This window comes from Ctenopharyngodon idella, chromosome 3 (genome assembly GCF_019924925.1).
Source record: "Ctenopharyngodon idella isolate HZGC_01 chromosome 3, HZGC01, whole genome shotgun sequence".
Classification (NCBI taxonomy): Eukaryota; Metazoa; Chordata; class Actinopteri; order Cypriniformes; family Xenocyprididae; genus Ctenopharyngodon; species Ctenopharyngodon idella.
This window is the reverse complement of record NC_067222.1, coordinates 43660205-43732293: the sequence shown is the minus strand read 5'-3', so window position 1 is coordinate 43732293 and position 72089 is coordinate 43660205. Positions and strand designations below refer to the sequence as shown.

General features: G+C 37.7%; 2 protein-coding genes across 7 annotated transcripts in view; both read left to right on the top strand.

Moving 5' to 3' along the window:
* The first annotated feature begins 32849 nt into the window (after positions 1-32849).
* pecam1a (platelet and endothelial cell adhesion molecule 1a) lies at positions 32850-54052 on the top strand. Of its 6 annotated transcripts, none has more exons than XM_051887861.1 (15): positions 32850-33086; positions 33175-33198; positions 37665-37958; positions 38386-38667; positions 39017-39277; positions 41447-41716; positions 42169-42450; positions 43709-43984; positions 47198-47336; positions 47431-47510; positions 48509-48562; positions 48638-48703; positions 49872-49943; positions 53236-53258; positions 53800-54052. In XM_051887861.1, the coding sequence occupies exons 1-15, from the start codon at positions 33032-33034 to the stop codon at positions 53848-53850; spliced, it is 2229 nt and encodes a 742-aa protein (XP_051743821.1). In that variant the 5' UTR covers positions 32850-33031; the 3' UTR covers positions 53851-54052. The 6 variants fall into 6 exon arrangements, with proteins under 6 accessions (XP_051743821.1, XP_051743820.1, XP_051743824.1 ...); XM_051887860.1 differs by having other exon boundaries at positions 53797-54052; XM_051887864.1 differs by having other exon boundaries at positions 53236-53316.
* Positions 54053-71233: 17181 nt separating this feature from the next.
* The window catches only part of ppp1r27a (protein phosphatase 1, regulatory subunit 27a), a 7220-nt gene continuing 6364 nt past the window's right edge, over positions 71234-72089 (top strand). The window contains exon 1 of the mRNA XM_051886198.1: positions 71234-72089. This exon is cut by the window's right edge and continues 1691 nt beyond it. The gene's annotated coding sequence lies outside the window, so the exon portion shown is untranslated.

Sequence of the window (72089 nt, the reverse complement as noted above, 5' to 3'; positions counted from 1 at the left end):
TAGCTTCTCTCCAGCTTTTCTTTACACATCTCATGCATGTGAACCCCTCCTTACCTGTTCCCTACAGGCAGTTATTCACAGTTCCTGCCAATTGAGTCTTTTCCAATTAATAGTTTTACCGTCACCAGTGCAGTGACTGGGATGAGGCTGTCCCTGATCGGAAAGGTTGCCATGACAACATACCTTGTTATCTTCTGATTAAATTTCCGTAATATGTAATAAATTCAGCAGAGTGGCAGGCGTTACGAGCACAACGGCAGGCATTTTCTGAGGTTTTATTGTAGAGCAGCTATCCAAGGCTACTCTTCTATTCTGATCAGACGGGAGAATGAATGGATGGTGTTCAGACAGCTCTGAGACTGTCTGCAAACTCTCACAATGGGAATTTCATTTAAAGTTTCAGGATTATGCAACATTCACCAAAAATTTCACAGTTAGTGCCATTTTATCTTTGTTCAGTCTCTAGTGTGAATGCAAACAAGACTGACGACCCGGGCACAGTGCAAAAATATATATAAGATGTACGAATATGGACAGCTAGAGAAGAAATATTTCTGGCTGATGAAATGAACCTTTCATTCACTGATCTGATATCATAGATTATCAAGGTTTATTAAATTCTGAACTCCAAGAACATATTTAAATATTTTTTGTAATTACACATTTATAATGATGAAGTTGCAAATTAGTACATTTAAAATATATAAACTTTAAACATATTATAAATTAACACACTACACTTAAAATTGTAATGAAGTACTTTATATGTGCTTTAGTATGTTAGACAACACATCAAAATAAGTGCACTTCATAAGTGCATGACAAAAAAGTAAAAGAAATATATATATATATATGTGTGTGTGTGTGTGTGTGTGTGTGTGTAATTGATGTAATTGCAGCCAGCAACTTACTGCTTATGCTCGCACTCGTTTGGAGACTGAACGTGATTCAAGGCCCTGATTTACTCATGGTGAAGTCCATTTTCGTTGTTTGCTTAGAAGTAAAAATGAGTTGGAAATGAGACGGTTAGTATGAAGTCAAAATCATGCCACATAGTTTCAGTATAAAACAGTATCATCAACAGTATAAATGTGTGAACAATGAGAGAAATAAACAGCAGATGCTGGCTATTTCACGAGTAGCCTCAAAAACTTTAACCGATCTCTAACTTCTTTAACTTAAGCAAACGCTGGTATTACACATTTAGTTAACAAAACAAACCATAAACATTTTAATGCTATAAAATGTGCACACTGAGAAATAAACAGCAGGTGCAGGCTATTTCCATGTTAGCGAGTAGTCTATGGCTAATAATAAACACCACTTTAACATGATCTCTAACTTAAGCAAATGTTTTTAATACACATTTAGTTAACAAAATGAAACCATAAACATAATGTTAGTAAAAGTGTGAGTACAAGGAAATGATGCATGCCTTGATCAGTTGTGATCTCAAACAGATGACGTCACTTGGAGGGAGGCATGACCAGGCCCACTGAACACGCCCTAGTTTCTTGATTCAACTCCCACGTCAAAACAGAGCCATGAAGTGAAACGCACAGAAAAGTGCAGCACAAAGGGAAAACGGTATCGCAAGCTCACAGTTGACTGAAACACAGTATAAAAGGAGCATTGCAAATGAATTACTAGGTGTGACCATGGAAAATATCTGTTGCAGAGTTAAATAGGATCAAAGTTCATATAGGGGTGTCGCGATGTACCGATATTGATGATAACCATGATATTCAAAATGTGAAAATCGATATCATGTTAATTAAGGGTGTGACAATATATCGTGATAACCATAATATTTAAAATGAATAATACACATGATAATAAGATGACACGTAAATAATCCAGCGCCAGTACCTGGTTGACATCCCAAAGTACAATAGGTGGCGGTATTGCACCTTAACGCTGCCATCTGACATAAAACAGAAGAAGATGCAGCGTGCGCAGCTGCTACTGCCGTGCAAAATCATGTCGTCTGATAAGACAGAGGAGATTCTCTACACAGCAGAGCATGTGAGCGAAAACGTTTTTAGTTTCATATTTATCTTTAAATATTATGTTATTTTTTAATTTAATCTATGTTGATTATGAAAAGTGAACACGAGTAAGATAGGATAGCTACATCATAATCGGGAGACATGGAGTGGGTCCCGCAACTCTATCTCTCCACTCCACTGCACGTCCAGAGAGGAGGAGCTGGCCATCATAGACTCTGCAGCGAGTACCACTTGTGATTTTGACCACTTCATTAAATTTTGTTTTGTAGAAAGGCCTTTCATTAAAGTCGTTTTCATTTTGTAAAAATGATATCTTAATTTTAATCAATGTTTCATCAACCAATTGCCTGGATTTAATAAATAAGAAGCAAATATAGCAGACAATATAATGGAGGCGCCGGCGCGATCATTTGCATTGCATGTGAACTGGAGCACGTCTTGTCTCATAAATGAACTGAAACTCAGCATATAGGCTGCTTGTTTCACAAACATGAGAAATATATCTATAGAAAGCTTGAAATGTCTACTTTTAAACAAAACGTTTAAAAGAAGTTTTACACATGGAGAATTAACACACCATTTTGACAGTATGTTATGTTTTGTCTATGTTTAAGCCATCTTGGTTATTTTCGTAAGGATAATGTATATTTATAATGCTATGCTAATCTACATAGCCTTTATCACTTTATAGAATACTATAAAATAATATAATTTCTGCCTCTAAATAAAATCACATAGCATGGCCTTTAAAATGTGCATCAGAAAGTCTTTTCAGTTTTCAGTTCTTCGGGATACATTCAGGCAGTGTTTTTACTCCAGCTTGAAATCAGATAAACTAATTTGCTAAAGAATGCAAAAAGTAAAAAAATAATTGTGCCTTGTGTTTATCAGTTGTTTGTTTATCAGTATATGATTACCCTTAAGTGTAGTTGTATGAAATGGTGTGATTCATTGGATTAAAAAAAAAATGAAAAAGACAAAATAAAGTAGAGATGAGTTTGACTGATAACATTAGTTTTTTTTTTTTTTTTTTAAGGTTTCTTTTACAGTTGTCATTGATTTTTGCAATTATTATTATTTCTTTATTTTTGCAATTCTTTATTTTTGTTTGCAAAACTTTTTTTTTTTTTTGCTCAATACTTTATTTTCTTTTTGGAATACTTTATTTTTCTTTGGCAAAACTATGTGGCATGGGTTTTACTCCATAGGTTAGATGAATATGTAAATATGCTGAGTGCTTTCCTCTCAATAAACACACAACAAAAATGACAGCGGTGAAAAAGCAGCGGTAAAGAAAGCATCTGATCATAGCAATGTGGATATGTTTACACCAGCTCTGTAATTCACTGGTATCATGTCGACAGATGAGGTAATTAAAATTACACAGTTATTATAGTTTGAAGTATATTTGAGACTATAGACTATAGATCAGACTATGTGAGACTATAGTCTTATCTCTTTTCTTTGCCTGGCACATTGACATTAATAGCTCTTTCGGCATTATTCTGAATATTGTGTAATCATTCACTGAATGTGTCATTGAATGGAAGAGAGAGGTTTTTGGGAGTGCATAACCTTTAGATCTTTTGGATTTTCCTGGTGAAACCGCCCCGAGTCCTTCACATAAAAATCAGTCTACAGCTTTCATAGACAACCTAAGAAGTCGGGGAAGTACAAACTGTTCACACATTGGCAATACAAAACAGTGATTAATACATAAAAATTCTTACATAAAGCCCCTTATGTTTCTTATGGTTCATTCCTGAACCATTTTTGCTTTGTGGCAGGGCGCATTATCCTGCTGAAAGAGGCCACAGCCACCAGGGAATACCGTTTCCATGAAAGGGTGTACATGGTCTGCAACAATGCTTAGGTAGGTGGTACGTGTCAAAGTAACATCCACATGGATAGCAGGACCCAAGGTTGCCCAGCAGAACATTGCCCAAAGCATCACACTGTCTCTGCCGGCTTGCCTTCTTCCCATAGTGCATCCTGGTGCCATGTGTTCCCCAGGTAAGCGACGCACACACACCCGGCCATCCACGTGATGTAAAAGAAAACGTGATTCATCAGACCAGGCCACCTTCTTCCATTGCTCTATGATCCAGTTCTGATGCTCACGTGCCCATTGTTGGCTCTTTCGGCGGTGGACGGGGTCAGCATGGGCACCCTGACTGGTCTGCGGCTATGCAGCCCCATACGCAACAAACTGTGATGCACTGTGTATTCTGACACCTTTCTATCAGAACCAGCATTAACTTCTTGAGCAATCTGAGCTACAGTAGCTCGTCTGTTGGATCGGACCACATGGGCCAGCCTTCGCTCCCCACGTGCATCAATGAGCCTTGGCCACCCATGACCCTGTCGCCGGTTCACCACTGCCATCACAAATCCTTACTCTTGCCCATTTTTCCTGTGTCTAACACATCAACTTTGAGGACAAAATGTAGACTTGCTGCTTAATATATCCCACCCACTAACAGGTAGAGATATTCTGTGTTATTCACTTCACCTGCCAGTGGTCATAATGTTACGCCTGATCGGTGTAAGTCTGTTAGACTAATTTCACAAAAACTGGACTGGTATGATCTGAGTCTGACTAAAGTGTTCATATCACATTTAAAAAAAAAATAAAAACAAATTATTACTTTTTCCGACTGAAATCAATCTTTTAAAGTGCATGTAAACATACTTAATGAAACTGACCACACAAAGAGAAGATCTGATGATTAAAGGCAAACATAAGATTATATGAGGGACACAAAGCAATTAACACAAGAAAGAAAAGGCGTAGGTTAGGTTTGAAAGTTGTTAAGGACATATTGCGAGGAGGCAGGAGACAACCTTGACATTATCATTTTTTAAAAACAAATCAGCGATTAAAGCAATGAGTCACAAGACCTTGATCCTATTCAGAATGCTAGAGAAAATGCCATTGCGTGGATGTGAGCCACACTTCTATCACAGACTCTCTCTCATCTGAAAACGTTCTGCTCCAGTGAAATCACAATATAAAGTGAAACCAAATCTGTCAATGCTATTGATTTTTTTAAAGCAGATGCCATTTTTGTTTGTTTAAAAAAAATGCTCAGTCAAGCAAGATGAAATATGTAAGATTTTTTTTTTTTTTTTTTTTTAATGTTAAAATACATTCTCTTAACCCAGTTTAATGCTCATTGACTTCTATTAGTAAGCCATTCATAGGTTTATCTCCCCCAAAAGTGTAAAAATTGAGCCTCCCAGGCACCATCTAAACATTGAGATCTATCAATCACTTTCCAGCTCAACCAATAGCGAGAGTTCGGGGAGTGGCTACTGTAGCAGGCGGAGCCAGAGGGTATTTAGCAGGTTTGGGGCTATGGCTGAGGTGTTACATGGGAAAAGACATTTAGCTTTGTTCACAGAAGTGAGAGCCAAAATATGCTAAACACAATATATTGAACACATCAAAGCGAATAGGTCATTGCAATGCTACAGTATGTGCTACAATACACACACATTAAGAAAGACATTTGTAGCAGTTTATAAAGTTTACTTTTGATGTGTAAAGTGTAAACACCCTCAAACATAAGCGATAACTTAAATGCGAGATGCTCATGTTTGCTCTAAACAGAGTATTTGGCTACTTAGTTACTTACTCATGACACATAGCAACACAGCTAAAAGTATTCCTAATATGTTGGACCTTTTATAAAAAGTAGCTACTTTTACCTGTAGAAACATCCGTAAGAGCTGTTTGTGATGTTTGAGTTGGGGGAGGTGTGAAACACAAAAGGGGCATTTGCAAGGTTCTTTGAAAATATGCTCTTTTTTTTTTTTTTTTTTTTGTAATTCCGCTAATTGTCTAGAAGAAACTAGTATTGCAGAAACTACATACTTCACCTTTAAAGGGGTTGTATAATGCCATTTTTACCAGATGTAAAATAAGTCTCTGATGTCCCCAGAGTGTATATGTAAAGTTTTAGCTCAAAATACCCCACTGATACTTTTTTATAGCATGTTAAATTTGTCACTTTTTAAGGGTGAGCGAAAACGCTCCGTTTTTTGTGTGTGTCCCTTTAAATGCAAATGAGCTGCTGCTCCTAAGCAGAAAGTGGGGTTTCAAGAGCTCGTGTTAGCACATAGTGTTAGCAGCGCCGATTACCTTACGAAGACTCACTGAAAATGTCAGAAACTGTTCAGCCTTTTATGTTCAAACCGAAGTCGGACAATGATGGAGAGACTCAGGAAGAAGTGACAACATATAGAATGCAACAGGACGTTTCTGAACGGTTAGTTGCTTAATTTATGTAGCTGATGTGGAGTTAACTATCTTAAAATCATTGATGAACATATTCTGTCATGATAATCTATAAATCGCTTGTGTGGGAACTGTTGTAAGATGCTTACAGAGCCAGAGGATACATGCTGCATGAAGATAGAACAGGTGTAGTTTAGTTTAATTACGGTTATAACTTATGTTGGCATCTTGCTTTTATGACATGCTATTGCATTTGTGTTACCTACTGTATTGCAATAACATGGCCGCACCCCTTTGTTGCGTGTTCTCGAGGGCAGGGTTTGTGTAAATTTTAGGGTTAGTGATGTCACCAACCCAGGAAGAAGCTTGTTGTAGTCCCTACCAGCTGTTTGTTGTAGTCCTTAAATAGAGAATTCTTTAAAAGAAAACATCTCGCTTTGCTTTGAACTTTGAGCGTCGTAACTTTGCAGATGTTGTTTGTGCTCTAACAGCAACATTACACACTAACTAAAGTTAAAAAAGTGAAATCATAGTGAACCACCCCTTTAAGGCAAGACATGCTCCAATGAGCCACCAATGTTTATTAATGAGAATTTCCAAGAGGTGACGTCACAATACACATATACTTATCCTAAGCCCTAAAATAAGTCTTTATGAAGAAAAAGTAGGTCAAGGTTAGGGATCAAGAAACAGAGAAGAACTTGGAAAACAGAATCACAAAACACAAAAGTCAAAGGGTTAGTTCACCCAAAAATGATGCCATTTATTACTCACCCTCATGCCGTTCCACACCTGTAAGACCTTCGTTAATCTTCGGAACACAAATTAAGATATTTTTGTTGAAATCTGATGGGTCAGTGAGGCCTCCATAGCCAGCAATGCCATTTCCTCTCTCAAGATCCATTAATGTACTAAAAACATATTTAAATCAGTTCATGTGAATATTATTCAATATTAATATTATAAAGTGACGAGAAAAAAAAAACAAAATAACGACTTATATAGTGATGGCCGATTTTAAAACACTGCGTCAGGAAGCTTCGGAGCATTATGAATCAGCGTGTCGAATCAGTGGTTCGAATCAGCAGTTCGGAGCGCCAGAGTCACGTGATTTCAGCAGTTTGGCGGTTTGACACGCGATCCGAATCATGATTAGATACGCTGATTCATAACGCTCTGAAGCTTCCTGAAGCCAGAGGCCAGATTTACAAAACAGGGCAAATTAGCGCAAGAGCGTGGAAAGTTCCATGGATGATCTACTGACAGTGTGCAAATTAAAGAAAAACTCTGTTCTCTGCGGCTCCTCCTCCTACAGCAACTATCACAGCATGTCAAGTGCAAAATGGTTTAAGACAAGTTTTTTGGGCATTAAATAATGGCCCAAATACCAATAAACTAACAAAAACCTTAGTAAATCATGTTGCAAGATTTATTTAAATACTCTCCTCTCAAATAAATTTGCTTTTGAAATGGAAACTCCTACAAATGCTAATGCAATAAAGTCAGCTGCAATAATAATTGACCCTTCTCAGGGAGTTTGATTGACAGGCGATCTAACCAATCATAATGCTGAATCCGCCATTTTGTCCGACAAAGCAGTCAGGGGAGTCAGTAGATTAATGTTGGTGAATTTGAACTTCAAAAATGGTGTGTACTGATGTCTTCCTGCGGTTGAAACAATATTCCTTCTGATGTTCATTCATGTTTATTTGATGTTATAAATTAACTATTAGGAAGAGATGATCGGTTCACGAGCTGCTTGAACTGAGGCGCTACAGCGATCTGTCATGACACATTAAAGATCCACAAAATGGGCGAGACTTTAACAGTTTCATACACGCTTCGAAACAAAAGATTTGTAAAGCTTCGAAGCTTCATGAAGCTGTGTTTTGAAATCGCCCATCACTAGATATTGTTGAATAAAGTAATTATTTTGTTTTTGTTTTTTGGCGCACAAAAAGTATTCTCGTCGCTTCATAACATTAAGGTGTAGTCACATGAACTGTTTTAAATATGTCTTTAGTACCTTTCTGGGCATTTGAAAGTGTTAATTATTTTGCTGGCAATGCAGACTTCACTGAGCCATCGGATTTTATCAAAAATATCTTAATTTGTGTTCTGAAGATGAACGGTCTTAGGGGTGTGGAATGGCATGAGGCTGAGTAATAAATGACAGAAATTTCATTTTTGGGTGAACTAACCCTTTAAGTTCATGTTCCAAGTCAAGGCTAGTCATGCTCTGTTAAGTCTTTGTTTATTTTTTACATTTTGAATAAAACTTCACATGGGTTTGTCAAACTTGCCATCAGTGGACTGTTTGTTACATTATAGAATATAATTAAATATATAAATAAAAATTTCTGTAGGTGAACAATAATTATTTATATCATCACATGTTTCTGAAACTACTCCATATTGTGCATATAACATGTTTATATATAATTCACAACATGTTCTCCAACCAATACGCCTATATAGGTCATTTGTCACTTCCCTGAAATACGACCCATAGGAGCATTTACTAAAGTGGCGCCCCTATGGACAACAGGACAGGTGGGGTAGGGTAGGGTAGGTGTAGTCGTTAAAAAAAAAAAAAAAAAGAGTTTTGCTAAATGTAAATACGACAAATGGTGTAAAAAGTCCACACATTGCATTTAAATGAACACGCATTTTGATTGGTAACGACAGTCATACGTCATTTCATGACAACAGCCGTACACGACACTGTCATTATTTTTACACCAGCTAGAGGGCGCATGACTTTAAAACGTAAATATAGGTCGTAATAAGGTGCTTGAAAAACGACCTATAGGGTCTTTTTTTTTTTTTTTTTTTGGAGGACAGTCTCATAATTCATATTGTTCACAGCATTTATATGATTTTTATTCCATTTTATTTTTTTTTTTCCATTTACCACCACTCCATCTCTCTCTCAGCCCATCAGATAATGCCATTCACAAGCACTTGACACTCAAACATGTCCGCAATTGAACAGATCTAACAAAGGCATGCATGAAAGAAGAGAGGCTCTTCTCTTCCCCCTCACGTCCTTCACCCACACTCCTCTCAGAGGCCTGATATTTGTTAACACAAGCCTCAAATGACATGCTTTTTCCATTGCATGCACAGCATTAGTGTTTGACTGACAGGCCGGTAAATGTTTTTTGTTTTTTTTCTGTCCAATGTTAAACAATTTTTTTTAAGCTCATTTGTTTTTTTGCAGTTTAATTTATAGAGCCCCCCAAAAATGACATCACACATGCACAAAAAAATTCGGTAACACTTTATTTTAGGGTCTTTTAACTAGTTGCTTATTAGCATACGTTTACTAGAATATTGGCTATTTATTAGTACTTATTAAGTACATATTAATGCCTTATTCTGCATGACCTTATTCTACATTCTTAATCCTACCCAATACCTAAACTTTACAATTACCTTACTGACTATTGATAAGCAGTAAATTAGAAGTTTATTGAGAGAAAAGTCATAGTTAGTAGTTTACTGTATATGTGTTCCCTATACTAAAGTGTTACTTAAAATTCTATGTAAGGATGAAACACTTTTGCAGGATTTAAATAAACCCGAAATGGGTACTGTGTAAACTTGAACATTTTCGCATGCACAAGTTGTTTGAGTGCACATAGATGTTTCTGTCAGGGTTATGTTTGGTTTGTCTGTGTTTTAGATAATGTTTACACCTCTGTCATAATCGAGGGAGCGAGGATCTGTCCATATAAACTTCCCTCGTCCAATTCACGAACTGGAACGCACTTCAAAATAGCGGCAGGGATTCCCCCGAGGGAAAGTGCTTAGGGAAGCTCACGAGTGTGTGTCTAAAAGTGGAGTGGAACGCAGAGTTGTCCTCTGTTTGTAGCCTTGGTTGTCCATTGTTGTCATTATAAAGAGGCTGTTCCGTTTTTTTTTTTTTTTTTTTTTTTTTTTTTTCTGCAAATGGCATTTTAGAGGTTGTGGTGGCATGTATCAAATGAAGAAATGGTAATATGACTGGTTGATAAGTTTTGCTCTCTTTAGAAGCCCTTTGGAGTTTGAGTATCTAAAGGGTTTAGACAAAAATGAGAGGGATTGTTTTTCAAACTTGAACTCCCTAAGACCCTAAAAGTATTAGTCTAGGTTTTAGGAGAATTTGAATTAATTTTGAATGAACACTAATTTATGAATGTTGAATATTTAGCAGGAGGATTGTGTAAGCCAGCTTTATGAGGAGGTTTGTCTTGTGCAGTCAGACTTATTGGCAATAAAGTCTGCTCCACATTGCAGTTTAGGGTGCTTGCAGACTGTTGCAAGTTTTCAGTGCAGATGTTTGATGTTAGAGTTTGATATTTGGACATTGTAAAAGCAACAATTCTGACATTAAAACCTGTCCATCTTGGTCAGGATGTAAGCTTTCTACAAACTGTTGTGCAGGGCATCAAAAAAGCAGCATCTCAGTTGCGCAAATAAAATAATAATATTTCATTTCATGTAAATACATTTGTATATTAATAAATAATAATGTTTTATATAAAAAAATACAGTAACACTTTACAATAAGGTTCATCAGTTAAACATTAGTTAATGCATTACCTAACATGAATTAACCATGAGCAATACATTTGTTACTGTATTTATTAATCTTTGTTAACGTTAGTTAATGAAAATACAGTTGTTCATTGTTTGCTCATGTTACTTCACAGTGCATTAACTAATGTTAACAACATTTTAATAATGTATTAGTAAATGTTGAAATTAACATTAACAAGGATTATTAAATACTGTTTAAGTGCAGTTCATTATTAGTTCATGTTAACTAATGTAGTTAACTAATGTTAACTAATGAACCTTATTGTAAAGTGTTACCAACAATATTTTAGCCTAAATATTATGGTGCCTGAGGCCTCCCCTATCTCATTTATAGTCTCTACTGGACTGTAATAGTGACGGCCCTGCTCCAATGAAACTGTTAACCCTTAAACGCATACCTTGGGTCTTTATTGAACTGGGACATCATTCACTACCCTCTCCCTCGTTCATTTTTTAACATTAGAGATCAACCTTCTTAGTATTCCTCAATCTATTCATTATAAACAACATAACAAAAATAATAATAAAATAAAATAATGAAAAGAATGTCTGTTTTCTAATTATTTTTTGTAAAAATATGTAATGTGTAAGTATTTTTTTTTTTTTTCTGTACAATAATTATATTTCTGATGTACAATAATTATATCTCTGTTGGTTCAATAAGTGCAATTCACCTTTATTCCTAAAGGTGGCAATGTCTGATACACAATGATGATGTTTCACTCATAGTTACCGCAGGCAGAAAACAAAAGAAAAGGAAGTATCATCAGCAAAACTTGAAATGGCTCAGCGATTTACTGAACCCAATCAAACATTAGTGTCACTGTCACTTGATGGTGGATCTGGTGAAGAAGCTATCAGTGTCCAAAATATTGATTTTGAAGACATTGAAAATGATGGTTTTGAGGATATGTTTGAGATGGCGAATATGAGGCAAACGCTGAATGTACTGGGAAATGAGCTCTGACGAGGACAGTGATGATAGTATAAAACATCTGCTCAAACTGAAGCCTTCCAAGCTCCAAAAGGTAACAAAATATGCTTTATTTTATTCTTTTGTAATTGTTATTAATATATCAGGAGCATTTAGTACTATTGCGGCAGCTAGAGAACCATCTGTGTTAGATAAAGATCCGGGTTGCTTAAGACCCGAATATGTAATAATAACTGCAAAACATTCATGCATTTAATGGTTAATTTTGCAATTTCACTCTGAATTGCATTGTTCTGCTTCCTGTCTCTGCTGAGTAGGGCTGCACAATATTGGAAAAAACTGACATTGCAATATTTTGTTTTTCTGTGATGTATTGCGATATGAAAAATATTTGATTTTGTAAGGGAGTGAATCTGCATAGAAAATAATAAACAAATTACAAGCATAGATTAATGCAATAGGACAAAGATACAAATGAAATAAACAGTGCATTATGTTTTTCAGACAAGTCTAACAGTATTCAGGTACAGAAATTGAATAATCAAATAAATATAAAATATATAATAAATAACACTGGATAATCTTCACTGTATAAATTAAATATAATTTATCTTTGTTAAAACTAGAAAAGTGATTTTCTCTTTGTATGTTTGTTTGATTAACATTAATGACACAGACAGCAGCAGGTTTATTAGGCTATTGTCACTTTAAGACCGAATACACGAATCTATAATGATACGCAATAATGATCTGTTTTCTTTCTCAATTGTTTACATTCACTTAAGCCATAAGTGACTGTGTTTATGAGGATTCTCACCAAGATGGGCATTTTGACATAATATTTGCATGTATGTGTCTGTTCAAGCACAAATAGATGCGGAAGAGAACGGAATTTGGTGTTCGCATTTTGTCTGTGTGCACAGAAAACAGAGAACGAGGTCCAAATTGCTTGAATGTTTAAACTGACAGGACCTAAAACACGTGCAAATAATAAGCTTTCATTTTATGATGGTTAAACTTTGCAATTAAACTGAGATTCATGTACGTTTCGAACTGTGCTGCGATGTGACTATCGCGAATGCGCACATCGCTATATCGATGCTAAAACAGTTCATCAAAAGGTAAAAGTTCATTAAAACATATCCAAGCTCATTTGGCACAAGAACAGCAGTTATGTTATGATGATCTCATTGATAACTCAGGAAGCCTGGAGAAACACTGTGTGTTTGCATGTTCTCATGTTACTGTTGGTTTTATTCCATGGTGCTCTGGATTCCTGGCTCCTGGAAGTCTCACAAAACCAGGCAATTAGACTGGAGTTGTTTTGAGAAATCTGTTTCCATTATTCCATAAAACATGCATGAGCGAGCCAGTGAATGGTCTTCGATCTGTTACTATGAAGACTGAAGGATCTTCTCTCCTTAAAAGTATTAAGTATCCACCTTATTTTGCAATGCGGAAATAAGCTATTTTCTGTGAATGTGCAAGACTTCCGATTCATTAGTTGCAACAGGTAAATAATAAGGCTGGGTATTGACACAATTTTCACGATTCAATTCACATGCTTGCGATTCGATTTGATTACGATTTCGTTTCAATTAAATATCGATTATTTTGGATGTAGTATATCAGATACAGTACATGGCAAATTTTCTAGAGGAAAAAAATCTCTCAACTAATGCTGTAAACTACACATGGGAGTCAGTATACTTTACTATAATATTGAAGGTTAAAATTAACTTATTTTTATATAAACACAAATTAACCTCAATTTTTTTTTTTTTTTTTTTTGTTGTTTTTTTAATAATAAATACTTTTGAATTACATAATCATATTTCTACTCCAATTCGTTTTTGTTTTTTTGTTTTTTTTAAATATAAACATTTAAATCGTGGCTGTCATAACTGATTTATTCAAACATGCATTAAATATTGAAGAACAGTATAATGAATATGTAAAGATGCATAGCTATATTTATCAGAATGCTGCTTACTAGATTTCACTTTTCTAGCTGACTAACGAGTTTACGGTCACTGAATATGTTTTTTCTGAGGTAAATGTGACGTTATGTGACATTGTTTACAAGCTGTTTTATTGACGTCTTTCCGAGGTTGAAGCACTGATTGAGCGATTACACGAGGCATGATACGGATTTCGGTAAGATGTACTGTATATTTTAACATACCTTCAGATGTTTAGTCATGTTTATTTCACGCTGTAACTGGTGTTAAAGCGGAGGAGAGGGTGTTCACATGCGCTTCAGGCTGCCGCTTCTCTTTAACTGAGGCGCTACAGCGATCTGTCACGTCACATTAAACGGCGCCAAAACGGTATTTATTTTTTGAATCTCATAATAAGATGGACGTCATTTGAAATATGAGACTTTGCTTCATATCAAAAGTAACAAAACAAAAAGATTATTGCTATTTATTGGATGGGAGGCGCGCTACATGTTCTGTTCATTCATCAACTGAAAACAGACTAGACTAATCGATTCTTGGGATTTAAGAATCGATATCGGTTCGTAATAATGAGAATCGATATTGTTTACCCAGCCCTAGTAAATGACTAGAATAACGAAGTGCAGTAAATGGTAAAACTATTTGAGCTACAAGCCAGTGTGTTTATGATTATGATAATAAATTAAAATAATATCATAACAATTAGCAGTTTGCAATATAAAGCAGCACAAGTGACTTTTTGTATAAAGCAGCATAAGTGTAAAAAAGAAATTTCTGTACAACTAAAATAACTGGAAGTGGATGACAACGGAAGGATGGATGTCAAAACTAATCAGAGCATTCCTGACATTCATCCAGTAAGTCAGTGAAACGCAGCTACAGGGATTTATTCTGTATAATGCAGAAAGAGTTTCCCACTCACTCGTCTCAGACGGAGTGGCCAATTTTGCAGTCGTGCAGAGACAGCTGATGGGCGGCATTGCTTTTCTCTCGCTTATGTCACTATTGATTTGTGAGTGGGCTTCCCCGGCTTTCCTCGGCTATGTGATGGAGGAGCTCATTTTAATGAAGATGTGTAAAAAAGGGAGAGAATTATCGAGTTTTGCGTGATTAGTGGGGGGAATTCTGGGGTCCCTGGCCTGTTTTTCAGACTACTTACACAATCGACCTCCAGATCCACCCTCAGATGATGAGAGCACGACTGAGTTTGACGAGTATCAGAACTACAAATGAGATGTAGTGATTGAAAGTTCTGCGGGAAACACAGTCAGAGTATATTTAGCAGACAATCAAGAACTGATAATGAAAATGAACATTATGAAAATCATTCAGTTACATTCTTTAATAAAAAACAAACAACAACAACAACAAAAAATTCAATTCAGAGTAAGAAACTGCTCTTAATTCATTTTGTCATTGGGTTGATGCAATTCTGTTACAACATTACATTCATTTTCTTTGCCTGTGAAAGAGATATACAACATTATTCAGTTCATTTCAGTCGAATGTTTCTGCCTGACATTTCAAAGAAACCAAAAAATATCATGTTGCATAAAACAGCTCTTTTGTGGCAGATAAAGGTAGAAACATTTGCATTTCAGTGCACTTTCAAAGCTTCTTCTTGTAAAGTTTTACATCACTCTGATACTGACAGTGGGCTAAGTGATGACATCTTGTAACTCTTAGTAAGAATTTCTGTCTTTGAAATAGCAGCAGATGGGAAGGCAACGAATACCACGACTCTAGAAGGTTTTTATATTGCAAGTGCTGTGGCTTCACCCATAGGAGCGTGGCTGCACTTTTGAAATCACCTCCATTGGGCCTCAACAGTTTCTAAGCCAAAAAAGTACACACAGTACAGGATCAAGAGTTAATGGAACAGTACACCAAAAAAAATGACTTTCTTTTGTGGAACTTTTGAAGAATTTTCACATGGCATTAAGGAGAATGTTCGCCCAAAATGACAATTCTGTCATCATACCTTATTTTGTATGACTTATTTCTTCTGTGGAACATAATAGAATATATTCTGAAGAATGTTGGTAACCAAACAGTTTTAATGACCAATGACTTCCACTGTATGGACAAAAACACAGAGACATTTCTTATTATATCTTCTTTTATGTTCCAACTATCCCTTTAAAGCATCATAAATGCAGTCCATATGATGTGATTGCTATATTCCAAGTCTTCTGAAGTCATGAAAAAGGTTTGTGTGGGAAAAGGACTGAATCTGAAGCCTGATAGTCTTTGCCAAAATTTTCAAATGAAGTTCTCTAGTTTGAATTGGCATGCCGCATTCCGTTATGACATGCATCATACCTAGCATAAGCTATCAACATGCCATTTCTGCTTCTGAATGCAAATTTGATTATTAGCGAAGAGCTTTATCCAAGAAAAAGTATCACTTTTGCAGCACTTTTCCTGCATAATAAAAGAACATGAAACTGTCTGTATAATGCTGTCTTCAGATTTAGGTTATTGCTCCCTAAACCTACAAGTGTGTGTGTTTAAAGACCCTGCAGAGATGTTCTAGTGGGCTTTTGTCCATGAAATATTGCTTGCAAGGATTTTATGGTAATGTTCTGTGATCAGCGTTGAGGCTGAGAGCTGGGTTTAGAGATGATGGGGCAATGGGGAAAACTGTGGGTCAGCGAATCTGGAAAGTTGTATCAAACATAAATTGGTCTTGAGACCTTGATGGCAATATTATCACAATTGTTGGGGAATAAACATTCATTAGTATACAATATATATTCACATTTAAAGAAGCAGTGAGTAATTTCTGCACCATTAGTGGCACCAAACTGAATTGTAACAATAATGTTAGTTTTCAAATAGATTTTGGTTGATCCCACACCCAAACCACAACATTATGGTAGCAAAAAGCATCTTTCTCCATAGGTGGCCCATTCAAAAGCATGTAAATATTTTATTATGTTATGATAGCTGTTTTAGCAGTGCCCATTTTGAAGGGCTCTTAACATCTTGAAACAGTCTTATCTTTCCCTATCTGCCGTTATTGACGTCACAGCACAGGGTAGATGTATGCTGCCTTCAAGTGCATAAAGCAAACATAAGCAAACCATAAAAGATTAGTTATTCACTCATATATGTCACATTTGCTACAGATTTGCTTTCCTCTCCTGAATCATCTTATATTTATTGTTAGTACATAGTAGTTAAGGCCGCTTAATATAGTGTGACCCTAATTTCTACACTCTTAAAAATAGAGGTTCTTTATTGGCATCCATGGTTCCATGAAGAACCTCCATGAAGTTCCATGAAGAACATCCATGGAATCTTACATCAACACTTTCCTTTCAAGTGCTCAGAACACCTAATTACGATATTTTCGACTCCATTTGAAGGGCACAGATTGTAAATTGTGCTGCCATCGGCTAATCAATCAGCTGTTCTGATGTTATATTTCATTACATTTACAGCTCAGGTAATTGGCCCAAAATTAATGAGCACCCATGAGCAAAGATGGCAGAAATCTCTACTTTCAGTGGCTTCCGCACCCATCAAACAAGTGCTACTGAGTTCATGTGAAAGCTAACGGATAGCTTCCAGGTATTATATAAACTCAGTTGGATGACTCAACCCATCCGAGGTGTCTGCCACCCGTGTACACACATTTCCGTTGAGTTGGCTATGCAAACACTGACTCAACATATTGTGTCAGTTCTCCCCAGCAACTGGCAGAGTAAAAGAAGCGGCCATCTAAAAACTGCTCATGTCATGTATTATTGACGGACGACAGAAGGGAAGAGAGACAGAGGAAAAAAAAGAGGAAGATAAGATGCACACATAGGCATTTCACACTGCGCTTAACTTTGGGTTATCATTGTTCTGAACCTGTGTAGAGGAACATTTCACAATTGTGATTTTGAAGGGAGGTTAGCACCACTTTATATCCGGGGATATAAAAACCTGCTCCAGAGTTTAGCACTGCAAAACGAAGTAGTGTTAAAATGTTCTGGCTAGATGCTTAGCAACAGACTCTCACTCAGATATTGAAAGCACGTGCCTCATATCACAAGCTTTGTACAGTCACACGAGGCAAACAGCCAAGGAGGATTTACGCAGCATTGATGTGAATGCGCGTGTTTAAACCGATCGCGCACTTTTGTTGCTAAGTGAAATCTGTGCTTCCTGACTCTTTTATGAGATTGTGTGAGGACAGCAGTTCACTTAGAACAAACACACAAGCACCATTTTGTGAAATCAAGATTAAAACACAACACAAAATATGAGTCCTAGAAATGTATACATGCTTTCCTCTCTGATCTGAATATCCCTCTTGTGTTCCGGTTGTCACAATCTGGTTGTCGCGTTCACATCTGTCTCAAATGGCACCCTAGTCCACACTTTCCTGGCTTAATGCCACTTTGACTGTTGGATAGAAGTCTGCTGCACTCTTCTGAAACCTAAAATGTCTTCACCCTATGGTCTTGACTTAATGGACACATGCACAATATTAAGGACATACACTCTAAAAAAAAAAAAAAAGTCTACAAAATACAATCTAATGTACTATGGTAATATGAAGGAATTATCCGTATTGATTTTTCACAGGTGTTTTATGTAAGCAATAAGGTAAGAGAGGCTGTGCTGTATTGTGAATAAGTCACGGCTGAAGGGCGTTGTTAGGCACGATACAGCACTAGCCTCGAGTACCTTTTATAAAACGGTTACCACACAATACAAATATTAAAACCAAAAAATATGTATCAATGCAACTTTCATGAAGTAAAATCACAAAAAGCCTTCCTTCCGCCGGAAAAAAATAGTCCCTGACCGTGAACAGCAACAGAAGTTACATTATTACGCCATTAGATGGCAGCAAAGACTTTAGTTTTTATGAGTGTGTCACTCAATAGCAAAGACTTTTATATTGAAAAGACTGAATTGTTGTGGACACAGTAAGATGCAACTGACAAATGCTTTGACTAGCGCTGTCAGTCACGGGAAAACCCCTTAACTGTTAAAAGGACAAGATAATACATCGGACATTTAAACTGATTTTTTATTATGAACATAGGACTGACCTGAAGGAAAATGCTAAATCTGAATGCAGGTAATAAACTCATTCAATCGATCTCTTTCTCACAATACTCTTCTACATAATACGGTAAGCTTCAATGAACAATATAAATTGAGAACCAACAGTTTGCGTTGCTAAGAGTGATTGCAAAGGGTGTTGTGTAGTGATGCACAGAACCATGGGTGAAGCGATCATAGCAGTGTTTTATTCACAAAAATTATTGACCAATTGACCAATCAGAATCAAGGACAGGAACTAACAGTTTTATAAACGTATTTTGAATTACGCATTGCATTATGTCGTTTTGGGGTTGAAGGAATTGTCCATAAACTTAACGGAAAACATACATGGTACATTTCAGAATATCTGTCCAACAATGCTGTCCATAATGACATAATAAAAAAAAATAATAGTTTTCAGACAATATTTTAACAATTTGCTTCAACAGAATTAAAGTATAAAAACAAATTGGAGTCACTCCTATATTAGTTGAAATTAGGCCGGTATGCAGTGAATGTAACAATAGCACAAACTTATTCTTTCATTGTCTATTAACAAATTCCGTATTTTTGTTGGCCAAAAAAATTGAGCATTTCTGGTTCCATTGTCCTGAATTCAATGGGTTTTTGGTTAAATGCCTGAAATAAGGTTTGTGATTAACACAAGTTATTTTCACTTTTTTCCCTACAACATAAAATACAAAATCTTGTGATTTTTTTTTTTTTTTTTTTTTAAAGCTTTTACTTGTCAAAAAAAAAAAAAAAAAAGCAGTTTCTATCAAGTGTCTACATGGGACTACAGAGGTTTTCGAAGACATTGAACATCAGGCCGAACAGGTAAACTCATCTACACACTAGTCGCTTTCACAGCCTCATTGTGATTATAAATCGCACTCTTGCAAACTAGTATAACTTGAACTTTCAGGGAAAATATTTTCTAAAGACTGAAAGTTGTTAGAAGCTTAATGGTGGCAATGTTTAAGTCATCTGACTTAGTTAATTTAGTTCATTTATATTCTATATTTAGCGATTCTATTTAGGCTTCAAAATTCATAAAAGTTCTGATCATTTGTGAACATTATTATGGTGAACAAAACATCTAAATATCAAACTTTTTTTCTGATATAATCCAAAAGCCAATGGAAAGTCCTATTGAGGTTTGAGGGAACGGGTGATTCTTAAAGGGGCTTTCGCACTGGAGGAAAGTTTTCATAGTTCCTATAACTATTGGCGGAAATACTCGCTTTTTGGCATGTTCACACCGTAAGAACGATTTTAGTTATAGGAACATCTTTTCGGGGGACTAAATTTGCTCCTACTTCAGAGTAGGGTCTAACCCAGCACAAGAGGAACTACCAGTAATGTAAGTGTACGTTAAAACACAGGAACCTGCCAAGTTTAAAAAGCTGTGTAAGCACACAGTTTACATACTTACTCCACAAACATGGAAAACAATGATAGATGGACCGACGTCCAGGCTCTTCTCAACTTTTTCCTTTATCACAAAACCCACAACACACAGCAAAAACACAGCTCCGATCACTGCGTCCTCCATCCTCCAGTTGTTGACATTGTTAAATGACGTAGCTCAGCCTCCTAACTTCACTTCAGAGTTCCTGCTGGCGGTGCAAATGCAACCAGGAAAATGGCCCTAGGGGAACATTTAGTTCTCAGGGGAACTGTCCTAGTGGCTAGTTCCTCTAACTGAGTTCCTATAACTACCTGGTGTGAAAGCCCCTTAACATATGGGTTGTCCTACAAAAATACACCATCACTACAGCGCTCTATTGATTTGCATATAAAACCTTAAAATCCAAAGTGCTGAATTGTGAAGTTCTGTAGTTCATGTGAGGTCACTTATAAAGTGCACTAAAACAGTTGTTAAATGACCTAATGAATGTACAGAAATGAGAACAGTCACTCTTGAATTAAATTAAACATCCTATAGGGGCTTGTATAAAATCTTATGGGTTTTGATGCAGAGTCAATATAAAGGATTCTCTCTAAATCGCTATCATTTTAATTTATTTGTTCCTCTCCCCACGGGATGAATTTAGATTGGATTTATCACTTTAATATAAGGTGACTGATAATAGCGTGAGATCAGCTAGTGTTCTAGATGAAAAAAATCATAGTTGCGACTGACACAGATAGCTATAAAAGCATGTCTTTAATTGTTTTTACCCAGTCACGTGCGAGGACATTTGGACAGCAATCGCAGAATGACCTAGATTTCATTGATTAAGCGAATGTAAGTGGCCGCCTTTAGCATAGACACGCGTCTGCGGCGAAAACCAGAGACCTGTCACGTCTGGTGCATGTCGCTGTCTTCATTGTCTCTTTGTCAAAAACAAAATGCACCTGTCAGCCTCATTCGATTTAGGCAAATATTACATCTCATGGCTGTCAGTGACTTGGCAAAACATTGTCAATTCAATTTTCACGTCATGCTCCCAAAGGGAAGTGGCAGCTGTGTCTTTCTAGCTGCATTGTAAACTTCAAATTCCTAACAAATGTGCCATAACAAATCAAGGAATTACTAGCTGCTCATGCTATAAGTGAGAAAATAGCTGAAATAATAATGCATAGCATAATGGTAAATTCAAGTACCATGTGTGAGTTATCGGCTGCCATTTAGTCTTATTTAACTTGCTCGGTAATGCTAGTGTTGAAACATTTATCCTCACTCCAGTTTGTTTTCCCACATGCAGCTTGTTACCTTGCCGCTCTTTGCCTCCTTGACAGCCGCTATTAAGACCCTGAGTGATTTTTATGACTCCGCTCTGTGCTCGAAAAGAGCCGCTCTCTCTTACGGTTCAACCCAGCGCAGGCACTGCAGCTTCAGGTAGAACCATTAATCAGGACCCTCAACACATGACCCCTCCATCAAGACAGCTCTGCCAGGACCTAAAATAAATCAAGCTTGCACTTTATTACGGGTTGTTACAATACTAAATTTGTGTTGCACAGCTCCTTCAAAGCAGTCTGCAAAATCATTACTTCCCCATTGCTGAAATAGCCAGACCATTAGATGTGAGGGAGCCAAATGTAAAACAAAGGCTCTGTTCCAAAAAGCTAGTGGCAGTATTTTAAGGCATCGTAGGTACATCCCCGATGGAAAGCATGTTCCAAAAAAGTATAGATAGCATTATTATGCTGCCTTCTAAAATATTTTTAAACATTGTGGAAAAGGCAATCCCACACTCTCTGAAGAAAAAAAAAAAAAAAAATTGTCAATGCTCTTTCAAAATGTACTAAAATAATGTACATTTCTATAAAACATATTTTCTACACTAATTGGTAATAATATGTACATTTCACATACTAATATGAATAAATAAGGTACAAAGATGGATACCGCTGTAACGGGTGATCTGTGTTCTGTTTATGTTTGAGTGGGTTTTTGTCTTGTATGTCAGTTCTGTGTCCCAGTTTTCTGTGTTCTAGTTAGTTATGGTTTGATTAATTTGCACACCTGTTGTCTATTTGGTTAATTAGTTTGGTTTTTTATTTAAGTTCCTTGTTTCTTTCATTTGACTGTCAGTTCTCATCGCATTTTATGTTTGGTTGTTATGTGTTTTTTTTCATAGTATTCTGAGTATCTTGAGTTGTGTTAAATAAATACATTGCGACGAATATAAAATTTCATCAACTTTATTTGCATCCTGGCGGTGACAGAAAAAAATATGGATCTTGCAGCAGATCGTATCCTTGTCCTCTCGCAAGGGAACCAGTCCCTAGAAGGGCAAACACAGGCATTTTTGGACCTTTACCACCTTGTCCACTATGATGATGACTGCCTGTGTGTGATTTTCCGGGCCAGTTTGAACGCTGACATGAGAGTGTGCTTGCCCGGAGACAATCCTCTAAGGCAGTGGTTCCCAAACGTTTTAGAGTAGAGTACCCCCTGAGGCATTTACCATCCTTCTGTCTACCCCCTCTTTTCCGCTTAGACTGCATCTCTTCCATTAAGGGACAATATTTGCCCCTTAAATTGACTTTCCAGTGCATTTTTTATCTTTATAAATACCTTTACAACATTAATAATGTTTTAAATAAAAAAAAATAAAAAAATTCAAAAAATGTTGTAGAGAAATATGCAATGATGATAAAAATGTGAAAAGTGATTCTTTTAAATACTAAAACTGCCAGTAGGTGGCAGTAAGTCACTGTCTTAAAAAGTGAGTCATTCATTCATTCATTCAATCAGTCAGTCAGTAACAAAGCAAGTGAATGAATCATTGAATTGATAGGCTTGTTTGAGATGTATCAGTGCTGCGCAGACATCAGCGTATGACATCAAAGTACCACGAGAGTGATTCAAAAGTATAAGGAGTCGTTTACTCTCCAAACACTCTCGTGGTTCTTTGATTTCATATGCCGCTTGGTGTGCGCAGCGCCGATGCATCGCAAACAAGCCTAATGACTTCCACGAATGATTCATTCAAATCCGCAGATTCAATCACGAAACACTGCTGTGTGTTGTAGTTCTGCTGTGGCTTTTGTTTGTTGAACTGTTGTATAAATCACATTTGCAATCGTGTGGATATCTGGATTTGCATTCTTGCTCATATAGTATTATCAACATTAAACAAGAACTCACAAAAGGTATGTTTTGTATCAAGAGTTTGAATCTTAAATTGATCTCTATGCACCTTCTGTGCCAGGCTATATGTTCTTCATGCTAGTAAGTGTTAAATCTACAGGTACATTGTTGAGAACGGCAGTAATGTAGTGCGATTTGCTAAGGCAGAAGACTGCACGCAACCTATATGCACCCATATGCATACTGCTTATGTGGAAATGGATGCAGTCAGTTTTGACCGCAAAAGATGTGGTATTTTGATTGGATGTCATGTATTTACGGCATTGTGCCTGTTAGAAATACATGCTCGGTTTTAATGTTATTTTAAGGTATGGAAGAATTAAATGAATGGCAAAACTCAGCATTTTGTTTGCGTACCCCCTCTGCCACCTCATGTACCCCCAGGGGTATGCATACCCCAGTTTGGGAACCACAATGCTCTAAGGAACTGTTTGGAGTATGTGGATTGGGTATTCTTCCACAACGGTTCCCTCTTCACAATCTGCAAAAGTGAGCATGCCAGCCGCAGTCAACATCCCAGCGATGGATGAGCCTGAGCCCACCGCAGACACAGAGCCAGAGGCCCCCACAATACCAGCGCCAGTGAGGAAAGAGACTGAGCCAAGAATCGTCCAGAAGAAATGTGACCAGGTGCATGAGCCGGCCATATGTCAGTCCCTGAGGGAATTCTGGTGGAGTTTGGGGGGAAAAAGTGGAGTAGACAACTCTTATATGATTGTAATCGTGTATTTATTTGGTTTAATGTTTTATCTGTCTCTTCCCTGTGCCTTTGTTGATACCGGACTAATGCATCCACATGTCACACACTCCGGTTAACTCATATAACTCATAACTCCTGTTTTCTTCTCATGAGCTCCCTCTGTTGCTCTAGCTGAAAGGATAACAGTAAAACATTGTTCAAATATTGATGTTAGAATCTTAAGTCTTTAAGTAAAGGCCAAACTTCAGCAAGTTTGGATCGCTAAATCTTGAATGACTGTCAACTGTTGAATGAATGAGTGTCACGTCCTGCTTGTTTACTTCGAACCGGAAGACGCTCCCACTTTTGACGCAAGGCCTCATGGGGCGTAGGAAACGTGTGTATATGTTTCGAGTCAGCCTAGTGAGAAATGTCTGCCTGTTCCATGTCGGCCAAGAGAGTCATTCCTTAGAGATTTTGTCTGTCCTGTCAACCTAGAAATTTATTTGTGAAATCCCTGTCTGCTCTGCCCTATACTTCAGCCCTGCCTGCACTGTCTCGCCTCAGCCATTCAGCTCCTCCTACGTTGGCTCCGCTTTACTGCTTGGGCTCGCCTCAAGCTTTGTGTTCGTAAGTACAGTCCTGGGGCCGGTTGCACCAGCTGGACGTACACCCAGCGTAAGACTAAGCTTAACGTAAAATTTCCGGGCTTTCCGGCATGAAAAAGTAATGAGAGACTGCACCAATCCTCTAGATATATATGGAGACAGAGAACTTATTGAAAGGTTTCGTTTCAGCAGGGTTGATCTGTTAGAATTAATCAAACAAGTTATTACCGCAGTTACAACACACAACAGACAGGAATGGAGCACTGTTCCCAACACTGCAGGTGCTGATTTGTCTTCGATTTTATGCCAGTGGGTCTTTCCAAAATACTTTCCCTGAAATGGTAAATGTAAGCAGAAGTACATAATGCCAGGCGATACGGTGAGTTTCTCTGGCCCTTCAAAATCGGTCTCATCAACATCGACCCACCCAGGAGGAGGCCACACACACTAAGGAAAAATTTCGCAGAGATTCCGACACACCCGGTATTTTTGGAGGTATTGATGGTACTTGTGCGCATTCAGGCACCATCTAAAGATGAGTACCTTTTTGTAAATAGGAAAAGCTTTCACTCAATCAACGTGCAGGATGTTTGCGATGCAAAGCGCAGGTGTGTGTGACTCATGTTTAGTTTAAATATTAATCATGCCCAGCCCTTATTAATTTTAGCCTACACTTAAACTGGCATTGTTTTTTAAAGAGTAATATGGGATGATACGTAGCTATACTGCAATTTTTATTTCTTTTTTCTTATTCTGTAGATTCCACTGCCTGCACAGTGAAATCAGGATGAAACCAGAGAGGACATGCACCATTATACTGTATGTGCAGCAGCTGTGTTGCACAGCATTTGCATAGACAAGAGAGTTCCTCTCCCAGTGGAGGATTTAGGATCAGTGTATTGTATTATCATTAAACTTAAGCAAAGTGAATAAATTAAAACTGTGCAAAATGATTGCTGGCATAATATATGGTTTCCGTAGCCAGCTTGTAAAATAAATTTACTGATTAAATTGTGTATTGTGTGCTTTTCTTATATATATTAGGGATTAATTAGGGATTAAAAGTATATACAGAACATTTATTTAAATCATGTATGGGATTATTTAAATGTTCATAAACAGACTGTCATTCTCGATTGTGTAGCGGGCCCTTTGCTCTAACAGCTGGATTTCTAAGGCACGTTTCTGTTTCTCTAACTCAAGGTTCTCCTTTTCTACCCTTTTGATCTCCACTCTCATAATTTCTTTCTCCAGTAACATAGAATGGGGATCCTGATTTCTTGTCCTTCGAACAGGTACTGTTTTCATGTTTTTCAGAGCTGTCCTCAGTACTAAAGGCGAGTCGGGATTATCTGCAAAAGTTGAATGTGTTATTAAAAGATAACTTGCTCCATAAATGTATGTAGGCTACTCCGTGTAAACAGGCCTATAACCAGCCTATTTATTAGTCCACTATTTTAAGAGGCAATACCTTCATAACTGGTGTCTGATGAAACAGTTGATAACAGTTGAAAAACTTGCGTCCTCTTCAGCTTCAGCTTGCTTTTCTTCAGTTAGATCTACGTAGCTGGCACTAGTGTCACAGCCTTTTAGGCCGGTAAAAGCTGGTGAGTCCTCTCCAAACACATCCATTATAATAGTACTGTAGGGTGAGATTTTTAAGAGGGGTCCCCCACCCGTTGGGGGATTTTTGAGCAGGCTAGAGTCTCTCCTGGCTGCCTGAAGAAGGTCTTTCCATTTCTTTTTTACTTCATCGACTGTCCGACTTCCTAGTCCACCCTCAGCTTCATTTACTGCTACTGTTATCTTTTGCCAGATGTCTTGTTTTTTTTTATTTTTTATTATTCATTACTGAATTGTTTTGCCTGCATACCAAAACATGCATATACTTACTGAATAGCTCATTAATTTTTCTTGTTTCACAATCTGAGTAATTTAATTTTCTTTTTTTCGGCTCAGCAGTCATTTTCATCTATTCATTTAAGCCAATAAATTCAAATTTGTAACCATAGTAACGCAACTGGCATCTCAACTAACAGTGCGGTAGAACATGTCAGCTTGTGCGCGCAACGTCTATGCTAAGCGTAGCTGCGCCTAGTCATAGTTTTAGATGGTGCAACAGGTGTAAATATTAATCGGAAAGCTTAATCGGAAAGTATATTGAATAATTATTAATCGGAAAGTCCAACATAGAGCTTACACCCAACTGTTTTACGTCCAGCTGGTGCAACCGGCCCCTGAAGTTTCAACTCTCTAGTTTCGCTCAGAACTCCCGTGCCTGTCACTCTTCCTCAGCATATCAACCAGTTGGCTCCACCTTGGCTCCTCTCCCCCTTGGCTCCACCTGGGACCATCGTCCCTACAGCTCTGTCATGCTTCCTTGGCTGCGTTCGACTCCACTTTTAGACACGCACTCGCGAACTTCCCTAAGCACTTCCCCTTGGGGTGAATCACTGCCGCCATTTTGAAATGTGTTCCACTTTGTTAAGCGGATGAGGGAAGTTTATATGGACAGACCCTCGCTCCCTCAATTTTAACCGAGGGAGCGAGTCTACTTCATATGTACACTTCAGGCAGGTCCATATACCACAATGCAACACGATTGTGATGTCACTGCATATCGCATTTAATTTAGCCCACCACAAACAACTCTACATATACAGTTATATACAACCTATGATATATTAATTATTTTTTTTAAATATCTAAAACAACCCAAACACAACTATATGCATATAGAATGCTGCATTAAACAGTTTCGTAAAGAAAATAAAAAGTAAATAATAAATCAAGTCTATAGCAGATTCCAAGTGATCAAGGGCTTAGGATGTTCCAACTCAGCCCATTGCAAGGGTTCCGCCAGTAGTGGACACTCATGCAGGCAAGAGCATAAAACCCGAACCGGAACGCAGCCCTTGCCTCTCCGGCTCTGCCTTGGTCAGTCGTTGCTCGGCTTGTGCAATGGACTTCCGCGCCTTCAGCTGCACTTCGTCCCTCCACACCTTCGGCTCCTTCGGGCTTCTCCTTCCCTCCAGCTCCACCTTGGTCCTCAGCCGCTCCGCCTTCTCCTCAGTCCTCTGGCACCCTGGCTCCACCTCGGTTGCTCGTCGCTGCAAGACAACGTGTCACTCACATAAGATCGACCAAAACCAAACCAACAATCATCCAATCAATTCCCCATGGGGCAAAATCAAGTCCCGCTCTACATTTTTACTTGTTAAAGATGTCTTTTCATATATATGTCACAATAGAGAAGAAAAGACTTTAACACATTTAAACATTTCATGCCGATGTTAAAAGAAATTAATACTATTCAGTATAGAACACCGACTCATTATTGGCCAGCTCCTGCGTCAGCACCACATGCATGCGTCGTGCTGCTCACGTGAACAGCATCGGCCATTACTGAGTTTGCATTCTGAGTAGAACCTGGAAGTGCTGCACTGTGTCTACAATGTAAAAAGCGTAGGAAAATGACACAGAATATAAGATATTGTTGAATAAAGTCATTATTTTTGTTTTGTTTTTGCACACAAAAAGTATTCATTGCTTCATAAAATTAAGGTTGAACCACTGTAGTCACATGGACTATTTTTACGATCTCTTTAATACATTTTTGGGCCTTGAAAGTGGTATTTAAATTGCTCTCTATGGAGGGGTCAGAGAGCTCTCAGATTTCATCAGAAATATCTTAATTTGTGTTCCGATGATGAACAAAAGTCTTACGGGTTTGGAACGACATGAGAGTGAGTAATTAATGACAGAAATTAAATTTTTGGGTGAACTAACCCTTTAAATACACAAGAAAATGAGGAACTAAACAAGACTAGCAACTGGAACAAGGAAAACAGGAACTAAAACTAAGGAAACCAGGAACATACCATAAAAACTAAAAGCCCATGAAAACGAAATTGATGTTACACAGTAAAGACATTTATAATGTTACAAAATATTTCTATTTCAAATAAGTGCTGTTCTTTTGAACTTTCTATTCATCAAAGAATCTTGAAAAAAAATGTATCATGGTTTCCACAAAAATACTAAGCAGTTTTCAACACTGATAATAAAAATTCACTGTTTCTTGAGCATCAAATCAGCATATTAGAATGATTTCTGACAGATCATGTGACACTGAAGACTGGAGTAATGATGCTGAAAATTCAGCTTTCATCATAGGAATAAATTACATTTTAAAATGTATTCAAATAGAAAACAGCTATTAATATTTCACAATATTGTTTATACTGTGTTTTTTTGAACAGATAAATGCAGTCTTGGTGAGCATAATGTTAATGTGTTAATGATTTTAAAATTAACACCTCTTACTAACCCCAAGCTTTTGAACATTAGTGTGTATAAAATGTATATTTATATATACTGTGCAAAGGTTGCTAAGTTGTTGTGAGTGGTTGTTAGGTAGTGTGGTTGTATGCTAAGATGCTGTGAACGGTGCTAAGCTAGAGTGCTGCTAAAATAAAGCTATTGAGATGATAAGCTGTTTCTACAGACTTTGTTTTAGACAGACTATTAACAGTCTCTGCTGTGTTTATGAGGCAACACATAGATCAGATGTGCATGAACATCTTTGTGTGGCCATGAGCCCCTTTTCCAGGAGATAAAAGGCATTATATTGTGTCACTCAATAACAAGCCCATCCAAACCTATATTTCCATGTGCTGCAGTAGAGCCGTTCTACTAAAATAGAGTTTAACAGGCAGCTAAAGCAGAAAGACAATAGAGTATTAGTGTTGGTCACCGATTCTTCATTGTGCTCTGACTTTTTGATCGTGGCATGTTTTCTTGTGGGCAGCAGGACATCCTGTGATTGACGTGATGTGCTAAACCCAGAGCTAATTCACTGAAGAAGGCTAAACGGGTGTGCTAGTGTGTGCTGGCGAGGTAGACGCCCAATTAAGCTCAAACATACAGCATGAATCATTTAGCACTGTTAATTCAGGAGTTCCCTCAGGCGAGTGAGGAAAAAAACTGCCATGAACAGAGGCTTTCGCTCAAAGCGTCACACAAATGCAGTGAATGTGACAGCTTCAATTAATTCTCTCATCCAAGGCATCACAGCTTGTTTTGACAGGTAATTTAGGGAGTGTAGGGACAGAAATACATTTTTGCTAATTTCTGGCATTTGATAATGAAGAGATGAAGCATTATACTAATTTAATATCAACACAAACCTCTACCTCTATAAAGACTGTACACAGTCTCACTGCGCCCAACATCCTCTCTGCAAACTTAGAGCAATATCTAGTGGTCAAACTCGGATACTGCAACCTAGCAGCAGCGTTCACCTGCCCAATGAGACAGATACACTTCAGAAATGATCTCCTTTCAGAACCTTGAAAGCCAGAGGCACGTATTGACATTTGATTTTAACTCATTCACTTTGAACGAGTTTAATCATGGAGTTTCGGTCATGTGCCCAACATGCCTTGTGGTGTCAAGGTCAATTTTGCAGAGGCTATTCTTTCCTATGGCTCAGACAAAAGATGGGTTTAACTTTTAAGCATTAAAGTCGGCATGAAGCGAAGTTGCGATTGTCTTCCCTACCTTATTGTGACGCATATCCGAGTGGAACAGCATCTCAAAGATGAAAAAAATGTAGAGTGGGACTTGATTTTGTCCATGGGGAATTGATTGGATTGTTGGATGGATGTTTGCTATTGGTCATTCTCATGTGAGTGACTGGTTGTTCCGCCCTCGTGCCAGTAAACACAGTAAACACCAGTAAATTTATAATAAATAATGCAATATTCCATAAAAAAAAAGAAAAGAAAAAGTGAGTTCAACATTTTAAGTCTAATTCACTTACAAAAAAGTACTGTAGTCAGTTAATGTACCAGACCTTAATACTTTGACATGATATACTTATAAAATACCATAGTACATGTTCACAAATACATGGTATTACCATTGTACATGGTCCAAAAATACATAGTACTGTGATGTGATCTTTCAAGAAACATGGTAATACCATGATGGATGTCAGAACAAAAATACTTGGTATTAACATACATAATAGCCTACTATGTATTTTTGGATAAGTACTACCATGGCACATGTCTAACCATGGTTTTACTATGGTGCAATGTCCAAAAGATATAGAACATGTCCAAAGTCCATGGAATTGTAATGGAAACATGCCTGAAAACATGGTAATACCATGGTACACACCACCACACCAACAGTGTTGTTATTGTAAACTAAAACTGAACTTTTAAAAATCATTTTTGGTAACTGAATTAAAGCTGAAATAAAATGAAAAACTTAAAACACTTAAACAAAAAGTAGAACCATTTCCTTGGCGGCTAACTGATTTACGAAAAAAGTTATAAGCTTAAAGACACAATATGTGAATTTTCGCCGCTAGAGGTCGCTTATTCAAAACAGAAGCGAAGCTTGATGACGCCGTGATTTTGCGGAATCATGGGAGGTGCTGTCTTCACGTCTACAGCAAGTGGAAAAGAATTTGGATGGGACTCGGGCAGAAATCATGTTCATGGATGAGATTATTAACGTTACTGTAGTATGAAGCAGATCAGGGCCGAGTGCTGTGCGAGCAAAAACGAGGCCGCTGGAGCGATTGCTAATGAGGGACGAGCGCGACACATGTTTTAAGAGCAGCAGAACTTTTATTATGCCGCAGTCGCCGCTTCTGCTTCTTCCGGTCAAGCATATGTGGGGTAAAGCAGCACTGTTTTATAGTGTTACAGGAATTGACGGAAGGGCACTACCAGGAGTGGAGCATGCGGCTTAATTTGACTCCACGGGAAACCTCACCCGGTCCGGACACGGAAAGGATTGACAGATTGATAGATCTTTCTCGATTCCTTTAAGTTTCAGTTGTTATAGTGCTACTCTGCGTTCGCTCGGCGGCTACTATGAGACACTTGTTGCACGCTACAGTAAGCTAGATCGATATTAGGCATGGTAAAACATGGTACTCGCTGTAAATCAAGAAAACAAGATTTAAACAATAAGACTTTCTATGTTGAGCTGTATAATATGACTAGTTCCCTTTCATGGAATAGGGAACGAGAATAGGGAACGAGAATAGGGATGACGCTGCATATCCCTATTCAGGGAACCAGGGTTACATACGTAACCTGAGACGTTCCCTTTCATGGGAACTGTCAACGCTGCGTCATAGGCATTGGGAACGCCTCTGCCTATGACGCAGCGTCTCATTCCCTATTCAGGGAACCAGGGTTACATACATAACCTGAGATGTTTTCTGTTGATGAATGTATCCAAACAGTTGCTCACCTGTCTAATAAAACACAATATATTAAAGCGTCTTTGGAGTTTTCATGGTTTCTACAAAATAAAACCGGAAGCTGAGGGTAACGCGGATATGATGTCATTGATAAGCGACGCACGGACACGCTCCGTGTCCTGGTTAAAATTGCTTATTTCTCTGGATTTAAACATTCTTGGAAACATTTAGGATAATGTAAGTACACAAGTCAACAAAATATAAAACATTGTTCTAGTGGTTTTTGGATATGAAGAGTTCAGATGCAAAAGCCTCTAAGTGCCGTCTGAAAATTTCTTCTAAAATGAGCATTTTTATCAAGCTTGTATGTTTAGGTTCAGTAATTTCACTTTAATGGCATTTAATAGGTCCTTTTCATTGCCATTAAAGTTAAATAACTTAACATAAACATACAAGCTTGATAAAAATGTTCATTTTAGAAGAAAATTTCAGACGGCGCTTAGAGGCTTTTGCATCTGAACTCTTCATATTTTAATACAAAAATCCTACATATTGTGCCTTTAAGTAATAAGTATTAATACTACTACAACTAAAACTGAAATAAAAATACATTCAAAATTAATAGAATATAACAAAATTACTAACATTTCATAAGAGAATGACTTAAACTAAAATTAAAACTGGAAATATAAAAATAAAAGCTACTATTTGTGGCTGTTCACAGCAGAGCAAATGGGTGGAGCTACAGAGGTAAAACTGGACTGGGTCAAGCTCCACCCATTATATCCAGTGAGTTGGACATCATTTGGCTCTGCAGTGAGCACCACTTGAAGAAAAAAAAAAAAAATGTATTATGAATAATGTGTGGTTTTTCAGAGTTATATCTGAGTTATATATATATCGCCGTGATGTCTTTGCACAGCAGGAGGCCTTTGAGACCAAGCCATTAAAGAATGCCAATGTTTTCAAGGGCCTGGATGAACTAAGCATTCAAATACACACATCCTGAGGAAGGAACCCATTTCCTGATCCATGTCGAACAAAGAAAGGCGGTTCCATGTGATAAGTGCAAGCATTCTGTCCTTCTCTCCATCCTCCACATCCTTCATATTCATGAACACTCACCTGTAAAGATGAGCGTGCGTCTTCTCTGGCTCGGCTTGCTGTACATCAACCTGAGCGCTCTGTGTAAGGACACTCCGGACAGTTCAGACCATCTCATCCTCTTTTTTATTCATTTGTCTCACCTCCTTCTCACTTTTGCTCTCATCTGCAGGGCAAGTGGCCGACACACAGGCAGGTAAGTCCTCAGTTCAGTTTCCATTTGTGCCTTGTATTTGCATGGGAGAGAAAAGGTTTTGGTCTTGACGACAGTTTCGGGACACCAGCTTCCGTTGGGTTATTTTTACCTCTCAGATTAACCTGACCGTTTGATTTATATGGTTGGGAAAAGGGAGCAGTGAAATGACAGTTCTGTGCTTTTCTGAGACTTATTGGATGTATTTTTAGTCAGAGCAGATCTATGATTCGCTTGGATGCTTTGATACTTCAGAGATACTTTGTCACGCACTGTTTAGCCGCTCACAGGAAGTTTGCACTTCGGGTAATAGCAAGATGTTTAGTCTCCGTCTAATTAGAGGTTCAAACAAGATCAGTGATGCGGATTACAACCCACAAACACTATCGCTTTCTAATCAACCTACCACCATTAACTTTGGGGTTGGATTATCCTTGTTTTTCCAGATTTTAGTGGTATTTACTGGACTGACGTGTACAGCGGAGAACTCTGGTTGTGTTTGTTGGCCAGGCTAAGAGTCATGCAGCAGAAATCACAGGCTTTGCGCTCCAGAGGAAATAATGTTTTGTGTTTGTTTATGTGATTTCCTTCCTTCCATTTCTTTAAGACTTCAGGAAAAGAGCTGAGTGTGTTCTGCTCAAAGTAAACATTCAGAGAGGATGACTCGTTAGAAGTGCCATCTGTTTTTTTTTTTTTTCTTTTCTTTTCTGTGAGAATGAACATAGTGGCTCTGTCTGAAGCATCGCTTTACCCTTCAGAGGGAAGACAATCCCAGTTTTACCCCTTTTTGGAAAAGGGGTGAACTTAATTGATTTAAATGTGCACTTGTAGTGTACTTCCAATCTTAAAAGTATATTTTTAAAACTGTACTTGCAGAGTAATCAATATAATATTAATTAAATAAAATGCACTTTAAGTGCACTTAAAGAGAGACACTTTCATGTCACACTTAAGTATACTTTTAAAAAGTGCACTTTATTAATTTTCAAATTAAAGTTTTACTTTAAAGTACATATTAAATCATTGTGTTTTAATAATCTTTTTTCATGCTTTAAAGAAATACACTTATTTTAATGTGTTGACTGACACTAAAGCACATGTAAAGTACTTGATTATAATTTTAACTGTATATTACAATTAAAGTTGCACTAGACTGCAACGTTATCATTACAAATGTGTAATTACAAATATATTCAAATACATGTAGATTACATTCAAGTTCCAATAGAAATTACATTAAATTTTATATTACTTATTCAATTTTATATGATTATCATAAAGACACTATAAATATGTGACAGGAAGTTTGCAGAATTCACAGCAGATTTAACAAAATTTATTAGCAAAAAATAACTACATTTATCTCAGACCCAGCAAGAGTTTTTGAGATTGCAAAAAATTTGAATAATCTCTTCAAACATAAAAGTTTAAAAGCCTTTTCTGATTATTTTAAAGAGCCATTTATTGTGTAACACAACAGACAATGAATTTTCTGACTAAATGTCAAAAATAGTCTTTGTCAAAAAGAGATGCTTACATGAGAACACTTAGTGTGCTGTTTATTGCTTTATAAGCATTCGGACTCTGTTGATTTTCTCTTTGATTCCTTTAACTCAAAAGTTAAAGGGTTAGTTCACCCCAAAATGAAAATTCTGTCATTTATTACTCATCCTCATGTCGTTCCACACCCGTAAGACCTTTGTTCATCTTTAGAACACAAATTAAGATATTTTGAAAAAATATGATGGCTCAGTGAGGCCTCCATTGACCGCAAGATAATTACCACTTTCAAACACCCAGAAAACTACTAAAAACATTTAAAACCATTCATGTGACTAAGTGACAAGAATACTTTTTGTGCGCGAAAAAAAAAAAAAAAAAAAAAAAACACTTTATTCAACAATGTCTAGTGATGGTCGATTTCAAAACACTGCTTTATGAAGCTTCGAAGCTTTACAAATCTTTTGTTTTGAATCAGTGGTTCGGAGCGCCAAAGTCACGTGATTTCAGTAAACGAGGCTTCGTTACAATAGTTTACGTGACTTTGGCAGTTTGATACGCGATCTGAACCACTGATTCGAAACAAAAGATTCGTAAAGCTTCATAATCGCCCAGCACTAGATATTGTTGAATTAAGTCCCTATTTTGTTTGTTTTTTTGTTGTTTTTTTTGGCGCACAAAAAGTATTCTCGTTGCTTCGTAACATTAAGGTTGAACCACTGTAGTCACATGAACTGTTTTAAATATGTCTTTAGTAACTTTCTGGGCACTGAAAGTATTAATTATCTTGCTGGCAATGGAGGCCATCAGATTTCATCAAAAATATCTTAATTTGTGTTCCGAAGATGAACGAAGGTCTTATGGGTGTGGAACTACGAGGGTGAGTAATTAATGACTGAATTTTCATTTCACCTTGGAGAAACTCAACAGCAGTGCAAAATATGAGAAGGCGATGCAGAAAAGCTCAGCACATGTGGCGAAACACAAAACTTGAAATCCATTATAAGATCTATAAAGACAGTGGAACTTTCAATGTGGAACTAGGCAAAGCTAGACAGACCTTCTTCTCAAATATTATAAAGAGCAACTTAAACAACACCTGCACTCTTTTTGCTACTGTAAAGAGTCTAACAAACCCCCCAAGTCAGATTTAAATGCTCTCACACAGCAAATGCAGTGAGTTTGCTTCGTTCTTCTCTGAGAAAATCAATAATATCAGAAAGCCGATCAGCATATCCTTTAGCTGCATTTGGGTAAAACAGATCAGATCACAACCTCAGAAAGTAGCTATTATGTCTGATTTCAAAGCAATTGATGGTAAACATTTTGGAAGAAACAGTACAGCACCTTAAAACATCAACTTGCGCCATTGACACACTTCCTACATCTTTTTTCAAAAGTGTGTTTAACTGTTTAGAAGCAGGTCTCCTAGAAGTGGTAAACGCTTTAATTCTTTCTGGGACTTTTCCAAACTCCCTGAGCAGTTGTTAAGCCCCTCCTAAAAAAAAAAGAGCAATCTGGACAACACCATATTGAGCAACTACAGACCAATCTCAAATCTTCCTTTCATAGGGAAGATTATTGAAAAAGATGTTTTCCTTAAATGGTTCAGGTCATACTTAGAAGGGAGAGTTTATTATTTGAGCATAGGTGACCATAAGTCTGAGTGGACATCAATGAAATGCGGAGTCCCTCAAGGTTCAATACTTGCACCCCTCCTGTTCAACCTATATATGCTGCCACTGAGCCAAATAATGAGAAAGAACCAAATTGCAAATCACAGCTATGCAGATAATATCCAGATTTACCTAGCCCTATTGCCTAACAACTACAGCCTTTTCACATTTCCGGGTTTCTCAGAAGAGGAGGTCATCATAGTTGGGTTAACTTTTATAGCGGTGAATGAAAGACTTCATTAAATATATATGTTTTGTGTTTCCATTTCTATAAATAGCAAAAGGAAAACTCTGTTAATCGTTTTCACAACTTTCAAAAAGAGGAAATAAATAGAGAGCAATTGATAACAGCATTTAGAAGAGAGAAAGATGTCATTCCTATAGCTGCTGTATTAGAAACACCCTCACAGCAGAGTTAACTCATTTTTGTTGTTGTTGTTGTTTGTAATTTGATGCAACGATAAAATAATACAATGTATAGTGTTTTAAATGTACATACATTTAAAAAAAAAAAATGAAAATATAAAAAACTGCAGGATTTATGATATTGATGACCGTTAAAATGTGTCATCACAGTCTGTGAAAAGGGCCTATTGACTCCCTGTACCAATGAAAGTAACAATTAGATGCACCAAAACCTTCTTCACTTAAACAAAGACAAAACTGAAGTCATTGTGTTTGGAAACAAAGATGAAGTTCTCAAGGTGAACGCATACCTTGAGGCTAAGGGTCCAAAAACAAAAAATCAAGTCAGGAATCTTGGTGTGATTTTGGAGTCAGACCTTGAGTTTCAGTAGTCATGCAAAAGCAATAAATAAATCAGCATACTATCATCTCAAAAATATTGCAAGAATTAGATGCTTTGTTTCCAGTCAAAACTTAGAGAAACTTGTTCATGCTTTCATCACCAGAAGGGTGGATTATTGTAATGGGCTCCTCACTGGCCTTCCCAAAAAGACCATAAGACAGCTGCAGCTCATACAGAACGCTGCTGCCAGGATTATGAGCAGAACCAGAAAATATGAACATATCACTCCAGTCCTCAGGTCCTTGCACTGGCTTCCAGTTGCATTTAGAATTGATTTTAAAGTACTGTTACTTGTTTATAAATCGCTACGTAAATCACTAAAACCCAATGGGGGCATGGTGACAAAAAGTCCCCACAAAGATAGCAATAACTGAAATCCTTGTCCTTGTGGAGACTTGTGTTGGGAAACCCAACATCTAGTGTCTATGCAATGTCCTCACTAATGTGTGTGTATGTGTGTGTTATTTCTGGATCTTTCTGAGCAGCTTTCACCATTGATCAGGTGACGTTGACTGTGCTTCCTGGTAATAATGTGGCGAGTGGCACTAATGTAATCTTGCGTTGTGAGGCCAAGGTCAGTCACAGCCACCCGCAGCCGCTGACATACACCTTCAGCTTCCTGCTGGACGATCAGGTGATATACTCCAAAAATATCAGCGACTCAGTGGTGGAGCGTAGTTTATCTCCGGCCAGGGTGTCCAACTCTGGTCGCTACCATTGCACTGTTCGCGTCTTCAACAAGATCAAGACAAGCAACCATCAGGCACTCAACGTCACAGGTTAGTAACATAACTGACCCTCCTCAAAACCTTGCCTTAAAAGAATTACTGGCTAATTCTACCTTAACATTTGCTGTCTGCTATATACAGTGGATATAAAAGTATACACAACCCTATTAAAACAGCTGGTTTTTATGATGTAAAAAAATGAAACAACGATAAATCGTATCAGAAAGATGTTTATTGTAAAAATTGTAGCCTATGCAATGCCACTGAAAACAGCTGTTTTAACAGGGGTGCGTAGACTTTTTATATCCACTGTATGTTTAACCACGTATGTTGGAGATTGCAACTTTTTTTAGATTACACCAATAATGTTTGAGATCTGAGAATTGCATGGTTTTTGTTGTTGCCGTTAAATTCTGTAGTTGATGTGACTGATTAAGGAGAGGTCAGCGGTTGTTAAAGAGTCTTTAAACCCATATAGGTTTTCAAGTCCCCATGCTGAAAGTGGAGTCTGATATCGTTTCTGAGGGGGAAAACATCATGGCCACATGCAGCGCACCAGAGGAGATGGGCAGTCTGCTCTTCTATTTCTACGAGAACAATCAGGAGGTCAAGCGAGTCAGTAGTACCAGCAACTCTGTGAAGACCACTCTTGCCATGCAGAAGCCCACAGACATCTACCTGCAATGTAAATATATGGTTCTCATGCATCCCACTGCGGGCATCTCCAACAAAAGCAACACGGTGAAAGTGATTGTACAAGGTAACATCATGTACATTTTGCTTGGTCAAAGAAACTTGCTATAAAGACCCCATGAAATTAAAATTGTTGTTTTATGGCGTATAGTCCGCGTCTGTTGGCTACACTCAAAAATATTTGTTTTTAAGATTTATGCATCAGTCTTTGACTCATGGATTTATGTAAATTTTAGTCCAATAAAATGGTCCCTAAAGTTATAATGCCTCTCCCTCAATATGGTATACCAAGAAATACAACAACACATGAAAAAGCAGCTAATCAAGTAATTTCATGGGGTCTTTATAGAGCATATCCACGGCTGATTATATTTTGCATTGACAGTGAAACTGACCTTTATTTCTTTTTTTTATAGATCTTGATGCAATCACGCCAGAATTAAGCATCTCCCCCAAAATGAATGTTGTTGAGGGTGACAGGGTGCAGATCACATGTAAGGTGCAAAATCACTCTGGTCTCGAGTTATTCCTTACCAAAGGCAACACCGTACTTCGTGAATCTCATACAACCTTCACATACAGCCTCACAGTAAGAGCTGAGGATTCAGGGCACTATGTGTGTAAAGCAGAGAAAGGCAGAGTGCAAAAGACGGCAGTCTATCGGCTAAATGTAACAGGTAACTAACCACCAAGATACGCATTTTGACTAATCTTAGAATGCTTTCAGCTATCAAGAGTCCACTTTCATCTCCATATGACATTGTTGCATTCAAGGGTTTATTTGATGTTTGTTATTATCATTGCATTAAGTCAAGTCAAGTCACCTTTATTTATATAGCGCTTTTTACAATGTAGATTGTGTCAAAGCAGCTTTACATTGATAACTGGTACATTGTTTGGCTGCACAGCAGCTCTTAAAGAATAGTGTCAATGCAGGCAGATCAAAGCACTGTTGAATATCAAATGTCAAGTCAAGTGTCCCCAACTAAGCAAGCCAGAGGCGACAGCGGCAAGGAACCCAAACTCCATCAGGTGACATCAGGTGGCAGACAAGTGGCAAATTGGTGTTAAAATGGAGAAAAAAACCTTGGGAGAAACCAGGCTTAGTCGGGGTGCCAGTTCTCCTCTGGCCAACAGTGCTTTGTTACAATTCAGGTTGCTATCATAAGTCCAATAGGATCGCAACATTAAAAGTATTTATTTCAGTTCCATCCAATTGAGGATCGTATTCATCACGCCGGTATGGACGGTTGTTGAGGAACTGTGTCGTGGCTGTCGTGTCGATGAGGCCCTCACAGTGGATGATCTAGTTGACTCAATCTCTGCTGATACGTCAGGGCTGCGTTGTGGTCGTGTCAAGGTGCAGGTCCTTGGTCTCACCTGGATACGGCCCGGATCCGGTTGACTACGGTGAACCTCGGGATAAACAGAAAGACTAATATTAGCGTAGATGCCATTCTTCTTCTGATGTAACGAGTACATCAGGTGTTATAGGAAGTGTTCCCGGTTCCGGCTGACCTAATTTATGCAGCCTAATAATCCTTTAACGGATTTGAAAATATTAATTGGTAATGTGTTATGTGTATGCCAGGTTAAAGAGATGCGTTTTTAGTCTAGATTTAAACTGACAGAGTGTGTCTGCTTCCCGAACAATGCTAGGAAGATTGTTCCAGAGTTTAGGTGCCAAATAGGAGAAGGATCTACCACCTGCAGTTGATTTTGATATTCTAGGTATTATCAGCTGGCCTGAATTCTGAGATCGCAATAGACGTGAAGGACTATAATGAATTAGGAGCTCGCTTAGGTACTGGGGAGCTAAACCATTTAGTGCTTTGTAAGTAATTAGCAAGATTTTAAAATCTATATGATGTTTAACAGGAAGCCAATGCAGTGTTGACAGAACTGGGCTAATATGGTCATACTTCCTGGTTCTAGTAAGAACTCTAGCTGCTGCATTTTGTACGAGCTGTAGTTTATTTATCAGGCGAGCAGAACAACCACCCAGTAGAGCGTTACAGTAATCTAGCCTTGAGGTCATGAACGCATGAACTAACTGTTCTGCATTTGTCATTGAGAGCATATGTCGTAGTTTAGATATATTTTTAAGATGGAAGAATGCGGTTTTACAGATGCTAGTAACATGGCCTTCAAATGAAAGATTGGTATCAAAGAGCACACCCAGGTTCCTAACTGACGACGAAGACTTAACAGAGCAGCCATCAAGTGTTAGACAATATTCTAGGTTATTACGTGAAGAAGTTTTACGTAAGAAGTTTAAAGCAAGTTTGCCTTTTTATTTCATTTATGGCATTTATGCATCAACATTGTAGTGAACATGGAATATTAAATCATTAATTCAATTTTAATTTGACAGGAAAAAAAAACATTTTCACCATTAAAAATATTTTACACATATTTTGCACATATTTGCACACATTTCTGTGCATGCAGATTTTGTTCTGATAAATAATTTATTTCTGTTTTGCCAAGAAAGCAATGATGCATATTATAATAAACATGCAACATAAATTACACTGTATCAGTTATTTAAGTATCATTTTATTAATATTTTAAAATGTTTTTTTTTTTCTGTTTTCATTTTAATTTTACTTAGTTTTACTATTTTTTGTGTGTTTTTGTCATTTCTATGTTTGTTTGATTTTTTTTTTTTTTTTTTGTAATGTCTATATAGTTTTTTTTTTATTAATTTTATTTATTAATTAAATTTATTTTAATTTGTTTTTTTAAAACTATTTTTTTTTATGGTTTTAGTTTTAATTAAATATAATAACCCTTTACTGCATGATAATAAAATTAATTTCTCTGACTCCATGTTCACTCTTCAGAACTGTTCTCGACGCCAGTTTTGAGAATGAGCCCAAATGAGGTTTTTGAAGGAGATCGTTTCACTCTGACCTGCAGCAGGGCTGTAAGCTCCTCAGAGAAGATCAAAAAAGTGGATATAACGTATGAGTTGCTGAAAGAAGATCGCCACATTTATTCAGGTGCCGAATATTATGCCACTGCAAGCCCGGCCACCAATGGGAAATACTCCTGTATGGCAAAGGCTAAAGGAGTTAACAAGACCAGCCAACCACTCGATTTAAAGGCTAAAGGTGAAGAGTTCATGCTTTTGCCAAAGCTCCAACATTAGAGGACATGCTTATATTATCCATATTATTAATAGAGTGTTATAACAAAGCATTTTTTTTTATTATTGCTGTGTTATTAACATGTTATAACACAGTGATAACAAAAGCTGTTTGATAAACTAGCAATAGAGTCATGCCCAAGGGTGCCAACGCACTACACTCTTTGCTGTGATGCTATAGAAGAACCATTTTGGGTTCCCCAAAGAACCTTTCAGTGAACATTTCTTAAAAGAACCATAAGAACTCTTTTGTGGAATGGAAAGTTTCCATGGATGTTAAAGGTTCTTCATGGAACCATCAATGCCAATAAAGAATCTTTATTTTTAAAAGTGTAGAGCTGACTGCTTGCAATAAACTGTAGATATATATATATTTTTTTTTTTCATACTTCTCCTTTCCATCCCCTCTTTTTCCAGTGCCTGTTTCTTTTCCTGTCATTCGTGCTGTTGAGAAGGTGATTGTTGGTCGACCATTCAAGGTTTTGTGTGAGGCTAAGAATGGAACGCTTCCAATAACGTACTCCATACTGAAGGCCCGCATGACAGTGGATGAGGGGAGAGTTGAGGCAGCTCACAAGGCACTCTTCAGCATAAAATCCATCAGTCATCCAGAAGAGATCAACAGCTTCACATGTCAGGTTCATAACCAGGGGCCATCGATCAGAAGGACCAGTCAGCCTCTTACAGCAGAAGTTATAGGTAAAAGGACCACACCCTGACATCTTCATGCTGAAACTATTGTATGCCTGGTATTGCTGCTATTTTTGAATAATTTGGAAGTGCATGTTGCCATTTTTAGATGCTCATGTATGCCTTAATCGCTGATAGACTTTTGTTACCGGTACCATTTCAGTTCTGCACATCAAAGCCTGTAAAAGAGAAAGCATTGCTGTTTAGCTGAAGTTTCACTTCCAGACAGAGATTTTCAAGTCAAAATTTTGATGATTTTTTTGCAGCATAAGCTCATTGGAAAAACATGCCTCTTTCTACATTTTTGAAAAACACTAAAAACTTACTTATACATACAACTCACTGCAGTTTCCAGTGGAAATGAACACAAGTGGCAGTAAAACACCAACAACATTTATTCCTTTTCACATGTATTATGATAATAGGGGCAGATTATCAATTAATAAAGACCTGTTCCTTGCACAATATTATGTTTTGACCTCAAAACACTTTTACCATAGTGCATGATTTGTCAACTAATAAATTTTGACATTTGCATCACATAACAAGCTCCATATGTATACCTTTTCTGGTGTAGGGAACTTGTCCAGTATCCAATGAAACACAAATCATGACAAAAATCAATGACTTGCTTCCACAAATGTGTTTTTATCTTACGTTTGCTTTTATCAACACTATAGGTTAGGTTTAGTGTATGTTTTGGTGGAGGTGATACATCATTTTGTTTGCTTTTACCAATCATTTACAAAAAAATCATTGCATTTAAAGTCATTTGTTCTTCTGGAGACTTGTCAAAAGTAATGAATTAATCAATGTCAAACAAACAAACAGTAACGCAATGCATTATGTTGCATTACATTATGTTGGGTTGAAGGAAATGTCTGGAAACTTAACATAAAACGTACTGGTAATTTTCTGCAAAGATATTATCAGTTATTCTACTTACAGTGAAAAAGTGGTCCATTAAACTCATTCTCTATTTCAAGTCTTCTGAAGTCATACAATACCTTTATGTAACAGAAGTTGAAATCGGAAATCTCATACCTGTTCACATTCAGATATCCACATCGGAATGGTGGGTGGAATTTAAAGTTGCAAAAGAGCAGGCGAGTTTCAGTAATTAACGACTGAAAGATGACTTCAGAAAATGAATAGGCTATAGTATTATTGTACCTGTGTAAACAATGACAGAATTTACATGTTTGGGGTAAACCATCTCTTACTGTTCTTGACTAAAGTAGCTGGTATATCTCTGTCTGTCTATCAGTACCAGTGTCTAAGCCAGTCCTGGAGCCACGGGACATTACAGTCACGGAGGGCTCAGATCTCACCCTCATCTGCACTGTACAGTATGGCACTTACCCAATCACCTACTCCTGGTATCATAAAAGTGTTCAGCTCTCTTTCTCCACCCAAGAAGTCAGTTCCTTAGAAGGAAGATATACTGTCAAAGCCATAGAACGAGACCAGAGAGGTGACTACTACTGCGAGGCGTCCAATTACGACATTGAAATTAAAAGGAGTTATCCAGCCAGGATTGGAGGTATACTTTTAAATACCACACCAACACACCATTTAATTACCATGATAGAAATATTTTTTTATCTGTAACACTTACTCTGTGGAAGTACTTGGATGAAAGTTAAAGAAAGTAGTTTAAAAGAGTAACTGACAGGGGAAGAAGCCAGTTAATGCAGAAATCTGAGAACATAACACTTGTATTCAGGGCCTAAAATTAACACTCGCCAAGCGTCAAATGCGAGTAAAAATTGGCTTTGGCGAGTATATGAAATTTGCCAATTGCCAGTTGGCCGGTAACAATTTCATGAATTCTAACAATGCAGTGTTGCAAGAAAATGAAGAAACATGAATGATGCTTGGGAAAGTTGAGGGGCCAGTGCTTTTGCGTTGTCAATTTAAAGGGATAGTTCACCCAAAAATGAAAATTTGCTGTTTATCTGCTTACCCCCAGGGCATCCAAGATATAGGTGACTTTGTTTCTTCAGTAGAACGATGATTTTTAACTCCAACCGTTGCGGTCTGTCAGTCATCTAATGCTTGTCAATGGTAACTCCATCTATAAGAGTCAAAAAAACATGCACAGACAAATCCAAATGAAACCCTGTGGCTCGTGACGACACATTGATGTCCTAAGACACGAAACGATAGGTTTGTGCGAGAAACCGAACAGTATTTATATCATTTTTCACCTCTAAAACACCACTATGTCCAACTGCCTTGAGCATCCGGTTGGTGAGGTCTGAACGCGCTCTGACAACGGAAGTGATGTCTTGCACTCATTGAAGTATAAGCGTGAGACATCACTTCCGTCATAAGAACACGTTTTCTGCCCTCACCAACCGGATGCTCAAGGCAGACCGCAACGGTTGGAGTTAAAAATCATCATTTGTGTTCTACTGAAGAAACAAAGTCACCTACATCTTGGATGCCCTGGGGGTAAGCAGATAAACATAAAATTTTCATGTTTGGGTGAACTATCCCTTTAAATATTCAAGTGCATGAAGACGAGAAAGGGAACTCAATTCGTCACTCGCGCCCTGTGTGGAAAGTTTTTGTGCAAAAACATCTGAAGCGCAAGCCCAGAAAGCGCGTCTCAGACAGTGTATGAATATTGAATTGAATTCTTTCACATCTTCTTGCGGACAAATTCACACAAAATTATGTAAAAAAAAATAAAAATAAAATAAAAATCCAATCTCGGCAAGTAAACATAGTCGGTTATGTCTTGAGTGAACGTAAACAGTAGAGAAAGACAATGAATGTGTATCAGTATCAGTATATTGGATCTGTGCATTTGATCTTAAAGTGACAGCAGCCTAATATTCCTGCTGTCTGTGTTTTTAAATGAAACAGCAAAGGAAAAAGAAAAAAATCACTCACTGCTCTTGACTGAATAACTTTTGTAACTTTAATAAGGATTAATCTATGTTTAATTTATACAGTGAAGACTATCCAGTAGTGGTGTAATGGTACACAAACATGACGGTTCAATACGTACCTCGGTATTGAATTCACAGTTCGGTACGGGTTCAGTACAGCAGGGGGGAGAAAACTAAACATAAAATTGCTTCTTTTCTTATTAAGCAGTGGTTTATTGAACAAATTCTCTCTCTTTAAATAAATTTAATTATAATTAATATTTTCTTAGGATAAAAAAAATCTATCTCAGCTAATGCTGTAAACTATATACAGGGAGTCCTTTCTCGCACATTACTGTAATATTAAAGTAGTCTCAGGTAAAGTAAATATAATGAATATATAAGCTAATATTATGCATATATTTAGTGAAATGCTCTCCTCTAGAGTTCATTTCTCTAGTGAACTAACATGCTGAGGACACTGAATGACTTGCCTGAGGTAAATGTAATGCTACATGAGATATTATTATCAAGCTGTTTTATTGATATCTTTCCACAATTGAAACACTGATTGACAGATTACACACTTATCTAGAGCTGCACTCCACTCCAATTTTAGACACGCACTCACAAACTTCTCTAAGCACTTCCCCTTGGGGGAATCCCTGACACCATTCTTAAGTGCATTCCACTTCGTGAAGTGGATGAGGGAAGTTTATAGGGACAGACACTCGTCAACTCGATTTTGACCGAGGGAGCCAGTCTACTCTGATGAACACTTCAAGCAGCTCTATATCCCACAATTCAACTTGATTGTGATGTCACAGCAGATCGCGCTTAACTGAAGTGTATGATATATTAATTATTTTAAGAATTAATCGCATAATAGTCTGTAATATATTATGTTGAGATTCAATTGCATAATTCTTGCAGCTACCTTATGTTCAGTCAAAGTTTATACTATTTATATTTTGTTTCATTTGTGTAATCTTATTTTTCTCCAACAGCTCATATACTTATAGGATTTTATATATTTTATCCAACAAATTATAAGCATATAGAATGGTGCATAAAACAATTTCATAAGTACAAAAGGGGTTTAAACAAGAAATCAGCTCCATAGTGAATTCCAAGTGATCAAGGGCTTAGTGTGTTTCATTTAAACCTTATGCACGAGTTCCGCCAGTAGTGGGCACTCACGCAACGTAAGCAATGACGCACATCCGAGTCCACGAGACGGAGGGAAGTTAGCGAGTGAAGGGCATAAAAATTTGTAGTGGAATGCAGCCTAGATCTTCTGTTCTTCTTCTGCACATTTTTCCTGGTGTGGCGGTTAGCAAATAGCATTGCATTACCGCACATTCCCCCTTCTGGATTGGAGTGTGGATCGCGTGTGACTGACTCTATTCATCATCTAACTGCATGAACCAAACCGTAACTATATGGTACAGGATGAATACATGTACCGTTACACCCCTACCAGTGTTATTTTACATTTGATTACTTTATTCATTGTCTCTACCTGAAAACTACTGTTACTTGTCTTTAACAATCTTTTTAAATTTCTATTAGTTCTATTAGTTTTCTATTAGTTTTAGCTGTGTTGTCGAAATTGGAATAGAGAATTGTGAATGTTCACTGGTATCTAAAATTTTGGTATCATAACTGCCTGTTTTTGCAAAAACATGGCCGGTAAAAAATATTTATTCATTTTCTTAAGTCAGCAGTCATTGGCAGGTGTGGAAAACAATTAGTTTTAGGCCCTACTTGTGCTTATGTAGATTATGTTTCTGGCATAAACGTGACAGTGTTTGCAGAAGATGTTGGTAAAGATGTTCTTTCTGATTATTTGTTGTGTGTCTGTGTGTGTTTTATAGTCAGTTTAGCAGTGTGGAAGAAAATTCTTATTGGAGTGTTCTGTATCTTGCTTTTGGTGGCTATCGTCATAGTCCTGACAGTCTTTTTGAAGAAAATCTCAAAACCACGCATAAAAAAGCAAGCAACTGAGTTATCAGTGTAAGAGGCCCCTTCATTTTCTATTTAACATCTACAGTTCTTATGTCTTATATCATCATTTCTTCATTCTGTTTGAAAATGCTTTTTGTCTCAGAAAAGCTTCAAGGCCCAAATCAGGTGACCCAATGAGAATGAGCCTCACTCTCGACATTGAAGACAACACTGCTCTCAATGGTAGCAAATTTTCTTGTCATATTAATATTGATACAGTGCATTTGGCTATTTTTGAAGCTGTTGTGTATTTAAGGCAAGACGCCACAGGTGAATAGGGTAAAAACTTACTTTCCCCAGTTGATTAATCACAGTATATTTAGACAGTCGTTTTGTATTACACAGTTTCTGGAATGTTATGTTTAAATATGCAAATGAGGTGTTATCTAATTAAATATGCACACAATTACATAAATTGGATAAAATACTGTCAACAGCCAGAAAAAAACACACCATATTTTTAGGTATAAAATGTTATATAAATCAGGTTAATGTGCTGCTGAAGTGGAGATTTCTGGCTTTTCTCGTTTTGAGAAAACGGCCTTTAAAGATATACTAATTGAAACAGAATGGGAAAATATAGTGGAAAATATGTAAATTAAAAACACTTAAATGTGTATTGTGGATGTTTTCTGTTTCTACTGGTATAAAAGAAGACTAGTTATGTAAGCAAAATGGACATAAACTCAAAAATGCCTGAAAAAAAAAAAACAAGGTCTTGCATTAATAAAAACTTAAAAGTAATTTTAATGGTGTTTAATTAGACTAATGTCAAGTTTGGTCCATTAAGTTCCAGGTTCAATACAAGTTGTGAGAAATATCAATTAACACAAAATAATTTATGATCCAAAAGTAAAAATTGCACTTATAGTGACGCAAGTAAAAGCCTGTTTATTATTTGATCTGTGTAGATCGTACTTTCTGGCACTACTTTTCTTGGTTAATGAACTTATAGTTTTGTATTACCAATGTAATTCTTGTGGAGTTTGTTACATGCGAACAGTGCTATCCGGATCGTCACGTCAAATCTATCTTTGGTATCTTTGCATGTTGGGTTAGGTTAAATTATTGAAATAGCTGAATGGTATTTTGATTACTTAATCATATTGAAAATTGCATTTTATCACTTTTTCCCTGGTGCTGAACGTTGAAGTCATATCTTTTTTGTATCTGCCTAACAGGCACTCCCTGTGTGATGGGCAGGAATGTTTGGAGTGAAAATGTATCTGGCTCAGGTACAGATTTTAAACAGATGAGGCTAATGTGATGTGAGTTCATCTCATGACAATGTCTGCTTGCTATCAAACTAGATTCTGACGATCACACTGATGAGGAATCTGAGCTGGTTCAGCCACAGGAAGTGGATCCCAGCAGAGGTGAGATGCAAGAAGGTCAATGAATCGCTCAATTGCGAAAAATCTGTCAGTTATAGCTGAATATTGAAAGAGCATTAAATGGATTTGGGTATTCTTGTAAACTAGATCTGGTTTAAATACCAGTGGCAAAGCAGAAAAGCAATGTTCAAAGTGTTCAAATTATAGATTTGGTTCTGTGTGAAATGCTGAGCTACTGTAAACTTTGTTGTTGTCATCACACTTAGAATCTAATCACAATTAATTTTACAAAGTAATGAAATAACTCAATTAAGTATGCAAATATTACAATGATGTCACTGCCACGGTCAGATTTTGAAGGTTGAACATTCTATCAATGAAATTCAGTGTGAGATTTTCTAACTTCTGAATTTTAAAAATATAAAATAAGTTAAAGTATAAGCACAATTGGTTATGCTTAAGGACCCAGATTTCAAACTGGATACACAGTGGTGACCCAACACAGTACAACATGTGGTACAAACATTGACTTTGATTAAGTACAGTTTTTGAGATTGATGGCACCTCCTTTGACCTGTTTATATTGGCCAAATGAATTTGCATCAGTGTTATTTTAGTATCATTGAGATACTGTTATAGTACTAGTAGTATGGCTTAGAGATTGATTGGATGCATGATCTTTGACATTAACAACAACAAAAAAGAGAGAAAAGCATTTCACCCCCAATTTAAAAGTTGATAACCCCTACTTAAGTTATACTTTTTTTCACTGAATGCAAGCGCGAATAGACTTGGGGTACTGTGAATTCAGACTTCTTTTGTCACATACTCTTTTTCGTCTACTATAAAGTAGGGATGTATGCAATTTCGGATGCAGCCCCAGTTATTTTCACATTACAATGCAATCGAAGCGAGACCACCTCCTACAGGTAGTCAGGTAGTGGACGAAAATTACAGAGCAGAACGTGGACAAGAAAAGTATAACTTTGGGTTTATTTTGGTGTCCTCACTATGCATGATTATGGTTAGTTTGATTATTTGCATGCGTTATTGTTTTATTTCCCCTACTGTCTAAAACCAGAAATGCAGTTTCTGGGTCACGTCTATTTTGAAAATCACTAACCTACACAGCAAAGTTTAAATGGAATATGTAAAGTAGAGAAATTTCCATTTGGATGCTGAAAAAAAAATGTGTCCATATTTCTATTAGAAGTTCCTGTGAAGAAAAGCATAGAGCCTGAATACAGTGGCCAGCATACAGAGGTCCAGGTGTCCACACCAGGTGAGCTCCGATCTTTGAATCACGCACATTGCAGCATGACAACCCTATGGAAGCTTGTTTCCATCATGGAATAAAAAATAAATAAATTAAAAAAAAAAAAAAAAAAAAAAAAAGTAATTGCTTTTTATCTTGCTAGTCTGACTTGAAAATTGAACATTTCTTGCAATTGTGAGACACAAACTCATAAGTTATAAAGTCCAAATTGCAGGGTATAAACTCACAATTCTGACTTTTTCTCAGAATTGCGAGTTTATATCTCGCAATTAGAACTTTATACATTGCAATTCTGACTTTATTTCTTAAAATTGCAAGTTTGAAACTCGAAATTCTGACTTTTTTCTAAGAATTGCGAGTTTGTCTTTATTTCTTGCAGTTCTAAAACACAAACTTGTAATTGTGAGTTATAAAGTCCAAATTGTGAGGTATAAACTGAAAAAAAAAAAAAAAAAAAAAAAAAAAAAAAGAGTCAAAATTGCAAATTTTTCTTCTCTCAATTGCGAGCTTATATCTCCCAATTCAGACTTTATTTCACAAAATCGCATATTTATAACTCACAATTCTGACTTTTTTTTCCTCAGAATTGAGAAAAGTGAGATATAAACTCTGAATTTCAAGAAAAAAAAAGTCAGAATTGTAAGATAAAAAGTTGAAAATACCTTTTCTATACACTGCTCAAAAAAATTAAAGGAACACTTTTTAATCAGAGAATAGCATCAAGTCAGTTAAACTCCTGGGATATTGATCTGGTCAGTTAAGTAGCAGAGGGGGTTGTTAATCAGTTTCAGCTGCTTTGGTGTTAATGAAATCAACAACAAGTGCACTAGTTGGGCAACAATGAGATGACCCCCAAAACAGGAATGGTTTTACAGGTAGAGGCCACTGACATTTGTTTCCCTACTCATCTTTTCTGACTGTTTTTTAGTAGTTTTGCATTTGGCTAGGGTCAGTGTCACTATTGGTAGCATGAGGCAATACCTGGACCCTACAGAGTTTGCACAGGCAGTCCAACTCCTCCAGGATGGCACATCAATATGTGCCATTGCCAGAAGGTTTTCTGTGTCTCCCAGCACAATCTCAAGAGCATGGAGGAGATTCCAGGAGACTCTAGGAGAGCTGGACAGGGCCGTAGAAGGTCCTTAACCCATCAGCAGGACCGGTATCTGCTCCTTTGTGCAAGGAGGAACAGGATGAGCACTGCCAGAGCCCCACAAAATGACCTCCAGCAAGCCACTGGTGTGAATGTCTCTGACTAAACAATCAGAAACAGACTTCATGAGGGTGGCCTGAGGGCCTGACATCCTCTAGTGTACTCACTGCCCGGCACCATGGAGCTCGATTGGCACTTTCCATTGAACACCAGAATTGGCAGGTCCGCCACTGGCGCCCTGTGCTTTTTTTCACAGATGAGAGCAGGTTCACCCTGAGCACATGTGACAGACGTGAAAGGGTCTGGAGAAGCTGTGGAAAATGTTATGCTGCCTGTAACATCTTTCAGCATGACCGGTTTGGTGGTGGGTCAGTGATGGTCTGGGGAGGCATATCCATGGAGGGGTGCACAGACCTCTGCAGGCTAGACAATGGCACACTGACTGCCATTAGGTATCGGGATGAAATCCTTGGACCCATGATCAGACCCTACGCTGGTGCAGTGGGTGCTGGGTTCCTTCTGGTGCACGACAATGCCCGGCCATGTGGCAAGAGTATGCAGGCAGTTCCTGGAGGATGAAGGAACTGATACGAACTGTACCAACAAACATTTGAACGTAACACAGAGAGCCACACATGGGGTAACGGGTGTCGCCCGGAATCCCGTGGGTTTTGGTCGGCCAAAATAGTAAACAAATGAGGGTTGTTCTGCCTAATTTTAGAGGTTTTCCCTGCAAAAGAGATAACAAAACAAAACAGTCTTATCTCCCTTCTTATCAGTAAACAGGAGAAAAAGGTAATTAAACAAAAAGGTCCTCCCACTTCTTACAAACAGTCCGCTTTAAAAGGAGAAAAGGGCAACTGAACATTTACCGGCCTATACCGCTAACAAATTGTACTCCACACGAGGAGGTTTTAAAGGCTAATCTAGCAATGACACTCACACTTTGCTAGAAGCACGCTCACACACGTGCAACAATGCCGAGGAAGCAGGAGAGAGAACTTGTCGAGCAGACTTCCCACAAAGCTTATATCCACAGCAGATGAACTTCAGCTGTACCCACAAAAACAGCACGGAGTGACGGGGGGGAGCGAGAGAGAGAGAGAGAGCACTGCACACTCACACAACTTTTCTCCACACAATATATGGTACACAATATATGAGTGTATATATATATTGAATGGCCCCCACGCTTGCCTGACCTAAATACAATAGAAAAGCTCTGGGACATTATGTTTCGGTCCTTCCGACGCCGCCAGGTTGCACTTCAGACTGTCCAGGAGCTCAGAGATGCCCTGGTCCAGATCTGGGAGGAAATACCCCAGGACACCATCCGACGTCTCATTAGGAACATGCCCCGATGTTGTCAGGCATGCATACAAGCACATGGGGGCCATACAAACTACTGAGGATGATTTTGAGTTGCTGCAATGAAATTTCAGCTAAATGGCCTCGCCTGCTGCATCATTTTTTCACTTTGATTTTCAGTGATTTTTGAGATCTGATGTGTTTTCAAAGTGTTCCTTTATTTTTTTGTTTTTGAGCAGTGTATTTTATTCAGTGGTAGAAAGAATCTTCCATTCTACCCTCCCCTTCGAGCACGATCATGACAGGCGCATTGTTGCATTGCGTACAAACTGACATTGTTAATGAAAGTGTGGTGTTTTCATCATGCATGAGACGCCAGGTGGCTATTTCCTGTGCTGGTGGGAAAGAGCTTCCTGTTTTCACAATGGGCCCTGGAGCCTCATGTTCCTCTGCCCAACCGACACAGAAACTCGGCTATTGTTTCCTCAGCGCAAATAAACACTCCACAGCCCCTTTTCCCTACTTGATTAATAGCAAGACCTCTTGATAATCATTGTGGAATGTGTTTGAAACAATGCTGAAACACAGCAGAGGTCACACTGAAATGGGTTTTGGCATGCCCACATATTGCCAAACAATAGCTGCATCTGGAGGGAAACAGATTACTTACACAGGCACATTAGCATGGCACTAACACGATAAGCCCAAGGCAGGCACCGCACTCCTCTTCCTTGGGAGTTGATTGGAGTTGGTTCAGGAAGTTGGGCTGTAGTTATTAAATATTCATCCATTTTCCACTGTGGCTCTTTTGTGATGGTGGTTCATTTGTTTTTATAGGAGTTTCGGAACAGGCTGAGGGCGTAAGTGACGCACAATGTTGACACAGACACAGACACAGACACACAAGTCCACATGTAGGTATGTACAAATAGTTTTGCCACAAGGAGGCCCTCTTGTGGAAGAAATAGGTGCCACAGAAGAAATACCTTATATCTCATTTGCACTAAATCTTACATCTTATAAAGCTCATATAAACATTTTCATGACATTTAAGCATATTTTACATATATCTAGACATTTGAATTTTTACTATTCCCATTATTTTCAATTCTCATTAATCACAATATTACTGTAAAAATACTGCTTTACAATGATTTTTATAATTAAATTCAGCTTAATTAAAAGCAGTACAACAAAAACTGCCATGATATATAAATACATTCTTCTTTTAAAATAAAAAAGTGATGAAAATGAGAATATTGTATTGAGACATTATGTTCATGCTAATTATGTTTAAACATGACCATGACTATATATTTAGATAGATAGATAGATAGATAGATAGATAGATAGGTGACACTGCAAGCTTTCAGTGAAGCTTATTTGTGTCTTTCTCAGCAGGCAGCTCTGGAGTATGCGCAACTCAACAACAGTGAACAAGAACCTGCATAGAATCTCAACACATTACATCTAATTTATTCAGCTTCTCCACCACCAGAAGCTGATTTTCATTTATGATGTGCCGACATTGAAATTTTTAGTTTGATGGTATTATTAATATTACTTTGTGGCCTGGATTTTTTGTAATGTGTGTAAAATGTGTTGTAATGTTGATATGTCAGAGATTAAAATCTGAGCAGTCAAATCTTCAAAAGTCTTTTGATGTTTCTTTGTTGTTGTTTTTTTCCCCTTTTTGTGTGTTTTTTCAAGAACTATGAGAAAAGGGAAAAACATTTTTTGCTTCCAGAACATGAGGGAGCTGCTGAACCACTGGGAAAAGGAAGTCTTTAAAAGTGGAGTCATTTTAAAAGGGTCCTTTTAAACATTTTAGGATCAAAAACCATTGCTAACTTTTTACATAACAGTTTGAAATGACTCAGCCCTTAGGGAAAGTTGTTGTAACTTAATTACAAGAATATCTAGTTCAGAAAAAAAAAAAAAAAAAAAATAGAAAAGAAAAACAAATGTCTGCACACTGAAGTTACAGCTCCATATATCATATATATATTACACTATATTGCCAAAAGTATTGGGACGCCCCTCCAAATCATTGAATTCAGGTGTTCCAATCACTTCCATGGCCACAGGTGTATAAAATCAAGCACATAGGCATGCAGACTGCTTCTACAAACATTTGTCTGGCAATCCGATGGATGAGTCTGGGTTTGGCAGTTGCCAGGAGAACGGTACTTGCCTGACTGCATTGTGCAAAGTGTAATGTTTGGTGGAGGGGGGATTATGGTGTGGGGTTATTTTTCAGGGATTGGGCTTGGCCCCTTAGTTCCAGTGAAAGGAACTCTTAATGTTTCAACATACCAAGACATTTTGGACAATTTCATGCTCCCAACTTTTTGGGAACAGTTTTGGGATGGCCCCTTCCTGTTCCAACATGACTGCGCACCAGTGCACAAAGCAAGGTCCATAAAGACACGGATGAGCGAGTTTGGTGTGGCGGAACTTGACTGGCCTGCACAGAGTCCTGACCTCAACCCTATTGAACACCTTTGGGATGAATTGGAGCTGAGACTGCGAGCCAGGCCTTCTCACCAACATCACTGCCTGACCTCACAAATGTGCTTCTAGAAGAATGGTCAAAAATTCCCATAAACACACTCCTAAACCTTGTGGAAAGCCTTTCCAGAAGAGTTGAGGCTGTTATAGCTGCAAAGGGTGGGCCAACTCCATATTAAACCCTACGGATTAAGAATGGGATTTCATTAAAGTTCATGTGCACGTAAAGGCAGGCGTCCCAAAACTTTTGGCAATATGGTGTGTGTGTGTATATATATATATATATATATATATATATATATATATATATATATATATATACAGTGGGTACAGAAAGTATTCAGACCCCCTTAAATTTTTCACTCTTTGTTATATTGCAGCCATTTGCTAAAATCATTTAAGTTCATTTGTTTTCCTCATTAATGTACACACAGCACCCCATATTGACAGAAAAACACAGAATTGTTGACAGTTTTGCAGATTTATTAAAAAAGAAAAACTGAAATATCACATGGTCCTAAGTATTCAGACCCTTTGCTCAGTATTTAGTAGAAGCACCCTTTTGATCTAATACAGCCATGAGTCTTTTTGGGAAAGATGCAACAAGTTTTTCACACCTGGATTTGGGGATCCTCTGCCATTCCTCCTTGCAGATCCTCTCCAGTTCTGTCAGGTTGGATGGTAAACAAACGTTGGTGGACAGCCATTTTTAGGTCTCTCCAGAGATGCTCAATTGAGTTTAAGTCAGGGCTCTGGCTGGGCCATTCAAGAACAGTCACAGAGTTGTTGTGAAGCCACTCCTTCGTTATTTTAGCTGTCATTGTCTTGTTGGAAGGTAAACCTTCGGCCCAGTCTGAGGTCCTGAGCACTCTGGAGAAGGTTTTCGTCCAGGATATCCCTGTACTTGGCTGCATTCATCTTTCCCTCGATTGCAACCAGTCGTCCTGTCCCTGCAGCTGAAAAACACCCCCACAGCATGATGCTGCCACCACCATGCTTCACTGTTGGGACTGTATTGGACAGGTGATGAGCAGTCTCCCCCAATAGCTCAGTTTGGCCGGACGGCCAGCTCTAGGAAGGGTTCTGGTCGTCCCAAATGTCTTCCATTTAAGGATTATGGAGGCCACTGTGCTCTTAGGAACCTTAAGTGCAGCAGAAATTTTTTTTTAACCTTGGCCAGATCTGTGCCTTGCCACAATTCTGTCTCTGAGCTCTTCAGGCAGTTCCTTTGACCTCATGATTCTCATTTGCTCTGACATGCACTGTGAGCTGTAAGGTCTTATATAGACAGGTGTGTGGCTTTCCTAATCAAGTCCAATCAGTATAATCAAACACAGCTGGACTCAAATGAAGGTGTAGAACCATCTCAAGGATGATCAGAAGAAATGGACAGCGCCTGAGTTAAATATATGAGTGTCACAGCAAAGGGTCTGAATACTTATGACCATGTGATATTTCAGTTTTTCTTTTTTAATAAATCTGCAAAAATGTCAACAATTCTGTGTTTTTCTGTCAATATGGGGTGCTGTGTGTACATTAATGAGGAAAAAAAATGAACTTAAATGACTTTAGCAAATGGCTGCAATATAACAAAGAGTGAAAAATTTAAGGGGGTCTGAATACTTTCCGTACCCACTGTATATATATAATATATTCAGTGCTGTTTGAAAGTTTGTGAACCACTTGCAGAATCTGTGAAAATGTGAATAATTTTAACAAAATAAGTGGGATCATACAAAATGCATGTCATTTTTTATTTAGTACTGTCCTGAGTAAGATATTTTACATAAACAATGTTTACATATGGTCCACAAGACAAAAAAATGGCTGAATTTATAAATATGACCAAAGTTTATGAACCCTTGATTCTTGTGTGTCATTACCTGGTGATCCATGACTGTTTTTATGTTTTGTGATGGTTGTTCATGAGTCGCTTGTTTGTCCTGAGCAGTTAAACTGCCCAATATTCTTCAAAAAAATCCGCCAGGTCCCAAAACTTCTTCAGTTTTCCAGCATCTTTGCGTATTTGAACCATTTCCAGTAGTAACTGTATGATTTTGAGATCCATGAGGGACAACTGAGGGACTCAAACATAACTATTAAAAAAGGTTCAAACATTCACTGATGCTCCAGAAGGAAACTCAATGCATTAAGAGCCCAATCTGAGACTGGGGCATAAATGCTATCAATGAAAAATTGCGCCATTTCTTATGGTGTACCACAGGGTTCTATTTTAGGACCTCTGCTCTTTTTGTTTTACTATAAAAGTTATCTTTAGGTTGTGTAATCAGGCAACACATATCAGCCCTGTCTTAAAAAAAAAAAAAAATATATATATATATATATATATATATTTATTTATTTATTTATTTATTTGTTTATTTTTTCTCTCCCAAAAATACATACAAGTTGTATACTTAAATTCAGGCTGCAACCTTATAGGCTGTCTCTGTAGATCTTTTTGGGTAGATTTTGACATTTTAAAATTAGGGGTTTTTTTGTGTTAAAATTTTAACACATTTTACAAACTAACTCAGTGTTTGTGACTGTGGACAAAAGTAAGCTTGTTTTACAGGCCATCTCTGAGTGTTATATAAAACAGCACACTGCCTGTGATACTTCTGGTGTCCTTGAATGGTGCCAGGCTACTTGAGGGCTCCAATGTGACACTCATGGGCTTATCAGCGTGACTTCCCATTAATCATATGACATCGTTTGCTGTCAGTAGCAATGGCCACCCATTGTGGAAATAAGGGAGTCCCATAATGGGGTGCCACTTTAACCGCTAGCAATGAATAGATCTTCACGGGTGCCACAGTAACTCCAGTGGCTTTGTGAAGGAAACCAGGCTTTACATAAGTTGTAGCACTGAGGTGTGTACACTGAGCTTTTCACCACTCTCAAACACACGCTTATTTAGGGAGGGGGAACGTCGTGTCCCTCTGTTTTACTGCCATAAAGTGTCCCTCTCTTGCTCTCACTTGGTCATAACACGAGTCCTGACTCGATGTCGTGCAGAATTCCAGTCCTGCCATTAGCTGCAATGCTAAAATTGGCACGCTGACCCCTGTGAAATGTATTCTGGGAATATGTTGTCTTTCACTTTGCCTTATGGGGCCAGTCCAGAACGCTACATTATGAATCTTAGACTTGTGACAAGAAGCTCCTCTTTCCTGGATATACACCCTTCAGCACCGCAATGCAACACTAAATGTCTTCAACAGTTCAAACATATAAATATGCACATATATATATATATATATATATATATATATATATATATATATATATATATATATATATATATCATTACTAGTAATGGTTGTGTAATCTGGTTAGTGTAAAATTTATGTGGTAAGGAGATGGACTTATGCAACAGTTCACAGTTAGATGATTTAAATGTGGTACAACTCAGGTCTGTAGCTAGGAAATCTGTGTCTTCTAATTGATATTTCTCTCCAGGTATATTATCCTTTCTATAAATATTCATGTAACAGAGAATGAAGGACATGATAACATGTATGAAATCTTTGCATGTGTATGAATGAAAGTGAATTAAACAAATTTTGCTGGACTACTGTCTAGTGTGCCCACACATTTAAGGCTGGCCAACACTAAAAAATGTGACAGACCACAAACATGACAATAAAAAATCATAGATTTAACAGTGCTGCGATGTGACCAAAACAGCGAACTACACTATAACAGATTCCGTTCACAAACTACCAGAGTCACGACTGTGAACACAAGAAATCTTGCAAAATCTCTCGCGGACAAACGTGACTTCAGAGTAAACAAACATGGCGGACAACTGGCAAAAAGAAATGCCGATAATAGTGTTTGGACCAAAATCGGTCCGATTATCTTGTAGTGTGTAGGTGCCTTTAGAGATGACACCATCAGATACCGTCAAAATATCCTGTCAGCAAGAATTGGGGCATTGCTGTCTCTCTTCTTTAGGTAAGCTTCCACTTTCCTCGAAAAGCTCCCGACGGAATGACCTGATGAGGGAACAGGAAGGTGCCAGGAATAGACTATCATCCATTTGAAGATGATATCTGTGTTATGCAATGAGCTCATGTGGGTATAGTTTACTCCTCACTAACCTTCACCCAGCCTGAAGATCAAATTCATTTTCCAAATGGATGAAATTAATAGTTTTAGTTGAAATTAGAACTTAATGTACAGTGACGGGTTACATCCTCAGATTTTCAACAGAAATTTGATTCTGTATGTACTGTTTATATGTGCTCTAAACTCTGCAATCCAATGAAAACACCTGATTACCTATGCATCACATGTGGTTCTGAATGAAATTCATGTCGCGCGTGATGAAGTACCGATCCGGTGAATACAAAGCGAATGTACAAAGACTAAGTCAAACACCCTTTACAAAAAAAGTAAAACAAAGATGTCAGATGATTTTGAAATTGGAGGTACCACGGTACTTCCGACTATGTCACGCATGATCTTTCCAATGTGATTAATGCGTGGCAGATCTCAGAGCAGTGCAGGACAAGCATTTGTGGTTAAAAAGTATATAAATTTTTTTTTTAAGAAAATGACAGATCGTTTCACTAGACAAGACCCTTGTTCCTCGTCTGGGATCGTGTAGAGTGCTTTATTTAAAGTGCAGTTTGGACCTTCAGCCCATTGTACCCTGGTGAAGTCCACTATATGGAGAAAAATCCTGCAATGTTTTCCTCAAAAACCTTAATTTCTTTTCAACTGAGTAAATTATCAGGAAATTTTAATTCTGAAGTGAACTAATCCTTTAACCTTAATTGCCTTCCTAATAGCGGAAAATATGCCAACTTTGCAAAAAAAAAAAAAAAAAAAAGAGAATTAGAAGCAGTATTCCAAATTTCTTTTGCTAATATGTGTAAACATATTAGCCTCATGCCCATTCCTTTTGCAGTATATCTGCATGAGTAGTACTGGTAGGAGAGTTTTCTTATTCTGCACTGCATATGCGTTTAAAAAACTCTCAGATTTCATCAAAAAGATCTTCATTTGTTTTTCCTAAGATGAACAAAAAGTCTTACTGGTTTGGAACGACATGAGGGTGAGTAATTAATGACAGAAATTTCATTTTTTGGTGTACTATCCCTTTAAGTAAATTACTAATACACAAATATTCAAACTGAAAATTATATAATGTTATGCACAATAGTACAAGTCTTGTTCCAATACCTCAACACTGTACTCTAACATGAAGCAGTATTTCTCAGCAAGTCAAACGTTGAAGCATGTCACTAAATATTCAAGACTGGGGGACCAAAGGTAAAAATGTAAGAATCGGTAATTTAAAAACCTATATTGATTGACCACTCATCTGATGTGTGTTCCTCAATGTCTGTGAGGGTTACAACACTCCTCTTGGCTGGTCACTGTGTTTTAAATGCCCCTTTATCCCCTGTTGCAAAGTGTAAAGCACTTACATGTGTATACTGCAACACAGCACCTTGTTTTGCTGAGTGTTACTCTGATGTATTTTCCCTGGGGCTAAATTAGCTTACCTTGTACTGTGTCCTTTCCACTTCCTGTTTCCTATCTAAGCACACACTCATTGGCTGCTAATGGTGTACGTGTGCAACTCACGCCCCCATTGTGTAAGCAACACAGTGACCGTTCAAAGCACCCACATCTTTTTTGGAGTTGGGAACTCAATCCCCACACAAACAATCATACCATCAAAGCTCTCTCGACCCACCCAATGAAGTCAGCCACACACAAGCGCCTGCAATGCTTCAAAACAGCTGCGTGGCTCTGCTCAGAACTTCAGGGTATTCGCAAGCTTGCATTCTTCATACCTGCTCAATGTCAGTGTGCCCCGGCTCACATTTGCTCAAAACAAACAGCAGGCGCACAGGAGACTGGTGATAATCAAATAGTCAAATCAGTAAACACGTCACAAAAAGCTTTGAAGGGATCATTGTGTAAAGCTCTCTGAGGTGGATGTCCTGTATTTGTGGTTTGTTTTGTTTGGATCTAAGGAAAAGAATCAGGGATAGTCGTTCATTCATGAGCTAAGAGTGCTAACCCTGCTACAAGACCAGCTTAGACCAGCCTGAATTTCCTTTTCCATCATAACCAACGCTTGTCAAGCTAGAGCCCGTACACACAGAAACATGTTTATCTGTATACATAAAAATTCGGTATTATATTGGCGTTTCGTCGAGACGGATCTGGCGTTTTGGGAGCTTGAAACCGTTATTTTTTGAAACCGGGTCCCACAGTGAATAAATCTGAAAACGACACCCTACGTTTTCATTTGACAGCCAATCCGTATATTTTGTGAAACTATGATGTCATCACCCCACGTCTCTACCCTAGTCAGACACCGCTACGTCACGTAACAGCAACAACAGTATACAGCACGCAAGGTTTATGCGCAAGCTCCAAGTCTTCTTCTCCATTTTTAGTGTATCTCTGTGGCAGTTTTCTTTTGTTATCTGCATAGTTCAGCAGTTCGATTTTCCAAACCATTTTTCCAATGAACATTTGCAAACATAATCGCAAAACTGTGTAGTTGGAACAACAGAAATTGACCTGTAGTTAGAAGAATAGTTTCTTCTTATTATGGCATGTCATAGATCATGCAAAATTAGCAAGCTAAGATACAGTGTTTCATATACACTGTAAACCCTAATACTCAAAATAATGAATTGGTTTGAGTAGAGCCAACTCAAATTAAACAAATTAGTTCAATCAAATCAACTTTTTTGAGTATTTAGAACTTTCTATTGTGAACAGATATATGTTAAATGTTTAATAGTGCTGTACTCATTCAGCATTGCTATGCTATGCTATGCTATCAAAGCATTGCGTTACCAATTAGAAAGGTAGCATTTGTTAAATAAGCTAGTTAAAGCTAGCCAAGTTTCCTCTACTAAAAATACTTACTTTGAGATTACATGATCATTTTAAGTTAAATGTATGAATTAGTTTACTCAAATATTTCAAGTTAAGAGCAATTAAAATGTATGAGTACAAAATAAAAATATGCTTAAAAGTTGAAGTCAAAATAAAGTTCTGCTTACTTAAACTTTACATTTCTTAACTTAAAAAATTTGATGTAACTGATTACCTCAAATTTTTTGAGTTCTGCCAACTTATTTGGGTTTACAATGTATATACACATTTTATTATACATCTTTTAGTTTGTCAACAGAATGAAAGCATCGCATGTGCTCAAACAGAGTGATGCAGGGATGACATATTTTTGAAGGCCAAAACCTGGAAACAAATAAGCATTTTGGGTTTTTGTAGGTGTGGGAGATATACGGTAGACACGATTAACCGATAGATATTTGACAACCGGTAGCGATTTTGGACTATCATTTCTATCGCAGTTACGCTTATGTGATAGTAGAACAGACTGGCTTTTCTGTAGAAGCTTATTGGCCAAGAGTGTAAAACCGAACAGTGAAATTAATTAAATGAAACGAGTTTGTTTCACTAAAATAATAAGTTAATTGTACTTAATAGAAAAAAAGTTTTATGAACTCGATTGTAGTTAGCTGAACTTAATATGATTGAGTTGCAGCAGATTTCTAATTCCCAGCATGCTTTGCGTCAGACTGTATAAGGAAAATAAATGTTGAAACATAGGTAGGCATAAGTTAGTGTTTAATGTTGTGTTATGTTGGGATCTACAGGGGGTTCTGTTATGTTAGTTTTGTAGGGTTATTTAACATTTAATCAAGATCTGAATGTGATGTTTATGTAAATGAACTGTATGTAATTAGTATTATGATGTGTGGGGAAAGGTTAAGAACTGTGGGAGCGAAGGGATGCCGGTGGCGTGATTGTTAATGACAGACACCTGTGCACCACACTGGTCTTGCTCCGCTTCCACAGCTCTCGCCCCTGCCCCACTTGTCACAAAATTTTAAGTTCTATTCACTTAAAAAAAATTAGTCAGTTTACTTAAATGTTTTGAGGTAATACGTTTCTACAAATGTTTTGAGTATTCTGAACTTGTTGAGTTTTTCAATGTGGTTTATGCTGTTTTGGGACCATTATAGCCATGCCATGCCAACCTTTTCTGTTAAAGGCACTGGTCTTTTCAGCTGGGGGTAAATGGTCAGGGAAGAAGGGACTTTTGCTTTCAAGCTCAGAGTAAGGAGGGTGAGACCTGTTAGGGTGACCTATTTTTGCTAGACTCCATTAAGCTTCACATCTGACCTATACTGTGCTCCATTATTAACAGCCCCTGGAGAACCTGTATCTAATTCTATAGACTGACTTAGTTCCAGGAGATAATATTGCTTTAAATGTTGAGTTACGTCTTGCATATTTTGTGTATGACATGTAGTATCCTAAATAAGTGCGGGTCCTAAAATTAACTTCAACATGTATTTCTACCAGATAGACAGTTAAAGTTGCTAAAATAATATATATATATTTTTTTTTTACTACATTAAAACTCTTTTCATCATTAAAACTCTCTTGTGTGCAGAACTAATTAAGAACTCTTAAGCCAGGCTTTATCCCTGATTTTCCCCTCCTGACCATCTGAGGAAAAATCTTGTCCTGGGGCCAGTTGCATAACCTTGTTAAAACTATGTTAAGACTGTGTCTTATAAGAACTAGTTGGACCAAATAGCAGTTAGATAAGAGGTAATCAGTCTTACTTATCTAATTAAAATGAGACTGATCTACCTTTTTATGTATCTGACTTAAAAATTTAGGACTGGTCTTAAATAAAATTATCCCCCAGTTTCACAGACAAAGCTTAAGTTAGTCCCAGACTAAAATGCATGTTTGAGCTGTTTTAACTGAAAGCAACTTGCACTGACATATCTTAAAATATGTCAGTGCCATGTTTCAAGATGCACACCAGTAATGTTTTTTTTTTTTTTTTTTTTTTTCTAGTGTATGTTTATATATGCTACTTAAATATCCTAATTGAACTAAGGCCTAATCCTGGCTTAGGCTAAGCCCTGTCTGTGAAACGGGGCCTATATGAATAACTTTTAAGACTACTCTAAACCATTTAAGCAACAGGACCTTGGTCATTTACAATGTTTGGCCCAGATTATCTGGTAATGTGAGGCATTTACAGATCAAATCTTAAGCCTTCTGATCCTCTCACAGACACATCGAGGCTGCTCCGATAATATCAAACATGTTTGAATTTTAAATCGGGATGATTATGACCAGGGGTGTCCAATCCTGCTCCTGGTGGGCCACGGTCCTGCAGAGTTTAGCTCCAACCCCAATTAAACACACCTGAACCAGAATCAAGAATCAAGCATTCAATAGCCCCGTACTATAAATTTAAATATTAAACATGCATATCTAGCCTAATTATAAGCATTTTATTATTATTATTATTATTACATTAAAGATTTAGGGGTGAATTCAGGCCGAATGGGACTTTTTTGTCATCTTAATGTCAAAAATGTCAATCATCTTAATATCTTAATCTTAATGTCAATCAACCTGAATTCACCCCTATATAATAAAACTGAAATGCTAAATCAAAATGCAGAGCTATATTTCACTCATTTGCAAATGACCGACATCAACTGAGCCTTGGAGAAAGCTTATAAAGAAAATTTGTCGTGTCTGTGCGACTTAACCGTGTGCAACCAAAACATTTTGACCCAAATTTATTAATACTTCAAAAATGATCTTCTATTTTTTTGACATGCAACAGGAAACTCGATGGAAAACATGTGCTTGTGACTTAAAGCAGGGCAACTCTGCAGTCTATGGAATGGCATCCATGAGTCTATTCCGTGCAACCAGAGCCAGGTGTGGAAAAGTCTTGTTTTGCTGAGTGCAAAGCTCGGTTTAAGCCTGGAAACTTCTCACAGATAACAGGCCACAGTGGGTCGTGCCAGGGCATTAAAATCTGTCAGCTCTCCAATCTGTTAAAGGCTTTATAGTCTTACTTTCAGCACACCAGCAGAGTAAACATTTTTCATGTCCAAGTTTTTGTCCAAGACCACATTTTTTTTTATTATTTGGTTGCTAAAAACTGTTCATGCAAATCTAAAGTGGAACTCTATGAACCACACCAGCCTTCACTATGATTTCTATTGTAACTTCTAGCACATAAGCAGCTGCTAAAACAAAATAATGCATGAAAATACCCATCATTTGGCATGTGGTGAATGCTGGCTTTCTGAGTAGACAAAGCACTGCTTTTGCTAAAGACCGCATGCTAGCTTTGTGTGTCCTGTGTCTTTACAGCGGTCACCGCTAGCAGCAGGTGATTAGCCGTTCCTTTCAGACAGTGGATTACTGAACCCTGATATAGACATGGGCTATACTTTTTATATTCTGTTTGGAGGGGTCATGATCTAAACCCCTCTTGCATCGTCTGTAGTGTTTATGGTCTGAAGATCAAAGTGAAAATCCACAGATTCATTCCAAATCCTTCTAATGCAAGAAACACATGAATGACCGATTTAAAGCATTCTTCAAAGGCAGCAACTCACCAAGCCATATGAGTATATGAATTTTTTCTTTAAGCCGAGCACAATCTGAGTAATATTAAATAATATACTGGTTCTTCCAAGTTTTGCAATGAAATTGAATCGTTTTTTAAGCTCCAAAAAGCGCATCCATCCATCATCAAAGTAATCCATACAACTCCAGTAGGTTAATAAATGCCTTCTGAATTGAAGCGCTGGGTTTTTGTAATAAAAATATTCATATTTAAAACTTTATAAACTATAATCCCTGGCTTCCAACAACGGCCATACTCACGTTCACAGGAGCGTCAAATGACCTTTGACCCGATGCATGATGTAGGCGTAGCATAAGTTTAGGTGAGAATTGACAAATGAGGAAGTGCAGAGGATTGAGCAAAACAAAACACTGGTCATGAATTAGAAGTCTAAAATGAGAAATTTTAAAGAAACTTTCAATAAAAGAGAAGAGAAGCTACGTCCTACTGTACGTCATATGTCGAGTCAGAGATTTAAATATGGATATTTTTCTTACAAAAACCCATCGCTTCACTTCAGAAGGCATTTATTAACCCACTTGAGTATGGATTACTTTTATGATGGATGGATGCGCTTTTTAGAGCTTCAAAAACTCTGGCTCTATTTAAAGGTGGGGTAAGTAGATTTTGAAAAACGCTGTTGGACATTGTTGATATTTGAAATCAACCCAAACAAACCCACCCCTCTCTTCATTGCTTCGCCTCCAAAACTCACATTCCAATCCTAACCACCCTGCTCTGAGTCAGTCTCAAACCCCGGCCTGATTGCTGCTGGAATGTGAGGCGAATGCACCATCAATGACACTAAACACCTCATTCCCTAGTGGCCGTCAGTGTGCAGTGGTTTGACTCACTCACAAATTCTGAGGCAATACATGTATACATCGTCTCAATCGTGTATTTATCTTCAAAAGTGTTTATCTGTATGTTAAAGCCACGATTAGCGATCTCTGGAAGCCTCTGTTAGTTCCTCGAATGTCACATGATATGCCTCTTCTTTTACTGAGATATTTGTGGACTAAAGGTGCAAGTATGAATTGAAAACGCAGTATCCAGCGCTCATAGTGATGACAATAAATATTGAATAAATATTACTCCTCTGTATAGAAAATTTACATAAACATATGAGAATCCATCAATATTTCTCCAAATGTGCATGCTTTTAAGCATATTAAGTATTTACGGTCAATATTTAAGAGTAAAACAGAGGTCAAAATGTGAAGCTTGAGTCAGATCTTTTTAATGATGTATAGTTTGTCAACTGCACATTAACATTTAGGCTATACATTATAACAAATATAGTAGCCTATATGAAATGCCATAGAGGTAGGAATGTTCAGACGCTTTGCATCACAGAAATACATTATATTTTAAAGTATATTAAATTAGAAAACCATTATTTGGTTTGAGACTTGAGACTTCTTTTAAAAACATTAGTAATGCGTCTAATCTTTTGACTGGTGATGTAATTTAACATAGGGCTATACAAAATTTTCTTCACATGATGTGCAATAATAATACATGCATGCATGAGCTCAGAAAAATCATGTTTTTTTTTTGTCAAGAGTGGACATTAATCCTGTTATAAGCATGATCACAGAGGGTTTTTTCACAGCCTACCTGACTGAAAGGGCTCATTAATATGCAGGTCATTAGAAGTCATTATGCGAATCTTTTGTCTTCTCAGGTGTGAATCACAGCATTATTCATGAAGATTCACGCCTCCACGCATACTGTGTTTCTTGACAAAAAGTGTCTTACAAAATGTAAATCAATGTATTGTTTTATATGAACGAGTAGGCAGGATAATTTTTACATCATTTTGAAGCAAAAACTCTAGTCTACAACCTCCAATACCCAGAAATCTTGTAAACACAGATTAAATTTTTTTTAAATTTTTTTTTTGGCCTTATTTCAGTGACTTAAGTTTTTTGTTTTTTCAATAACCACGCATAAACGTTATTCCTTCAAAAACACAAACATGTACATACATGTTCCTCACATATTATTGTAGCCTAGTTTGTGCTGAATACAGTGTAATGACACTTTTGTCATTAATATGTTTATGAACAACTGAAAAAAGCACAAATGTCAAGGCATGTCAAAACTTCTCAGGGCCCCAAAAATCCTCAGACCCCAGAGGGTTAACTGCAGAACTCTCACTATCTGGCCACTGTTACACACGCAATGCGAGAGTGGAGGTCTGTTTATCACAGCTGATGCGCAACAAAATGCTTCATGAAAAATAAAGCGCAGTTGATGAACAAACGACAAGGAAGCACAAAAAATGAACGTACAGTACACAAGAGTAAATACAAACAAGTGTTAGTTGTTAGTCGCCAACAGCACAGCAGCCCCAGACAATCAAAACCCAGTGTTACTCACATAATAAGGGATCAAAGCAGCCTCCGCGTCTGTTTTCAGGCCTTCCCACTTAGCTCTCTCCAGCGCTGGAAAGCTTTTCTAATATAAACGCGCTTGCCCAGTCAACTCCGACTGTGTTCGGTCATATACACTTACGATGGCTTGAGGGTGAGTAAATTATTGGATAATTTATATTTTTGGGTGAACTATTCCTTTAACACCCAGGTATATTTTTTACACTTCGGGTATACTAAGGCCTTTTAAAAATTGACCATGAACATGTAAAAGCAAAGATAAGCAAGTGTAAAATATTATATGTAGAACAAACGCCTGTAGTCATTGCTGTGCTTGAACGGGACTGGGTTTGTTTGTCAACATGGTCAGCAGCAGTACACCTAATACTGCGGTACCTGACAGCCACATCATTAGCCCATCTATGGTAAAGCACTGAGCATGTAGCAAATCTAACACATGACAGCAGAACTGACACAGCAGCCAAAGAGGCAGAGAGGTCAAATACCACATCTCTTATAAATGGGCAGCTTTTCAAAGTGAAAGCACTACATAAATTCTCCACATGAAGACACAGTAAGCTAAATTATGAGTAAATAATAAATTACTGAAGCAGATGCTAACCTGAGGCTAACAGTTTTATTCATTGGTGAACTAGCAAGCTTCTAATTACTAGGCCTGCAGATTGTGTCTAAATCAGGATTATGTTCTGCTCAGTGTGTTTTAGTTCTGTGACAGTGAAAGTCTTGCCCTGATCATCTCTGAATATTTGAAAGGTTTTAGAAATAGAGAGAGAGACTCAAGACTAGAGCGAATCACTCTGCATTTGTAGTGTAGGAGTTCTCTGTTCTTTGATCTGAAGTGAGTATCACGTACACTCTGGAGCAGAGGAGTGTGGGTAGGGCTGCTTGTACTATGTATAACATGCTTTATTTGTAATGTTGACCCATATCACGTGAGAGGTCACATCATGTTGGCACATAACCAAGGGTGATGCAGTGCTCCAAGAAACAATCCCTTCCAGCCAATCATTTTCTCCTCAACTGTGGGCCAAGCTCTGTTGCACTGCCATAAATGATAGTGTGCAATATGATAGTCAGGGTAAAAACAGCTACCCCTGACTGTGAAAATTAAATTATCTCCATCTCGATAATATCTCTATGTCTAGACTTCAGCTCTCAGCCACTTCAAACTAGGTCTGTGCCAATACAATCAAATCATTCTAATATGCAGATTTGCTGCTTGAGACACATTTCTTATTATTATCAATGTTGGAAACAGTTGTGCTGCTTTATATTTCTGTGTTAACAATACAATGCAATGCAAATGCAAATGCAAAACATTTTTTTTCAGGATTCTTTGATGAATGGAAAGTTCAAAAGAACAGCATTTATTTGAAATAAAAATCTTTTGTAAAATTATAAATGTCTTTACTGTCACTTTTAAAAAATGTAATGCATCCTTATTCGTTTGTTACTTACATTGCACTTTTTTATTTCAGTGTGATTTATATCACTTTATACAGATCAAAAATTCAGAAGTAGGCTTGGTGTGCTCAAAAGTGACATGAACAACGCAAAAATGTGATATATTGTGATGTGTATCATATCGTATTATAGAATTCATCCATAAAGGTGTTGACATCAAGACCGTCCAGTACTTCATATTTTATTTCATGCTTGTCGTGTCCTGTTCAGGTCACAATAGTGTTGATAATATGAGCTAAGAAGAGCGAGAGCAGATTATGTCCTTGCTGTTTCTCTTGGCTGCACAACACCTCCTGTGAAATACTGCAGCCTGAAATCGAGGCCTTTGAAATCAAGACGGAAGTAGATCAGGCGCTTCTGGAGGTCTCAGCACTCATAAGAGGACAGCTGCAGTGCTGTGGGTCAGACCTAAGGATCAAGGGATGGTGAAAAGACACAAATGACTGCTCATACCACAGAACAGCTATGTGCAAGCCGGCACGTACATCAGTCTGACCTTTTAATGCTCTTTAAAGAAGAAGAAATCACTAATTAGGTTTGCCAGGATTTCATGAAAATTTTCAAAAAATACCATATCAATGTAATGACAGTATTTTCGACTGGATGTGGGGAATTTCTTGTTGGTTGTAAAAAACTTAGTGACGTGTCACAGGTATCAGACATTTGCTGATACACTGGATTAACTTAAAGGGTTAGTTCACCCAAAAATGAAAATTCTGTCATTAATTACTCACCCTCATGTCGTTCCAAACCCGTAAGACTTCCGTTCATCTTCGAAACACAAATGAAGATCTTTTTGAAGAAATCTGAGAGATTTCTGTCCCTTCATTAACACAACTACCACTTTCAAGCCCCAGAAGGGTAGTAAAGACATCATCAAAGTAATGCATGTGACTCCAGTGGTTTAACCTTGATTTTATGAAGTGATGTGAAAAAAAAACATAATTAACCACTTTATTTACAAAATATTAATCTCCAATTAATCTTAAATGCGTGTTGTGTTGATGTGAGAGTAGATGTTGTTGCATGAATGCGCGTTGAACCAGGACCATCCCAAGCATGGGGCAGGAACCAGTGCAAGTTAGTGGAAGCGGGGGCCTCCCTCGGTCTGTTCACAATCTTGTTTCGGGGGGTCCTTGGTCCGTTCGCAATGCGTACTGGGGCAGGGGGGATTTTAGTTGTGGGGGGTCATATCCCCCCAAGTCCTTTCGTGATCACGTTCTAGGGGCGGGGGGGCTTATCGCCCGCAATCTGTTCACAATCATGTTCCAAGGGGCGGGGGGCATATCGCCCTCTGTCCGTTTGCTATCACATTCCAGGGGCTTATCCCCCTTGGTCCTTTCACGATCACGTTCCGGGGCAGAGGGCGTATCCCAATCTGTCAATTCGCGATCGTGTACCGGGGGGTGTATCCCCCTTGGTCCTTTCACGATCACATTCTGGGGCAGAGGGCGTATCTCCCTCGGTCCAATCGCAATCGTGTTCCGAAGAGCGATCACGCTCCCTAAAGCGTGGCACCAGTTGCACCTCCCTAATGACAAAAATGGAAGCAGGGCCCTACATCGGTCCGTTCACAATCTTATTTCGGGGAGGTGGTGTGTGGTAAATCCCCCTTTGTCTGTTCACAATGCGTACTGGGGTGGGGGGGGATTTCGGTTGTGGGGGGTCATATCCCCCTAAGTCAGGGGTGTCCAACCCTGCTCCTGGAGAGCTACCGTCCTGCAGACTTCAGTTCCAACCCTGCTCCAACATACCTGTCTGTAATTACCAACCCTGAACAACTCGATTAGCTGGTTCAGGTGTGTTTGATTGGGGTTGGAGCTGAAATCTGCAGCATGGTAGCTCTCCAGGAGCAGGGTTGGACACCCCTGCCCTAAGTCCTTTCGTGATCACGGGGGCGGGGGGTGTGTCGGCCTCAATCTGTTCACAATCACGTTCTGGATATGCAAATGTGATTCAAGAGCTACTTTAGCAAGTTACCTAAAATAATATAAATAAATAATATAAATGTTAACTGAAATAAAATTAAATATTAAATTTTACATTTTATTTCTGGTAGTTGCTAAAGCAACAAATCTCAACATGAAAGTGAGTCAATAATGACAAAATATACATTTTGGGGTGAGTTATTCAAATTAATCAAATGGGAAATAATTTTTTATTAATTATTTTTAATAATTTATTTATTATACTATTTTTAATAAAATAATTAAACCATATTATCACATAATGAATTCCTCATATAGGATGGCTAAAGCAGCATCTAAGCTGTATATGTCCCATATCAAGACATGCAGAAATAGAATTGAAATTGAAAAGAAATGTTGTTGTTTTTTTTGTTTTTGTTTTTTCTGTGCCGGCACCATATGACCTACTTGGTTCAATAGTGGGGGCGATGTTAAATTTAGCAGGCCTGATTTACAGCCCTGTGACCAAACACTCGACAGCATCAAGGCACAGTACACAGCCCATATTTAGATGCTTGTCTGATTATTATGTCTCAATAAAGTGTTGAGCTTATGTGCTTTTCTGGTAAATCATATCATGCTTTGTGTTTTTCCTCTGTATGGAAAAAAATGAGCAATGATAACTTTAATTTAACAAAAAGGTTGCAGCTTATACAGCTGTGAGCTTAAAATGAATATGACTTGATATGCCTTGACAATCTATTATATGCATGAGTATAGCTTCTAGCTAAAACCTTGATTTCTTTTAATGAGAGTAAATGTCTTTATTAGACACCATTTTTAAGTAATTTTGCTTGTAATCCAATTCAGTATTCCTCAAAATGAATTAAAACAGTGAAATGCAAACTCAGAATATTACGCAAACCTGCAATAATTAAAATAATT

Bases quoted from the DNA above. Each gene is read 5' to 3' on its own strand.
- pecam1a (XM_051887860.1), top strand. From the start codon at position 33,032: ATGAGCGTGCGTCTTCTCTGGCTCGGCTTGCTGTACATCAACCTGAGC. The intron at 37,959-38,385 runs GTTAGTAACATA...AAACCCATATAG, and splicing joins TCAGGCACTCAACGTCACAG to GTTTTCAAGTCCCCATGCTG. The intron at 47,511-48,508 runs GTAGCAAATTTT...TCTGCCTAACAG, and splicing joins AGACAACACTGCTCTCAATG to GCACTCCCTGTGTGATGGGC.